Consider the following 72089-nt stretch of genomic DNA (forward strand, 5'->3'; position numbering starts at 1 on the left):
TTATCTGAAAATTTAATCAGTGATGATTTTATGTTTTCTTCTGGGTTATTGATAAAAATGTTAAATAGCATAGGGCCAGTCAAGAACTGATCCCTGCAAGACCCTACTGAAAACAGACTTGCTCAATCATGATTCTGCATTTACAGTTACATGTTGAGACATATTAATTAGCAAGTATTTAAGCTATATAAAATTAACATGCACACATAATATTGATCTAGTTTTTTAAACAAAATGCTGTGCAGTTGAAAGTCAAATGCCTTTCAGCAGTCTAAGTGTACAATCAACTCCTTTATCAATCAAACTTCTTATCCCATCAAAAAAATCAAGTTAGTTTGACAAGGTCTATTTTCCATAAACCCATTTTGATTTTGATTAATTATATTACCCTCCTTTAGATCATTATTAATGGAGTCCTCTATCAGCCACTCCATTATCTTGCCTAGAATCAATGTCAGGCTGACAGGCCTAGAATTATCTGGGTCTTCTCATTTACCCTTTTAAAGAATTGGCACAACTTCTTTTAGTCTTCTGGAACTTCCTCAGTGCTCTACAACTTATTGAAATCAACATTAATGACCCAGTGAAATCCTCTGCCAGCTCTTTTAAAATTCTTAGATGCAATCTATCTGGACTTTGTAATTTAAAATGTCTAATTGTAGTAGTTTCTGTTTAACTTCCTCCAGAGATATTAGTGGAATGCAAATAATGCTATTACCATATGGTGAGACTATATCTGTTTTTTCCCCAGATACAGGACAGAAATATTCTATATTTTCTGCATCATGATGGATAATTCTATGATTTCCAACAAGTGATGGACGAATAACATTGTCAGTATTCTGTTTGTTCATAATATATTTTAAAATCTCCTCCTTATTGTCCTTAACAATACTGCCCATAGATTTTGCCTTGAGTCTCTTGGCTTCCCTTATCAGTTATCTACAAATCTTACTTTCTGATTTATACACCTTACTGTCAATTTCCCCTTCTTCCATTTCTGTTATTATATATATATAATATTTGTATAAACAAACAAACAGAAATGGAAGGAAGGACAGCTGTCTTTCTGCTCCCCTCAGTATTTTAGGTTTTTAAGGATTGCTCATTCTTGATTACACTGATGACAACTCCAATTTTATAAAGCTCCTTCATTTGGATGACAGCGATCAAATCTCAAAGCTCAAGTGTAGCAAAATGAATGCAAATATATATTCCATTGAATCATCAATAAAATCCTTCTGCTACTGTCAAATAAAGTGCTTGGGAAGTTTTCTGATATAAGTATTGAATGCCTTGTCACTTGATAATATTATTGGATGTGACAGCACATGCTATAAAAAACCAGAAATTTCTCTGCTGCTGCCATGTGACTAAAAAGCCAGCAATACAGAAACAAATATTTGGTTTGTATGAAATAGCATCCACAGAAACTAGCCCTTTGTTGGGGATTATTGAAATATGTATTGCTTCACAGTACTTTAACCTTTCTAATAACCCCTTCCATGTTTTTCCCCCAGATATGCAATATGAAATGTAGCAGTGTGTAATGATTAGTGGCATCTCAATTGTACTGGTGCTGATATAACATGGTGGTAGGCACCTTAGAGGAAAAAAAACATAAAATAACACATTTGATATTAATGAAGAATGATGATTTGCTTAAATGCTGTCCAAACAAAAATGTATAAAATGTCTTTTTCTGTAGACGGTGCATGGCCATAAAGAGGACAACATTAGCTCAGCCACTGTATGAGTAAGAGCAAAGCAAGGTAACACTTGTAGTCCCTAATGAGATAAAAATATTTGTTTTAGATGGACAAGGTTTTGGATAAGCTATCTTAATATGCGTTTGTTTCTCAGGTGTCATTACAGGAACAGAGATAAGATTGTTTGGATATTGTAGAGAAAACTTTCTAGTCACAGGGATAAGTGTTAATGATTGGTGTGAAAAGCTTTTGTTCAAAATAGTAGAATGAGGATGGTGATTTCCATACATTTTAATGGCTGTTTGTTTATTTAATCACATCTGTTATGGCCTAGCTCTTAGCAACTGTGTTAGCAAACAAAGGTCCCAATCTTGTCATGAACTCCACATAGGAGGAACCTTGCCCTTACATAAAGACTCATTGATTCTGAAGGGTCAAGGCTCTGCCTGTGGGGAGCTCATTGCAAGAGCAGGGCCAAAGTTTCTGATGTTGCAATTGATTATGACTGTGTCTGACTCTTCACTGGTGTGCCAGGGGGTGAGGAAGGAAGAAAGCAGAAGGCGCTCCGACACCTGTGCTTGCACCCTACAGAATCACAGTCCTTCTGATTCCACAAACTCTGAAGCATTTGTGAATCCAGAGAGTTCATAAACAGTGGTTATGCCTTTGAATTGAAGGACATCTGATAAGATCATTCATCTTTGTAATATCTAACAGAAATGACAGTTTTACAAAACTAGCTTTTTTTCTTGAGCTGGAACAAATTTTAAGAACTGCTCACAAAATAGGAAAGTTGGCATATCATATAAGCACCATTTTGAAATTTAAAAATTGCCAGTTAAGTAAATCCATATTAAATGCTTTTCAAATTTCTTATTATTGACCCCACTTAATAACAGCAGCTCCTTTAAAACAACACTCAGGTATGTGTTTTTAAAATAGGAATTATTCTTCTGTGGAAAAAAGCAAGCTGTCCTGTAGAGTACTTTTCAGATTTTTGTCCAACCATGAACAAATAATATAAAATACACAAGGAATAAGTAAAATTTAAAAAATATATTTTTTTAAAAATATCTTAAAATACACGTTTAAAATATATGGAATAAATCATAATAACTTTATGACATTAGTGCAACTTTTGTCAGTATAGTGCCTTCAAGATTTGACCCTTAGTATGCAAAATAAAGTAAACATAGCTTTGTAATACGGTATATTTTACTGTTTTTATATGAGCCAGTTTTATCTATACCAGTGGTGGGCAACCTGCAGCCCACAGGCCACATGTGGCCCATCCAGGTAATCGGATTGCGGGCCGCGGGACATTATGCTGACCTTGACTGTCCACAGGCACTGCCCTCTGCAGTTCCCAGTGGCTGCAGTTTGCCGTTCTCGGCCTGCAATCCGATTACCCTGATGGGCCACATGCAGCTCCCAGGTCTCAGGTTGCCCACCACTGATCTATACTTTTCTTCCTTCCTCTGAGATATTCAAATTCTTCCTTTTTCAATGAGGTGGGAACATGTTCTGACTCATGGTAGGGGATGCATTTGCCAAGTGGATCAGCATTAAAACTTTTCATTTCCGTAGTTTTTTGACATCTCAAGATCTCAAGTTCTGTCCTGTCCAACAGTGTGCTCAATGAAAGTACTAACAATCAAATATACATTGGATTACAATATAAGTTGGTCTCAAATATCTATCTGACATCTGCAGACCCAAATGATTAATCTTTCTCATGTGACTCTCCCTTTTCTGAGTGCATAGATATGGTGATTCAGTTCATGTTTGAAAAGCCATGTTTAAAAAACAGAAATGGATGCAATCTATGAAATTCAGATTTGACAAATGAGTGGCAAGAAAAACTCTGAAGGTGGCTGTTTTCCCTTATCCCTCTGTAAGAATCCCTTTATCCAGCTCTGAAAAGCATTATTATGTCATGTCCCAGGTCTTATTGTATAGTGTATTTAGATTTTCAGAAAGTCTTTGACAAGGTCCCTCACCAAAGGCTCTTAAGCAAAGTAAGCAGTCATGGGATAAGAGGGAAGGTCCTCTCATGGATCGGTAACTGGTTAAAAGATAGGAAACAAAGGATAGGAATGAATGGTCAGTTTTCAGAATGAAGAGAGGTAAATAGCAGTGTCCCCCAGGAGTCTGTTCTGGGCCCAGTCCTATTTAACATATTCATAAATGATCTGGAAAAAGGGGTAAACAGTGAGGTGGCAAAATTTGCAGATGATACAAAACTACTCAAGATAGTTAAGTCCCAGACAGACTGCAAAGAGCTATGAAAGGATCTCTCAAAACTGGGTGACTGGGCAAAAAAAATGGCAGATGAAATTCAATGCTGATAAATGCAAAGTAATGCACACTGGAAAACATAATCCTAACTATATATATAAAAATGATGGGGTCTAAGTTAGCTGTTACCACTCAAGAGAGATCTTGGAGTCATTGTGGATAGTTCTCTGAAAACATCCACTCAATCTGCAGCGGCTGTCAAAAAAGTGAATAGAATGTTGGGAATCATTAAGAAACGGGTAGATAATAAGACAGAAAATAACATATTGCCTCTATATAAATCCATGGTATGCCCACATCTTGAATACTATGTGCAGATGTGGTCGCCCCATCTCAAAAAAGAGATATTGGAATTGGAAAAGTTTCAGAAAATGGCAAAAAGAAGTGATTAAGGATATGGAACAGCTGCCATATGAGAAGAGATTAATCAGACTGGGACTTTTCAGCTTGGAAAAGAGATGAAGAGGGGATATGATAGAGGTCTATAACATCATGACTGGTGTGGAGAAAGTAAATAAGGAAGTGTTATTTACTCCTTCTCATAACACAAGAACCAAATGAAATTAATGAGCATCAGGTTTAAAACAAACAAAAGGAAGTATTTTTTTCCACACAATGCACAGTAAACCTGTGAAACTCCTTGCCAAAGGATGTTGTAAAGGCCAAGACTATAATAGGGTTCAAAAAAGAACTAGATACATTCATGGATGGTAGGTCCATCAATGGCTATTAGCCAGGATGGGCAGGGATGGTGTCCCTAGCCTGTTTGCCAGAAGCTGGGAATGGGCAACAGGGGATGGATCACTTGATGATTACCTGTTCTGTTCGTTCCCTCTGGGGCACCTGGCATTGGCCACTGTCAGAAGACAGGATATTGGGCTAGATGGATCTTTGGTCTGACCCAGTATGGCTGTTCTTATGTTAGTTACACTTTATATGAGGTATCACATGTAAAATAAATGTATTGTACATTTATTATTTTTGCTTAATACAAACAAGCTCATTTTTCCTATGTTCCTCTATAACATGGTTATATACAAGGGGCCAGATCATTAGCTATTGTAATTGTCACAGATCCATTGACTTCAACTGCTTTACAACAGTTTATTCAAGCTGAGGATCTGGACAATCTCTTTTAATTGCACCTTTGAAGGCATTCATCTAATGTGTAAATATCACAATTTATGTGACCATTCAGGATAGTTTTGCACCTTTGTACCAGGCACTTAAAGAGACAGATTACTATAATAGGCGACACTGGTCTGAAATGGCAATTCTTATGTTCCCATAAATAAAAAACACTTTCCTCATGTATTTTTAAGCTGCTCAATCAATTTCCCTCTCCCTTCCTCTGTTTTTTGTTTTGAAATTCAAAATTTCATCAATGTTTCAAAATTGAAAAAATTGCAGTCAGCTCTAATGTGTTCCAGCTAAAACGATACACTTGCAAAATATAGAAATTTTTATCAAGCAATAATAAACATCCCAAGGTTTAAGAAAGTCAACTTAGTATTTTTAAAAGTAGGACATTAAAAAAAATGTTTGGTCCCACGATAGGTTAAAGTAATTTAGAATGCTAGGCCTACACTGGACACTTGAGCTTTGAGTTACTCTTCCTTGCTTACAGTCCCCCAGAGTTGTTAAGACCAAGTTGCTACAGCGATTTAGCAGAACCAAGACATCTCCAAAGTGCTTTGATAGTAATGAAATGTTTCTAACATATTTTAGCAACCTGTCTCCTCCCCAAAACCACCACCATTTTGCTTTTTGCCCATGCAAAACATGGACGTTAAATGCAAAAACTAACTTTGCTGAGTCATTAAGGATGATGAATCAAGTACACAAGAGCAAGGTAATTCGAATGAGAAAAATTACAGCAATATTAACTCAGTATATTTCACACTATTACTCTCAAAACTCAATGTTATTTGTCTTATTTTTTGAAGCCACAGCATGTCTAGACATTTTATGACCTGTGTTCCATTTACACTTCGGGGTTGTCTATGGTGTCAATCTAGTGCACATCACTTGCCATGCATTAACGTCCTGTACTGAAAGTCCCATCAGCAGCTTGGTGGACTACAACTTAAAAGCATAGCTGCAATCTGAGACTTTCAGTGCAGTATAGTGGTGTCCATATGGGAACTTACTGTGTGGCAAGCTGATACAAAGTATAAATAGGATCCTATTTATACTTTTCAAAAAAGAAGGGATATGATCTTCAAATGGTCAGCATTTTTTTTGAAAATCAGACCCCTTTAAAGTGAGGCACCCCCAAAAAATGGAGGCACCCAAATTCACTAGTTATGTTTGAAAATTTAGGCCAGTCTTCTGTATGAGAATGCCATCACTGAACATTGTAAATATTTCTTTGCCTATTATATGATAATGGAAAGATTATTATATATAAAATTTGGTCAGTAGCCAAAGAAGAATTTTCAACATAACACAATGGGTCACAATGGTACCAAAACATTATGTAAGGTGGTTTGGTAGCCTGTGCATCTGAGTTGGCAATGTTTAAAGAAAGAGAAAAAAAAGACAACTGCAAAATTGGCAATTTCTGTCATGTTTCATGCACTTATAGTTTTCATGATTAATATAGTCCATGCTGTACACTGCTCATTGCCTCGTGCAAGGCAGAGGTGTTGTGCTATTAGGATGCAATAGCAAATCTGGATGTAATCAGTTCAATGTGCAGAAGAACATCCTGTGTTCTTGATGGAATGACATCATCCACACCAAGTAAAGCAGTAATTTCTACATGGGAGTCAAGACTTTTCCATTACAAACCTCGTCTGTAATGACCAAGATAGAGCCTCAGCTATTATAAATTGGCATAGCTCATTTGACTTCAATGCAACTATGTTGATTATGCACTATCTGAGGAAATGGCCCAATATATTCACCATACATAAAATACATTATGGTTAGTCTCTTTTAGAATATCTAACTTCAAAAATTAATGGGTAAAAAAAAAGAAGAGGTGGAACAACTAATGAGTGGTACAGCTATGGGATAATTATTCTGTCTCATCACAAATGAAGATGAATGTGAAAAGAATCTCATCACCAATAAAAATGAATATTGAAAGATCAGATATCTGGTGCTATTTACTGTATCTACGAAATACGCACCTTTTCAGAATCTAGCCTTTTTCCTGCTACTATGAATGAATTGACATATTTTAGATAATGACACGACTTATATGTGAATACATAAGCCAATAAAATTATTTCACTTGTTACACAGATCTTCCCGGTTTTAGCTTTTGTACCTTTTTTGAATGCAGTCAAGACTTTGGTAAATAAAAAGAATACAAGGGACCCAACATATTATGAAATATCACAAATTATTATAATGAAATGGAATTGTCTCAGCCAATCAGAGTACATGAATGCTATAGAGTTACTGACCTACAGTTATCCACTTATTTCTCAGGTATAAAATTCTCTATTTTTTTTTAATGAAGTGCTCTGATTTGCAAAATGACTATCTTCTCATCTGTCTCTTTATATGAAAAATGTGGTATAATGGATAGGGGAAAGGATTGGAGAGACCTAGGGTCTTGACATGACTCAAAGCTATTGTGTGACTTTAAGATGCAAGAGCCATCCCATCAGGACATAGGTAACTGCTGTAGTTGCATCAGGAATGTTGATCCTGACTGAAGAGCAGTTGGTCCACAAGATAATCTTTCCACTAAGATGTGGCCCAGACTCTGAAAAATGTTTCCTAACTGCTGATCTGCATTTTTTCAGTTAAAAATTGAGCTGTGATGCCAGTAAAAAATAGGTGTATGATCCTTATATTCAAGAACTACAGTTAAGTGTAATATATGTGTACATTTTTATGTATAAATTCATATATACACATACTTGGACCAGTGGTTCCAAAACTTGTTCCGACTCTTGTGCAGGGAAAGCCCCTGGTGGGCCGGGCTGGTTTGTTTACCTGCCGCGTCCGCAGGTTCGGCCGATTGCAACTCCCAGTGGCTGCGGTTCGCTGCTCCGGGCCAATGGGAGTTGCTGGAAGCGGCAGCCAATACGTCCCTTGGCCCACGCTGCTTCCAGCAGCTCCCAGTGGCCCAGAGCAGTGAATTGCGGCCAGTGGGAGCTGCGATCGGCCAGACCTGCGGATGTGGCAGGTAAACAATGTAATTATGTTCTTATGAATTCTTTGCTTTTTGAGAATTTAAATGGGGTATAGCCTCTCCCATTTAATTTGCATTTTAGGATACAGCGCTCTAGTAATACACAGTGGTAAATCACTGATAAGGGCCAGATTCTGCCACATTTACTCATTGAAATCAATGAAACTGCTCATGGAATAAGGTGATACTCTATGTGAGTAAGCATGGCAGAATCTAAGCTGTTATGTAGGACCTGATCCTGAAACTTTTACACATCTGACTAGTTCAAAAGAGGTTTTCTTACACAGGTCAATGCGATATTCAGGGCTTTGTCTTACATAGGCACCTACTCAGGCAGGGAATGGGCTATTTATGGGCAAGATGATCCGTTTATGATCTAATCCATAGTAACAGGCAGTACATTTTGTATTATCCCCGAAGCAGCCTGAGAGGGAGATTGTAAATCTTTTTAGGCCTGGACTAGGGCAGCTTATGTCGACCTAACTCTCTAAATGTCTACAGTACAATGGTGCGCTGCCTGATTTAATTTGCCCACTACACTGACCTAATAACTCCACCTCTGTGAGAGTCACAGTGGTTTAGGTTGATGTAGTTAGGGCAACACAGTGTCTGTGTAGACACTGCATTATTTACATCACCTTTTGGCTGTCAGCCCTGCAGGGGGCTCACAGCCTGGAGCCACGCCGCTGCCTCCCGGTACGAGATTGGGGGTGGGAGAAGTAGGGTGAGCAGATGTCTAGATTTTATAGGGACAGTCCCAATATTCAGGGCTTTGTCTTATATAGGTGCCTATTGTTCCCCACCCCCATTCCAATTTTTCACACTTGCTAACTGGTCACCCTAGGGGAAGGAGAGGAGCTCAGGTGCTCCTTCCCACCTCCCCCAAATCCCTTACCGAGAGGTGGTAGCAGGGCTCTGGGCTGTCAGCCATGGGATGGGATGGGCAGGGCTCCAGATGTCAGTACCCCACAATGCCCCTCTTCAGTCAGTGGAAGTGCTCCTGGTGAGGATGCTCACCGCCGACAAAAGGCACTAGTGTAGACATGAAAACCCACAGTAATTACTGTGGTGGCTGTATGTCAGCCTAACTTAGTCAACTCAATTTTATAGTTTAGACAAGGCTTTAGTCTCCCTACTGCTCAGGGAAGGAGTAAACTACAACAGGACTACACCTGTCTCATCATACATTCCCTGAAGCACTGGGATAAGCAAGGCTCCCCAGCTCCATGCTAACATGCATGAGGGAGAGACAGAGGGGCTCAGTGAAGCCATCCAATAACTTTTTTTTCAGATCATAACTATTTCATATTGAAATTATATCCAGTAGTATATGCATTCCAATTTGTTTCCAATTTACATCTTTCAAAATAAATCTTCGTAGATAGATCACATTTCCTTTTAATAGGAGAGCTGAACTCTTTTTGAATTCACACATATATTAGCAGATTCATCTATAAATCAATCAGTGCTACTTTGTTTTATGATCATTCTTATTCAATGACAGTTGCCAAAGCAGGTGCTAATCACATGCAGCATTATGGAATTTGCATTTACTTCTGTTTTCAATTTACATTGCAGGGCTCCTTTCTCAGCCAAAATGCCACATTATTCCATTCATCAATCAAAACATCAGACACATTTGTGAACGGCACTGTGGCCTCAGGCAAAGGATGTCTGAACAAACTATTGCCTTAATACACAACAGACACTTTCATAGTTGGATTTTTTCCTGAATTACAAGATGTATTGCTATCTTTACACCTCAATAATTCTGACCAGGCCTATATTGGGATGTAATTTTATTTGTAAGACGTGTGTGTGCATGATATTTTAAGCAAAAATACATAATAAAAAAGTTTAAATATATATCTGATAAAGACATATATTTTATGAGTTCAGTACCTGTGATGGACTTTCTTTTCCTATTAAACCTTCTCCTTAACCTACTCCTAACAAAGGGCAAATACATCTCAAACTTATGACAGGTTACAATTGTGTTATACTTTGCAATCTAAAGTTAAAATTTTGAAAAGCACTTGAGTGATTGAGGAGCTTACATTGGCGCCAGCTCTGTGGGTGCTCTGGGCTGGGAGCATCCATGGAAAAAAATAGTGGGTTCTCAGCAGCCACTAGTCACCCGCCGAACAGCTTTTCAGTGGTGGGCTGGAGGCGCTGGGGAAAGGGGATGGAGTGGGAGCCGGAGGAGGCGGGTCGGGGGCAGGGCCTCAGGGGTGGGGACAGGGTAGGAAGAGGCAGAGGGTGGTGCCTTGAGGGAAGGAGTGGAGTGGAGGTGGGGCCTCGGGGTGGAGTGGAGGTGGAGAACCCACCCAGAAAGAAGAAAGCACCTGTGTGAGCCTAAGTTCTATATTCAAAAAGGACTTCCTTGAAAGTCAATAGGATGAAGACTCCTAAGGTCCTGACCCTACAAACACTTACTCATGTGCTTAACTTTACTATCCTGAACACTCTTATTGAAATCAATTAGATTAGTGTTACATTTCCAGAGTTAATAACACCTCTAACTGATTCATGGCCTCCTTGAGGGCACCCCACTTAGGTCTCAGGCCTCTGGCTGTCATCTTTCTCAAAGCAGGATCCCATGATCCACTCCCTGCAGACCATGGACTTGGGCTGCAGACTCCTTCAATTCACTGTGATCATCTTAGCAGGTCTGCGTTTAGTTGAGCACTGATAGTCCTGCTTTCTCAAGGGCAATGACAGGGTTATTTGGTGACCAATCAGCTCTCAAAAAAGAAAGTACAGTAAAAGCAGTGTTATCCGGCCCAGTACCAACCAGAAAGCTCTATAAATCAGCATTTCTAATCTTCATAGAAAGTCCAGTTTGTAGTCCAGTTGGCACAGGGTCAGCAGGCTTCCTACCTGGCTCCACCTGGCTCCCCGCAAGCGGCAACATGTCTCTGTGCTCCTAGGTGGAGGCGCAGCCAGGCAGCTCTGCGCGCTGCCTCCACCCACAGCTGCTGCCCCCACAGCTCCCATTGACCTTGGTTCCTGGCCAATGGGAACTATGGATCCAGCACACAGAGCGGGGGCAGTGCACAAAGCCTCCTAGCTGCACCTCTGCTAGGATCAGCAGGGTCAGCTTGCTGCTTGCAGGGAGTCGCCCAAGGTGAGTGCACCCTGGATCCGGCACCCTGAAACCACTCCAGCACCCCATCTCTCTGCCTCAAGCTCCTTTCCAAACCCAAACTCCCTCCCAGAGCCCACAACCCCTCCCACACCCCAACCCCGTACCCAAACTCCCTCCCTCTTATTTAACCGGCATGTACCAGCACACACGTACACCCATTTCCCCATGCCAGATAAAAAAGCATTTACTGTACTGTTTATTCAGGATAAAAGCATTTCAGAGATAGCATATCTTAAAAACAATAATCAGCATATATTCATTTCTAGCTTACCAGGTGATCACTTATGTTCAACATGGTGATGCTGATAGGACTTACATACTTCACACCCTCTCACAGGGCCTGTCTATCTTAATCACAGCCTCATATCTGTTCTTGGGTCAAGTGTGAGTGATCCTCCCCTACAATCAGGGTTCCCACTTTATTCAGTTTCAGGTCCTTTATCTGTAAAGGCCTTTGCACCAGGCCAAAGCAGACTACATTGTTTCCCCACGTTGGGGACCACGGTGAAGCTTCGAAAAGACAATTTTACCTGCATTGTTTCAACATTGGAAGAGTGCCTTAATTACCGCCCCACCCTACCCCATTGAATGTAGTTCCTGTGAGAACCAGGCTTAGCTCACCCGTTAAACCAGGAATACCATCGCTAGTCAACCCATAGAGATACACATGCCATTTATAAAGTTGATACAACAGATTTTATTTTAATATTTCATTTGTCCATAGCACCTGTCACATCTCAATATAATAGTATTTGACTATTCCATGTTTCCAAAGCATCACATCTGTCACAATTAAGACTCCTAAGCACCAAAGCCACTTTAGAGAAGGGCACTTTGGCTCCTCAATCACTTGGGTATTTTTAAACATTTTATTCCTGATAACTCCTTGTTGCTACCAAACCAATATAAAAGATTTTGACAAAGAAAATAATTAAATGGGAAGACAAATCCATTTGAGTCTAAACTGGGAATTCAGAACTAAGGTTAAACATGGAAGAAACTCAACTATTTGAAAGTATGGAAATGCAGTTAAAGCTGTCATTCTGTCCCCCGCACTTCCCCGCCGACCTCCCATCTTCACTTATTTGCTCATTACATATCTAATTTGTAAAGCCAAGGAAAACTTCATAGGCAGACTCCTGCACCCACAGAGAGCCATTGCAGTCAATGGGACTTAAGTATGTGTGTCAAGTTAAGCATGCGCTTCAGTGCTTTTCTAAATTAGATCTATAGTCTGCTGAGGACTGAACTAGTTCAATGTCCTTAGTAGAACCATGCTTCTGGGGTCCTGACAGGAAATCCTTCATTAAAACGAGGTCATTCCAGCAAAAAGTTTGGGAACCCCTGCTTTAGTGAGTTATACTCTTAAAGAGTCTGTAGCACTCTTAAGCACAGCAGATTCTACATGTATGCCCTCAAAAACATTGCAAACTGTCTGTATACTTCATTGCATATTACATTTGTTCAGCCTTTCAGTTAAAATTTTTAAAATTACCTTTATTCAAAATGCAGTTATGACATTCTATTTTTCACAAAAAGACTTTCGCTTCTGTAGTTATTTGTAATCAAATTGCCCCATGTAGAGTGTCCAATAGTTTGCTGTTCATTAAAAGAAGAAAAACTGACCATTGACAGGGAATATTTTATCTAAATGTCAAAGCTTCAGCAGTGAAAAATGAAGTCAGCAGCATATAAAATACCTATCATCTGAAGAGTCTAGACTCTAGATTGTGAGCTGTGGGATTTGAACAGGTTCAAATTATATTTCAGATTCCTTTTTTAGTCCACTTTCACCATATATGATCCTAGCACCTTTGTAAATTTGAGTTTCTGATTAGAACTGGATGAATACAGAGTTAAAAAACAACAAAACAAACAAAAAAAACACTTGAAAGTAAGACCTATTGATTCACTCCACCAATCTTTGCAGCCCCTTTTATTCATGACCATTTAGGTGAGCAAGCTTTAGTGTGCAACAGTTTTCATGGGAAACAGAGTTCATTCTCACCTGATGGGATGCCTTAGCCGTTATGAAAACTCTTCTTTGTAGGTTGAAATGGGAAGGAGAGGGGCTGGTTGGGGGAAGTAGGGTGTGTGTGTTAAACTGTGCCATAATGAGTCACCACTTAAGGATCAGGGGGCTGCTCTAGATGCCAAGTGACAGTGAGAGAAAGATGTGGAAGTGGGCAATAAACTACAATCACAGCAGGGAAACCAGGGCATTCAGCCTGATTCAGCAAATCACCTGAACATGTGTTTAATGAGCAGCAGTGTGAATAGTCAATTGTGAATACACACAACCACCATTTTCTGAACAATCCATAGTCTAAACGTTTGTGAATAGCAAACAATTTAATGAAAAATGGCAGCTCATTTGTGGGTATTTCACAAGGAGAAATAGGAACAGAAGTCAATGCATACATTATTTGTTGAGCTGTTGTTTATCCAGCTCTACTACAGGCAAGGTACAGAATAATTGGGCTGAACAGGACTGATTTGTATCTGCCTTTTAAAATAAATTTGAGATAGCCACTACACTTGGCACGTTCCTTTCTGGAAAACACTTCAGAATTATTGAGCATGCCATGTACTTCATTATCATTTGGTTAAATGAAGTCAGCAATTACAGGCAAAGGATCAGCACTCTTTGCAAATATACTGGCACCAAGGAAGATTTCCTGGGGGAGATATAGCTTTAATCAATTTGCAAATGATTTTTTTTTCAAGTTGTAGTATATGCAGCAAGGAGATGAAGAACTAACTTGGCCCCTACTATAGAATATGAGTGTTTCAAACATTAATTCATTTATCCTCACTGACACCCTGATGAGTAGGAAGTATTGTTATTCTCATTACACAAATAGGGAACACAGGAACAAAGCCCCCAATTCAGCAATGCATTTTTTTTTACTTGACTGGGGTTATTCACATATTTAGAGTTAAAGCATATATGTAAGTGTTTTGCTGGATTGAGGCAAAAAGATTAAATGACTCACCAGTGTCACACACAAAGTCTATGGTTGAGTCAAGAATTGAACTCGGAACTTCTGAGTCTTACACCTAAAACTGCAAAATGAGCTACTCTATGTTAAAAGAATAAAAGAGAAATAATATTTTTCCATCATGAGGGCAAATACATAGGTAATGGTACAGTTGGTTTAAAGATTTAGAATTTTAAAATTATTCAATGAAAAGCAGAGACTGTTTTCCCTTAATTTCCATGATACATTTCCTCATTTTTCAAACAGCTCTAGTAACAGGTAACACAATTACAAACACATACATTAGCATTTTCAGCATAACAGCAGTAAAACTGCACATGTAGTGAGGTTTTCTGTAAGCAGCGTTTCACAGAAGCTGAGAGTATGGTATTAAAAGTTGACACTTTCTGATATGGATGTAGAATTAGGGAGGGAGAAACAGTTCAACCTAACATTTAAATTAGTTTGCTACTTTGCAGCCCTTACCTCAGCAGTCCCACTGAAGTCCGTGGCTTTTACTTACTCACATTAGTAGGGGGCTACAGGATCTTAGCCAAAATATATTTAATTAAAACACCTATTTTCTTAAATAAAACACACACACAGCCTCCTGCTTTACATTGATTCAAATTTTATCACAGAACTGTTCATCCTTAATTTAAACACACTTTTGCAAAATGATAGCCATGGCTAGCAACAAAGCCATTCAGCATGTAGTGACAGCATGTGCAGAAGGAATGAGTGAAGTGGCTGCATCCTTTCACCATTCATTTCCATATTTGCACATTTTGGGGGTTAGAAAAGTTATTCTATAGAAAATATAATATATTTTCTGGCTGTTAGTTCAGGTTGAAAGTATATATCAATGGAATTTACTGATATATCCTAACAATGAATTTTGTTTACTAATCTGCTTAAAACACAGTTCTACCATGTTTTACCGTGTTCTACCAAAATGGATGCTATAAATGCCATTGTGACACTTCTGTCATCTTTCAGTTAGTTCTATATCACTCAAGAGCCCCCATTTTTCCTCATTTCCATACTATGTTGCCCCTAGCAACATTGTGGAATGGCAGAACCTATTAGAAATAGATATGTGCTATATGTGTATTAGCCACAGGACTATCATGTAGTGGAGTTACTATCGGCTGTCTATCTTCATGTACTCAAGAGCATTTCTTGTAAGGTTCCTCTGTGGGGGTCATGTTACCTCTTCCTCCATCAGACTTTCTTTCTTTCTTTCTTTCTTTCTTTCTTTCTTGGAAGCTCTACAATGTTTCTAATGTTTATTTTCACAGTCTTCTTTTTATGCCCTCCTCAACAGAATCATAGAAGATTAGGGTTGGAAGAGACCTCAGGAGGTCATCCAGTCCAATCCCCTGCTCAAAGCAGGACCAACACCAACTAAATCATCCCAGCCAGGGCTTTGTCAAGCCTGACCTTAAAAACCTCTAAGGATGGAGATTCCACCACCTCCCTACATAACCCATTCCAGTGTGTCACCACCCTCCTAGTGAAATAGTGTTTCCTAATATCCAGCCCAAACCTCCCCCATTGCTTCTTGTTCTGTCATCTGCCACCACTGAGAACAGCCTGGCTCCATCCTCTTTGGAACCCCCTTTCAGGTTGTTGAAGGCTGCTATCAAATCCCCTCTCACTCTTCTCTTCTGCAGACTAAATAATCCCAGGTGCCTCAGCCTCTCCTCGTAAATCATGTGGCCCAGCCCCCTAATCATTTTCATTGCCCTCTGCTGGACTCTCTCCAATTTTTCCACATCCCTTCTGTAGTGGGGGGACCAAAACTGGATGCAATACTCCAGATGTGGCCTCCCCAGTGCCAAATAGAGGGGAATAATCACTTCCCTCAATCTGCTGGCAATGCTCCTACTAATACAGCCCAGTATGCCATTAGCCTTCTTGGCAACAAGGGCACACTGCTGACTGTATAATCCACAGGTCCTGTTCTGCAGAAATGCTGCTTAGCCAGTCGGTCCCCAGCCTGTAGTGGTGCACTTCCTAAGTGCCGGACTCTGCACTTGCCTTTGTTGAACCTCATCAGATTTCTTTTAGCCCAATAGAACCTGTTATTTAACTGTTGCTTGTTTTCTCTTTTGGTCATTTGAAATTCAGAAATCTATTTCTGACACCTGACTTCATTCATGTTGGGTTCTGTCTATTTCTGCATCAGCATGTTTGCCATATTAACATTCACCCTCACTTGGCTCCTTGTAAGATTATATAAAAGGTGATAATTGAATATATTTTCTATTATAGCCTTGGTTCACCTGGTAACAGACTGTAGGATGACCTAACAACCTCATAAAAGTAAAATAATAATAATTAAAAAAAATAAGATTAACTGGGTGGTGGAACATTTGCCTCCCTCTGCATGTAATATATGTTTAGAATCCTCTATGCCCACCTTCCTAAAAACCAGTAGAATCTACATAACAAATAATCAAGAACAACAATGCACAGTTCCCTTGAAACAAACAGTACATCAGAGTATAAGTGAGACTGAGATGCTGAGTTATGATTCTTACATATAAATTTAGTCACAGTTGCAAATGTTTAAAAATATAGACACTTTCAAAATATTTTAAACTGTCATTCTTTGTTCATTTTAGCCCCTTGAAATACTCCTCTGTCCTTGAAGATTGCCATCTAATGTGTTTTCATTTTATTTATTTTTCACAAGCAGTATAGCTGATAGGACAATTAGTGTTTATATCAGATATTTCAGTGTCATCAGTATGTGCAAACAGATTTGAAGGAATAGAAAATATGTTGCTGAATTTAACTCTGACACAATTACTTCTAGATACTTAGAATCAGAGGGCATGCCTAAAACAAGCAACTACATTCTTCTTTATGGAGCAGAAAAACCATATATGGAAACCATATATGAGGTTAAGTAAATATTAAATGGAATCTCAATGTAAGCTGTTCATTTCTATTAGGAGATTACAAAACCAATGCTATCTGTGTGGGTTTTAAATCTGTAAAAACCTATCCCTGATATTATCACTAAGTTCTGAGACCAAAGTCTGGTGGGCTTCCATGACACATTTTTTACTTTTACTTTGCCCTGGTGGAGGGTATCCTTTTACATGATTCCACCCTCCTACAGTAAATTTGAGCTAGTAAGTGCTAGGCACTTGAGTAAATTTGTATTATAATTACATAGCCTGTCATTTTGTTCATGGTCATTGTGATGTGAAACGGATATTATCTTGGCTGTTACCCTTCTTCAGGCAGTTATCACTGAAACCTAAACATATCTTTCTGTTTGTTTCCAGAGGGCAAGATAGACACAAATGTGGTACAAAAATTGGATTTAGAGTTGACAAAAGCTACACGGCATCTTAAAATCCTACTCACTGCTCTGGGTTCCTCCAGGGAAAAGCATCTAGTTCCATTTTCTTTTGGTGCTCTATCATCTCTCATTTTCTTTTCAAAATTGACTCATTTTCTTTTGGTGATTAGCTCCTTGTGACATAGCTGCAGGTCACAATAACTTTTATAAAGAGAAAATCAGAGATGACTAAAATGTCCCTTAGTAGTCTTAATGAAGACATGGTAATAGCAGTAATTTACATTCAATTTTAGTAAAGTACCTCAGCATTTACTGAACCTCTAAGTAGCTCTCAACTACTGTAACTTTTTATTCACCTTGTCTAATTGTACAAGTTCCTATTAAGAAATGTTCTTAATGTTTCTTACAAAAAATGAAATGTTATAGAAAAAATGCTGAAGGCTATGCAATACCCTCATGAAAGTGGATTTAGCACATTGGACTAAACCATTTTTTTTTAAATAAACTGAGGTTATACACGTTAATGATCATTGTTTTCAACAAGAAGTTTTAATTGCTCCATTTTCTATGAAAGAGTAATTAATTCAGAACTTGCACTATAATGAATTTATATGATTAATTTGATTGAACCAGATGTATAATGTTTCAATACTTTTTAATAGTTAAAGTATATTACTTCTACTATTCCTTTAAGGTGGGTGGAATTCAAGTGGTATAGACATTGTCCACCACTTGTTAGTATACAGCTTCAGGAGTTTACTTGAAAAATGAAATCTTAAATTTTAAAATAGGGAAAAGCACATCAAATAATGCAAATTATTTCTGGAATGTATTCACATTCCAAAACTGTTGTAGGTAAGCATCAACAAAATGAGTTGGATTGTCACAATAAGGAAATAAGTTACAATGGAGGTTAAAAAGAGAAATCACTCCACAGTTTAACTCCTTGATGTTGAATTTATTGATTCTTAATGCAGGTTCAATTTTCTTTCAAATTAATGTAATAGCAGGATACCCACTGACTTCAATAGGTGCAGGATAAGACATTCCAAGAGCAAAATCTATGAAGCATGATATGTGTTACCGAAATGTCGGGTCCACCTAGCTGAGAGCTAATGACAGTTAGACAGGGATAAGGAAAGGTTGCTTTATTTTGCAGAAGAAAGGAGAGCTTTGTACCTTGGTACAAAAACTCTACTTTATACAAAAACTAAGAATTTTTTATACACACTTACACACAGGCTTTGGTTGTGTTAGCATTTGATTGGTGGTTAGCAGACCCTGCACTTTTGCAATTTGCTTAGCAAAAACCGGCTTAGGACCAGCTTTAACTGCTTTAAGGCTGATAAGGGAAGACAGTTTAAAAGTTTAGGCTACTGTTTCCATGAGGTGTTTAATTTTTTTTAATGGTTGCCGGCTACTATAAGGCTACTAGCTGTTAGGGGGTTGCTGCTGACTGTTACAGTCCCCCCTTCGGGCCTGATAATTTAAATTGTCAGGCCCGTTACGCAATTTGCGATAAAGCTGGAGGGAGAGATATTGTGTTTTTCTACGGACAGTAGAGCCCTTAGTAACAGCACTATACAAACATTTTGTACATTGCAACATTACTTAAACGACACATAGAAAGAAAAGAAAGAAAATAATTTATTTGACAATTTTGCGGAAAAGGCCAGTAAACTATGACTCAAGGTCTGGGAGGAGGTTTTTAAAATTAAGGGTATGATTAAAAGATACAGTGTGGAAAACAACAGCTGCATTTTTGATGGCCTGCACATTTTTTTAAATTAAACTAGAGCGATTAATATAAAAACAGCATTTTTTTTAAAGCGAGCACAGGCCCCCTTACTTTAGTATTTCTGACATTTAGCACACACTTATTTTGCAGTGTTACTTTTGCTATGTTATTGATTTTTTGTTGTAACTTTTGGAAAGTGTTTAAGGAGGCATTAGCTGCCTTTTCAAGTTCTGCAGAAATGTTTACCACTTTTTTTTTTAGCTTTGCTACTTTTAGTCCAGGAATAAGTTTATGTATAAAGGAATGAAATTTTGTTTGCCTGATTACTAAGAGTTTTTTGGCACGTTTAACCCGAGCCCCTTTTAAGGGTGTGAAAAGCTTGTGAGAATAAGTCTTCAGGTTGAGGATTTGGCGTGGGTCCAGTGTGGTGTTTACATGAACGTCTGGTAATACTTTGGCCACACCACACTGGCCATGCTAACCCAGCGGGAGGGCTTTATAAGCATTATGGCCACAAATAAAATACAGACCGGGGCTCTGTAAATAAAGGGTAAGGGAGCTTTTTGCTACTCGGTGGCGCTAATTTATCTTAACATCTTGATGTTTGGAGTTGCTAAATACCTGGCCCCGGCACCGCCAATGGGATGCATTTAAATGTTTTATGGCGTGGGTGTTGTTTAAGATACCCCCACAGTATGTAACAGCAAACAAGTGTGATGTAAAGCTTACTAGCGCCCTCTGGCATTTAGAAATTTTTATAACCAGGTAACCAGAATATTGCCAGAACCCAGGAAGTGTTTCCTTATTCTATTAGGGCTCACCTTATCAGAGCACGAACCCCAGGGGCCGCGGTGAAGTGAGGAAGAAGGGCTAAGCACCCCGGTGGCGCCGCTCCTAGTTCGCCGCAGCCGTCAGGAGTCCAATGTCTGAGCTAGGAGGGTCCCATCTGGGTCGCTAGAAACTGTTACCGAAATGTCAGGTCCGCCTAGCTGAGTGCCAATGACAGCCAGACAGGGATAAGGAAAAGTTGCTTTATTCTGCAGAAGAAAGGAGAGTTTTGTACCTTGGAACAAAAACTCTACTCCATACAAAAACCAAGAATCTTTTATACACACTTACACACAGGCTTCGGTCGTGTTAGCATTTGATTGGTGGTTAGCAGACCCTGCACTTCTGCAGTCTGCTCAGCAAAAATCGGCTTAGGACCAGCTTTAACTGCCTCAAGATCTATAAGGGAAGACAGTTCAAAAGTTCAGGCTACTGTGTCCATGAGGTGTCCAATTTCCCCTAATGGTTGCCAGCTATTATAAGGCTACTAGCTGTTAGAGGGTCGCTGCTGACTGTCACATATGTATTATTAATGTGCTTATGTCTCCCTTACTATATTTATTGTAAGCACATTAATGAAAGTGCCATAAATATTAGGGCTTAAACAGTGGGGGAGGGGCATTGTTTATAGCCAAATTACTTCAAGAAGGAAATATTTTATTTAATTAAACTATATACATTTGGGATTTATTCAGACCCTTGAGTCGCTTCAGGGAATAGTCTCTATTAAAAAAAATCAATGACATTTAGGTTTATGAGGTTTTCTTCTTAATCTCAGAATTGGGTTTTTTTTCTCCACATTTTTATTGATAATCCATTTTTTAATACATGTAACTTACCAAATAAAACAAATATATTGTTACATAAAGTATTTAGAGATAATGGAATGGGTTTTAATACTACGAATGTGTGTGCATGAGTACACACACACAACTAATATAAATATAGGCCCCAATTCATCATTCATGGAGTCACCATTCTTACCCCACTCACTAACACATTTGAAACCATAATCTTGCCTAGCAGATTTCTCATAGTATACTAGTTTCTCAGAGAATTTATGGATAGAGGTGATCATTGCTCTATTTGTCTATATGGCCTTTCTGACCAAGGCATGCTTTTAAATTTAATGTTACCTGAAGACATTTGTCAGTTTCTCTCAATTTTTCCCGCTCATAATTTTAAAGGAACTATGTTTTCAGTGTCTCCATAGTCTTCAATAATACTTATCAATATCAAGTATTATTACACACACTGGACAGTCTGTTACAAAAGTGATTTTTCCCCCATGTAGGGGTGAAGAATGAAGAAAAGCCTACTTATTAGTCATTTCAGATCTGGTAACTATTTCCTAGACCAACTTTCTGAGGTGCAAACTTACTTATAGCCTGATCTAAAGGTCAGTGAAGTTGGTGGAAAGAACTACACTAGGCTTTGGATTGGGGCCTTTCAAATACCACATATCATGTATATTTGGACAGTACAGTCTGAGACTGCTGAACCAAAATTATGACTATTTTAAACTAGAGTGGGAACCAATAGGAGCTGTCCATTTGATATAACGTGACTTTTGTTCGATAAAACTTTCACGGAGTATAGTACGTCAACCAACATGGCAACTGAGACATTATTAAAATTCTAAGCTTCTGGGTTGTTCTTTTTGCTTTCATATGAACAACAACAGACTAACAATATCCATAATCACATAACTCATGTCACATACACAATAAATGCAAGTACATCTCTATTCCTATATGTTAGTCTGTGAGGGGGAGATTCCCATCTGGGATCTGATCTGATCGCAGTATTAGTTAATTCCAGTGACTTCAGCAGATTTGCACCAGTGTTAATGACCTCCGAATCCATCTCTGTGTCTCCTTTCGCTAGTTCCTCCTCCTGTTTTGTAGATATTAGTTACACTTTGGAGCATCATTATTGTTAAGGGACTTCCAGCAACTATAAGTCAAGATTTTAAAAGTTTAAATTGGGAACATTTTAAACTGGGTTACTGGTATTGCAGCAAAAGCTTGATAATGTAAATTTTGGCATTTTTACACTAAAAACTGTTTTTAAAAAAATAGAAACAGGGCGAAAAGATTAAAAGGGCTACTTGCTTGAATTTGCAATGGCTGAACTGTATATTTGTTCTGTAAATAAGGGCATTAAATTGAAAGCCTTTCTTGTATTTTTCCTAGGCATTAACAATAACCCAAATTGTTTTTTTTATATAGAACTGGGATCTAACAACTAGAACTGAACCTCTAGACCTGGGGTGGCCAACCTGAGCTGAGAAGGAGCCAGAATTTACCAATGGACATTGCCAAAGAGCCACAGTAATACATCAGCAGCTGACCTCCTCCCCATCAGCTCCCAGGCTCCACTACTCCCAGCGCCTGCCACCCACCAGCAGCCCTGCTGATCAGTGCCTCCCTCTCCCTCCCCCTACCTCCCAATCAGCTGTTTTGTGGCATGCAAGAGGAACGGGAGAGGAGTGGGGCAGGAGTGAGGGCCGGAAAGGCTCAGGGGAGGGGGTGAAAGGGGTGGAGCGGGGGCAGGGCCTGTGGCAGAGCCAGGGGTTGAGCAGTGAGCACCCCCAGCACATTGGAAGTTGGCACCTGTAGCTCCAGCCCCAGAGTCGGTGCCTATACAAGGAGCCACATATTAACTTCTGAAGAGCTGCATGTGGCTCTGGAGCCAGAGGTTTGCCACCCCTGCTCTAGACTGAAATTGTCAGGATAAACTGTTCTTAAATTTGCAATATTTCCTAATGTGAAGGTGAAAGAAGTTTCATGTATCTATCAGGTGTTTGATGTAAAATGTGACACCGACAAATGTTTGGTAAGTTTGATTTAATGAATATTATCCTGGATATTGCAACAAATGTTTTTTTCTCTCTGTCTTTTGGAACAGGATGCATGACAATTTTATCTAGTTAATACTACCCAGCATAATAGGTATTTTAAAAAGTTATGGATGTGTGGTTAGAGAGAAACACAGAGAGTGATTCACATTGATAAAAAAGATGGGCAGCCTCAAATTACAGACTCAAAATGATACAAAGGAGAATAAAATCCTTAAGGATATTGATTTGTGACTCTCACTACAGACTATTAACCAGAGGGTTAGTGTTAGAGCTGGTTGATAATTTTCTATGAAAACTGTTTGGGTGGAAAATTGGGTTTTCAATTAAATAAACTTTTCACAGAAAATATCTAGTTTCCACAGAAAATTATGGGTTTTTTTGTTGAAAAGCTAAATCCCTGAAAAATGTACCAAGAAACGAAATATTTTGATTTTGATTTCCTATCATGGTGCCTCATGGGAGTTGTAGTTTGCTGTTCTCATGTTGCCATTCTCCTCTATGAGTTTGGCTCCATGGTACATCTCCCATGTTCTTTCATCTCTTTTGTACGGGTGCGAAACATGGACATGAAATATAGGCGTCACATCAAGCAGCTCGAAGCATTCCACATGCGCTGCCTCCACAACATCATGAAGATCCGCTGGCAAGACAAAGTGCCCAATCTTGAGGTCCTCGAGAGAGCCCAGATGACAAGCATCGAAATGATGATCATGAAGTCACAGCTACGTTGGACCGGTCATGTCAGCCGCATGGATGCCAACAGAATCCCCCGCCAGCTTCTGTATGGTGAGCTCTCCCAAGGCATCCAGCATATAGGTCGTCCATGGAAATGTTACAAGGACACCATCAAAGCCAATCTGCAGTGCAGCAGTATCAAAGTTAGGGACCTTGAGGACGCCGCCAGCAACAGAACACAGTGGCGTGCAACAGTCAGAAATACCTGCATCGCCTTTGAGGAAGACCGCTGCCAGTATCTACAAGAGGCACACGAATGACATCACAGAGCACCAGCAGCGCACAACCCACTGACTGCAAACTTCCCATGCACCATCTGCAGCAAAATGTGCACCTCTAGAATTGGCTTGTATAGCCATCAGAGGGCACACTATGAGACCAACAATAGATGATCTGCACAGATTTGTCATCATCGGATTGATGGACTACCAAGAAGACATCTCCCATGAGGCACCATGGCCAGAGACTCTCATTATGCAATCACTTTCCCTCACCATGAAAGGAGACAATGTTGCATCATGAAAGGCATAATCTAAACATAGGGAGGCCAGCCTATAGAGTAAAATAGGGGCATGAGGCAACTGAACAACACCTTCCGTGAGGCATACGGCAGCATTTCTGAATCAAAATAGTTCATTTTTGCCCAACACATTTTGGCTTTCAATTTTTCACCAGACATTAAAAGTTTTCTGTGGAAACATTCAACAACAATGATTTTATTTTCATTTCTGTTGAAATTTTTCAACAAGCTCTTGTTAATATAACAATAGCTGCTTGTTGATAAATTTAAAACCGTGTATTTTTAAAAATAATACAGGAGTTCTTTAATGAGCAACCAAAACTATTAAAGCACTAAAGCAAACCTCATCTCAACATGGAGCCATTTTATCTAGAACAGATAACTGCAAATAGATTAGAAGATACCAAGGGTACATGATTAAAAAGAGATGAATTAGGGTTCTTAATTTATAAAATTCTATGGCCTTTCAAGCAGCCAGCAGTATAATCTGTCATATTGCTCTCAAGATTGATTGTCATTCTCTTAAGAATTGTGAGCTGAGTTGTATATCTTTTTCATACACTCTTGGAAAAAAACCACACTTTTCAGACACTTAAGGTGGGGAAAAAAATTGAGCTTCTGATTAACCTCATGTCTACTTAAACCTTGTAAACACACCTTTAAGAACATTTACTGAGAGTTAGGCTTTGTCTACACTAGCACTAGTTGGCAAAACTCTTTTCGGTCAGGGGTACAGAAGAGCCGGTGTGGACAGTGCTATGTTGGTGGGAGACACTTTCCCACTGACATAGCTACCACTGCTCATTGGGAGGTGGTTTAATTATGCCAGCGGTGGGACAGCATAGAGCAGCTACACAGGAGACCTTACAGTTGCACAGGTCTGTAATGTAGACATAACCTAAGATTCAACCATATAGTGGCTCTATCATTCCTGACCTTGTACTCAGAAATTACTCCTGGTTTTACTTCCTCTGTTGCCAAGAATCTCTAGTGCAGACTTGAGCTAATCAATAAGCTATGACAATTTACATTACCCGAGCACCTGCCATTCTCCTGTGAAGCTGCTAATCTCTCTCTGCCAGTGTCTAAACCCTGCCTAATTATATCCAAGTACCCAAGTCATGTTGGACAACATTTTCAAAATGGATGCCTAAAGTTAGGCTTCAACATCCACATGTAAGAAATTTTAAATGAGTGATATAATTTTCAAATTTGCCGAGCCGAAAGCAGTTTTAATTGACCTTAAAGGAATCTGCTGAATGCACTGCACTTTTGAAAATCAGGCAGGTGCCTAAATATGGGTTTAGGAGACTAATTTAGTCTACTATTTAAAAAAAACATCTTGGTTCCTCAGTAGCAGAAAGATATTTGTGTAACTTTATTGGCTAAATCCTTTCAGCCTAAATAGGCCTTTGGATTATAGCAATGTCTATTAGAGTTACCTATAGTGTTGAATTTTTTAAAGGAAACAACAAACATAGCCTCTGAAAAGAATTTTGATCTCTCCCAGTCATTTTCTGACACCCTCTCCCTCCAAAAACGTTTAATAAATAAAAATATTCAGTGGGGGAAAATTGTTTGTTTGTCTCCCATTAACATATTTTTGGCAATCATTGCTCACATTTTTAATGGACAAGATCCTTAGCCGATGTAAATCAGCTTAGTTCCATATAAGACAATGGAACAACTTTGATTTATGCCAAATGTGGAGCCAAAATACACATGTGGTAGAAAATTTCAGATGTCTGATAAAAATGAATAGTTTGCAAACAATTTGCTACAGTATTACCCGTGGCATTTTTACATTTAATTTTCTTACCAACAGTATTTGTGAGGTTTAGCCCCAATAGACTAAAGTTTTATGAACCTTATTTGCCTCTTCTTTAGTTGTTTTTGTCATCATTTATCTTTAGAGTTTATATACAAGTTTCATGTCCTCTGTAAAGCTCCTTCACTGTCTTCAGTGGGTTCTGAAGCATGCTCACAATGTCAAACAAGTACTAAACTCTTGCCTAAATATCTGTTTAGAATAAACTATAAAAATCAGCATTTCCCCCCATTGGTGCTACTCCAAATTCATACGCTATTGCTTGTGACATTTCACACTCACAAATTCCCATGTTTTTCCAAAATGTTATGTGGTTTGATGTTGCTACATGTGATGAACTAGGAAATATCTATTCTTTTCAGAATATGGTACATGCCTCTGTGTGTTTGTTATGATGGTTTATTTGTTATGTAGTTAAATCAAAAGAGCATGTTGAGGGAGAAAACAACAGGAAATGGAAGAACAGCAAAACTAAAATACCTGGGTTAATAGCTTCAAAGGAGTTATGATAACAATGGCTGGGCCATCAACTGGGAAATAGCTAATTAGCTGGTTCCATCCAACGTAGAATGATTAACTCTTCCAAGACCAAAACCTAGGATCAAAGATGAACCTAAATCTTAAAGTTGCTGGCTTCAGAAAGAGGAGGGAAGCTGCTTATCAACAGACTGAAGCTAGCACCCAAACTGACAGCAACGGAGACAGGAGTTACAGGGACTTCAGCAACCAGGCTGGCTCTCCCAACCCAGGGCTGGAAATAAGCTTGAACTACCTGAGCTGTGGATAGAGTGGTGAAGATTAGATAATGAAACATTCTTATAGGACTCTTTTGTTTTAACCCATTTTCCTAAATGCTATGTTTCTTTTGGCAATTAAAAGCTAGCTAATAAAATAAAATAGTAATAAGAATGTTTTGAAGATGCTGTTTTTGAGTAACTTTAATCAGCTGTTATCACAGGCACCTGGAAAGATTAGGGTTTAAAGATGACTAACACAGTTGGCCAGTCACATTAACATGGTTGGCAACAGGGGACTACTGCTGCCCATAGATCCACTCTAAGAATGTTTGAGTTCCATCCACAGAGAGGTGCAGGGAGCCATGCCTGTTGCATCTAAGTTGTAGTTTGCCCTATAACCACAACACTATAGCAACTTAACAGTGCATACAGAACATACTGTAACTTCTCTCTGTCATTGTCTCTGACCTATGAGCTATAGATTTAGAAAGAAGTGGATTCTCCTAGCCTGCGATAGTTACTGCACTAGATCATTGCTTTCAATGGGGAAATCAGATTGCTTCCTGAGGACAGAACGTTGTTATCATTAACTTTATCGCTGCAGCTAGGTGTCATTCATAATGTATTCATTAACATTCTCCATATTATTCATTACTATGGGCAAATCACAGAAGAGTCCCTTGGAACTGTTAACTCTGATTTTCATGGGAAATAAATTTCATCCTGCTCTCCTGTATCTTTGATTTCCCAATAAACTCTAGTACTTAATTGTAGTTAATTAAGTGGACACTGATCAGGATAAATTTTAGATGATCCTACCCACAAAGAACAAACCTTGAGGAGTAATAAATAATTAAAGTTCTGGAGAATATGACTGAATGAGGAACGGTTATTGTGCTATACTGGGATGAAAATGAAATGAGGGAATTTGCTTAAAATAACTCTGCTAATCTGGAGAGACACTTTCCAAAAATAAATGACAATCATTCTGGGTGTGATGGCGAGTGGCCCTTCCATATCTATGCAGGCCTAGAAGGACTGACTTAGAAGCTTGTCCTGCCTTGCTTAGTTGTGCAATTCCTGCACTCTGGAGATTTCAGGTGCTTTGTTTCTGCTTCTCCTTGCTGAAAAGTGAGCAGCAGAGAGAGTGTCGAGGAAGGGTGAAGTGGAACCATGGTCATGATATCAAATGTCCTTTCCACACATGCCGGAAGAGCAACAGGACTGGATAGAGATGATTGCTCATCCTATGGGAGAGACTATCTGCCTGAGACACCATCTCTGATCTTACTCTTGGGGTGGTAGTCCCCAAACAGAGCTATTGCTTAAATACCACAATCTTGCTCCATTATATATTCTCAGACAAAGGCTATATTAACATGGGGCTAAGGTTGAATATACATATCAGTAAAATAAGGTAAAATATATTCATGGGTGTTGCAATTCTCCTAAGGTACAATCTAGCATCTTAACCACAAGACCATCTTAATTTTCACAGGCAAAAACCATTAAATAGGGAATGAACAGAACAGGGCAATTTATTGAGTGATTAATTCTCTGTCATCTGGTCCCAGCTTCTTGCAGTCAGAAGTTTAGGGACACCCAGAGCATTGAGCTGAATCCCTGACCATCTTGGCTAATAGCCATTGATGGACCTATCCTCCATGAAATTATCTAATTCTTTTTTAACCTAGTTATACTTTTGAATGTCACAACATCCTCTGGCTACAAGTTCCACAGGTTGAGTGTGTGTTGTGTAAAAGAACTTCCTTATGTTTGTTTTAAACATGTTGCCTATTAATTTCATTGGGTGACCCCTGGTTCTTGTGTTATGTGAAGGGGTAAATAACACTTCCTTTTTCACTTTCTCTTCACCATTCATGATTTTATAGACCTCTACCAAATCCTCCCTTAGTCATCTTTTTTCTAAGATGGACAGTCCCAGTCATTTTTAATCTCTCCTTACATTAAATACCGCTCATCATAGGTGCTGGAATGAGGGATGCTGCTGCACCTAGTGGCTTCAAGTGGTTTCCATCATATACAGGGTTTAGTTGGTTCAATGTCTCTCAGCTCCTCATCTATAAAAATTGTTCCAGCACCCCTGTCGCTCACCATTTTTGTTGCCCTTCTCTGTATCTTTTCCAGTTCTAATATATCTTTTTCTCATATGGGGCAACCAGAACTGCATGCAATATTCAAGGTGTGGGTAATACCATCAACTTAAACATTGTCATTATGATATTTTCTGTTTTATTTTCTCTCTCCTCCCTAATGGTTACTAACATAGTTAGTTTTTTTGACTGCTACTACAGATCGAGCAGATGTTTTCAGAGAACTAGATACAAAGGCTCCAAAAATCTCTTTCATGAGAGATAACAGCTAATTTAGACACCTTCATCTTTTCCAATGTATATTACTTTATATTTACCAACATTGAATTTCATCTGCCATATTGTTGCCCACAACACACAAATCCCCCCTTCCTCCTGCACTCCTACATTCCCACATGCATAGTGTCCCCACGTACTATTTGAGCTGAGTAGATCTGGTTCAACAGATTACTTTTAATGGGAAATATTTAAGATTATGATATTAAATTAATATTTAATAATTTTGCCACTAATTGTCATAGCTGAACCTTGAGCTGTCTGCAGAGGTTGGTTCTTAAAAATCTGGAAAGACTCAAAGAATTGTCATCTTCAAAATGGCTGCCACCTCCCATTATTCTCAAAGGGATGGAGACCATAGCTACTCTCTTTCAAAATGGTAACCACCACTGTGATAGCAAAGCCAGGAGCCATTTTGTCAGAACAATGTATTGCCTTAGTCTATTGAGAACAATGGGTGATGGCAGCCATTTTGTAAGAGTCGTTCAACTGAAATACAACATTATTCATCAACTCTTAGTGAAAAAAAATATTTCAATTATGTAGAATAAACAGGAAAAATATCATTAATGCTAAGTGTGATTTTATTGACATAAACCGGGACTGTATAGATCAGTGGTTCTCAAACTAGGGCCGTCGCTTGTTCAGGGAAATCCCTGGTGGGCTGGGATGGTTTGTTTACCTGCCATGTCGGCAGATTTGGCCGATCGCGGCTCCCACTTGCTGCGGTTCACCGCTCCAGGCCAATCAGGGCTGCAGGAAGTGGCGCGGGATGAGGAATGTGCTGGCTGCCCTTCCTGCAGCCCCCATTGGCCTGGAGCGGCAAACCACGGCCAGTGGGAGCCGCGATTGGCCAGACCTGCGGACGCAGCAGGTAAACAAACCGGCCTGGCCTGCCAGGGACTTTCCCTGAACAAGTGGTGGCCCTAGTTTGAGAACCACTGGTACAGATCATTGTGGCAACCGAGGTCCTGTAGTGGCATTGAAGGGGGTCAAATAATGTGTCTAAGACAAGGTTATGGTTTGCTGGTTATGATTATGCTATCTCTATGCATGTATCATTTTTGTATTTAAAGTTACAAGTATTGACTCTATACTGTCTGTATTTCAAACTTGAGCTATGCTTCTGGGTGACACCCCGGAAAATTTGGCATCAGCACTGCCTAGCCTGCTTGATGGCCCATTAAGGACCATCAGCTGTACAATTAACCCATTGAAAGAAGGCAGATACACCTCGTGACTCAGTCAGGCATGCAGGGACATGCCTATGGACAGAACTCTAAGGTTTTTTTCATGCCATGTGCTGGAATGCTTGTCTTTGGAAAAAGAAAGAAAGGACACATGACAAGAGACTATAAAAAGGGTGCTGCAGCTCCGCCATCTTGTCTTCAATCCTGCTTCTTACCTCTGGAGGGACTTTGCTACAAACTGAAACTCTGAACAAAGGACTGAATGACCCATCCCAGCTGTGGATGTACTCCAGAGACTTGATTTGAACCTTCAGTTTATTCCATCACTGCTACAAGCCTGAACCAATAACTTTGCCATTACTTAATGTAATTGATTCCATTTAACCAAGTCTAGCTCTCATCTATATCTTGTTCCTTTTATTAATAAACCTTTAGATTCTAAAGGATTGGCAACAGCATGATTTGTGGGTAAGATCTAACTTCTATATTGTCCTGGGTCTGGGGGTTGGTCCTTTGTGATCAAGAGAACCTTTTTTTCTTTTACTGGGGTATTGGTTTTCATAATAATTCCTCCTCATAACGAGTGGCAGTGGTGGTGATACTGGGAAACTGGAGTGTCTAAGGAAATTGCTTGTGTGACATTGTTAGGCGGTTGGGTAAAACCAAAGTCTTCTCTGTTTGGCTGGTTTGGTTTGTGCTGGTGTGCACAGCAACCCCAGCCTTGGGCTTTTATTGCCCTGCTTTAAGCAATTTGTCCTGAATTGGCAGTCTCAGTTGGGTCCCACCAAAGGCAGCACTGTTACACTAAGAAAGAATATTCAAATGCTGCCTGTGCATAAGATTATTCCTTTTGTTAAGATCACTGGGGAGAAAGAAATAGCTGGACAACAGGTATGAAATTTCTTAAGGCCTCATGCTTTCATTTAATTCATAAACTAATTCCCAATTTATTTACAAATTCTTAGGCCTGGTCCACACTAGGACTTTAATTCGAATTTAGCAGCGTTAATTCGAATTAACCGTGCACCCGTCCACACCAGGAAGCCATTTAATTCGACCTAGAAGGCTCTTTAGTTCGAATTCGGTACTCTACCCTGACAAGGGGAGTAGCGCTAAATTCGACATGGCTATGTCGAATTAGGCTAGGTGTGGATGCAAATCGAACTTACTAGCTCCGGGAGCTATCCCACACTGCACCACTCTGTTGACGCTCTGGACAGCAGTCAGAGCTCAGATGTTCTGATCAGCCATACAGGAAAAGCACCAGGAAAATTTGAATTCCTTTTCCTGTCTGGCCAGTTTGAATCTCATTTCCTGTGTGGACGTCGTGGCGAGCTCAGCAGCACTGGCAGCGATGCAGAGCTCTCCAGCAGAGGAGTCCATGCAATCTCAGAGTAGAAAGAGGGCCCCAGCATGGACTGACCGGGAAGTCTTGGATCTGATCGCTGTGTGGGGCGATGAGTCTGTGCTTTTGGAGCTGCGCTCCAAAAAACGGAATGCAAAGACCTACGAGAAGGTCTCCAAAGCCATGAGAGACAGAGGATACAGCCGGGATGCAACGCAGCGCCGCGTGAAAATCAAGGACCTGAGACAAGGCTACCAAAAAATCAAAGCGGCAATCGGACGCTCCGGAGCCCAGCCCCAGACATGCCGCTTCTACGAGGCACTGCATGCCATTCTCGGTGGGTCTGCCACCACTGCCCCACCAGTGACCGTGGACTCTGAGGATGGGATAGTGTCGAGGGGCAGTTTCTCGGCGATGTTCGCCGATGGGGAAGATGAGGAAGGGTTTGTGGAGGACGAGGCAGGCGACAGCGGTTACAATACTGCTTTCCCCGACAGCCAGGATCTCTTCATCACCCTCACAGAGATCCCCTACCAACCCTCCCCGGCCGTTAACCCGGACTCCGAATCAGGGGAAGGATCAGTCGGTAAGTGCTATAAACATGTAAACTGTTATATCCTTGGGGCAGCCGGTGTAGGAAACAATCACTTGAGGCCAGAGAGCAGGCAGCTAACCAAAACCTCCATTTTATTTACATATATACAGAGAGCTCCTCAGCCGGTTGAAACCGGTTGAGCCAACCCATAATAATCTAACTCAGTTGCCATAGCAACAAAACCATGACAACCAAATACACAACATATTCCTCCCCCCCTAATAAGAACATCCCCTAAATAAAACACACACTAGACTAGAGAAGGAGGGTAGACTGCCTCCATTCCCGGCTAAACCCTGGGGATTATTTTGCCCCATAACCGTGGGTTCGCCCTAGCTAAAGATCCAGCCGATGAGGAGGCCTTCTGTCTCTAGGTGGATTACGGCGAACTACTGGTGTTATTGCACCCGAAAGCACTAGGGGCTCAGGGTCCGCAGCACGAACAGGTGAGGAGGTGGTATCAGCTCGTGCTGGGCAAAGGGGTATCTCAGCCGCTGGCAGTAATGGAGGAGAACAGTCAGAAACAGGTGACTTGTGATTCGATCCCTCACCAGAAGAGGTGAAGTCAGACCCCTCAACTGCAGATGGGTCCTGAGGACTGGCATGACCTGGCAACAGCTGATCTACATGTCGCCGCCAGGTAAGATTCTCTGCAGTCCGGACTGTGTAGGAAACAGGTCCTGTTTGAGTGATGACTGTGGCCGGAACCCATTTAGCTCTGGAAGTATAATTCCGAGCCAAAACTGGCTGTCCCGGGCTAAAGGTTCGGTCTTTTGCTCTGGGTGCCCGTCTGATGACTTGATATTGCTGCTGATGTTGCACAATTTGTCGGGGTTCAGAAGGTTTCAGCAGATCAAAGCAAGTGCGCAGCTGTCGTCCCATCATTAGAAAGGCCGGAGATGCGTGGGTCGTAGCATGAGGTGTGTTTCTGTAGGAAAGTAAAAAGGTATCCAGACGCTTTTGAATGGAGTGTTGTCCTCTTGCTGATTTCAAAGCGTTTTTCATTGTCTGCACAAATCTTTCAGCTAATCCGTTGGTGGACGGATGATATGGTGCTGACGTGATGTGGTGTATCCCATTTGCTTTCATAAAATTTTGAAACTCCTGAGAAACGAACTGCGGTCCGTTGTCGCTCACAAGTTGTTCTGGCAGACCAAAACGACTAAAGAGTCCTCGTAGTTTTTGGATAGTACTCTCTGCAGAAGTGGACTGCATTATAGAGACTTCTGGCCATTTAGAATGGGCATCTATTGCCACCAAGAACATGCTTCCTTCAAGGGGGCCAGCAAAGTCAACGTGAATACGTTGCCACGGGTTTTCAGGCCAGTCCCATGGGTGTAGGGGTGCCCACTGGGGTGCATTCCTCACACCCTGACATGACATACAAGCTTTTGCCTTCTCTTCAATAGCGCTGTCCAGTCCAGGCCACCAAAAATAGCTTCGTGCAATTTCCTTCATGCGCACTATTCCACAGTGACCGGAATGTAGCTGTTCTAACATCTGTGATCTCAGTGGTGGTGGAATAATGACACGTCTCCCCCACAACAAACAACCAGATTGGACCGATAACTCCGTCCGCTTGGACATGTAGGGAACAAGGTCGGATGAGACCGGAGAGGTTTGTCGAGATGTTCCATGCATCACCAGGTCCATAACGTGGGACAATACTGGGTCAACGCGAGTTGCCTTCTTTATCTGAGTAGCAGTGATGGGTGTATTCTCTACCTGTTCAAAGTAGAAGATTTCCTTGTGGGCACTATCTTGGTGTTTGACCGGCAAAGGCAACCTTGAGAGGCCATCTGCATTGCCGTGTAGAGTGGATTTCCGATATTTGATTTCATATGTGTGTGCTGAAAGTAACAATGCCCAACGTTGCATATGACTAGCAGCTAATGGGGGAATGCCTGTGTAAGGTCCAAAAATTGATGTCAGAGGTCGATGGTCTGTGAGAAGAGTAAATTTTCGCCCAAACAGGTACTGATGAAACTTCCGAATTCCAAAAACAATTCCTAATGCCTCACGTTCGATTTGGGCGTAGTTAGTTTCTGCTTTGCTTAGAGTGCGTGAAGCAAAAGCAATAGGTCTCTCTTCTCCTGAAGGCATAATATGTGACACAACTGCTCCCACTCCATAAGGGGAGGCATCGCAGGCCAATTGCAGTGGTAAGGATGGATCAAAGTGCGTTAGAACTTCAGAATTTAGCAATGCATCCTTAGCTTTGTTAAACGCAACATCACAGGCTTCAGTCCACTTCCAGGCCTTGTTCTGCCCAAGGAGCTCATGAAGTGGTTTTAGCAGTGTGGCTAACTGTGAGATGAACTTTCCATAATAGTTCAGGAGTCCTAGAAACGAGCGCAGCTGGCTTACATTTCGAGGTGGGGGAGCCTCCACAATAGCTTTAACTTTTGCAGGGGCCTTATGAAGACCTGCAGAATCAATGATGTGTCCCAAATATTCAACAGAGGGCTTGAAGAATTCACACTTGTCTTTGCGAACTCGTAGGCCATACTCTTCCAGTCTTTGTAGGGTAGCCTCTAAATTCTTTAAGTGATCCTCTTCATTTCTTCCAGTGACCAGGATATCATCCAGATAGCACTGAACTCCTGACAAGCCACACAAGATCTGGTCCATAGTCCTCTGGAACAGGGCGGGAGCAGATGTTATTCCGAAGGGTAGACGACAGTATCGATAAAGCCCCTTATGAGTCACAATAGTCAACAGCTCTTGGGACTTTTCATCGACGTGCATCTGTAAATATGCTTGACTCAGATCAATCTTGCTGAACTTTTGTCCCCCAGCCAGGCCTGCGAAGAGGTCATCGATGCGGGGAAGCGGGTATTGCTCTGCACACAACACTGGGTTGACAGTGACTTTAAAATCACCGCAAATCCGGAGAGAGCCATCTTTCTTCACGATTGGAACGATAGGAGTGGCCCATGAGCTATGGGTAACTGGTATTAGGACTCCATTGGTGACCAGGCGCTCCAGGTCTGCTTCAACTTTTGGCCTGATGGCATATGGCACAGTTCGGGCTTTCAGATATTTTGGTGGACTGCCAGGTTTAATGTTCAATGTCACAGTGATTCCCTTCATACTTCCCAAATCATCTCCAAAAACAACAGCATGTTTCCTTAGTATAGGGGTTAGACTGGTTTCTTCTTTAGTCATCCAGTGCACTTCTGCCCAGTTCAGTTGAATCTTCCCAAGCCAAGACCTACCCATTAAGGCTGGGTAGTTACCTCTCACTACAAACAGTGGCAATTTAGCCACCTGTCCATTGAGCTCCACCTTAACATCAATAGTGCCCAGCATAGGCACAGCTTCTCCCGTATACGTCTTCAGAACAGTTTTTGTTGCCTTAAGCGGAAGATGCTGTAGCTTTTCTTTATACACAGTCTCGGAGATCAGTGAGACGGCTGCACCGGTGTCCAGTTCCATGCGTATACGTTTGCCATCCAATAACGGGGTTACCCAGTATTCATGTGAGCCCATTGCCAAAGACAAAACATGCAGTGGCACTTCCTCTTGCGATGAGGTGTCACCTTGATCATCCTGGGTCTGCTCTAGGGTATGCAGGGTTCCTCTTTTTGTCGGCCAGACCACAGGCCTCTTTTTCTTTTGTTTACAGGCACACTCAATGTGTCCCTTTTTGCCACAGTGTCGACACACCAGGTCCTTACACCAGCATTCTGATGCCTGGTGACCCGGCTTACCACAGCGGTAACATTCTTGACTCTGCACAGTTTTGTGGGTCGGTTCTTGTGACGCTTTTTGCACCCTAGGGGGTGCACCGATGTATTGTGCCTCCCTTGTAGCCAGTTCCATGGAGACAGCAATATCAACAGCCTTCTGTAAGGTAAGCTGAGCCTCTGTCAGTAGGCGCTTCCGTATAGCTTCACTGTACAGGCCACACACTAACCTGTCACGCAGGGCATCATGTAACATTTCTTTAAATTCACAGTGTTCTGCTAGCTTTTTTAAAATGGCTACAAATTGTACCACTGTTTCATCTTCCTTTTGGTCTCTTTTGTGGAACCTATATCTTTCAGCAATTACCAGTGGTTTTGGGGAGAAATGAGACCCCAGGATTTCCACAATGTCACTGTAAGATTTAGTCTCAGGCTTAACAGGGTGTAGTAAGCTGCGTAGCAGAGAGTAGGTTTTAGCCCCTACAACAGTTAAGAATATTGGCACCTTCTTCGCTTCTGTAATGTCATTTGCAATACCAAAAAGCTCAAAACGCTCAGTATACACATGCCACTGCTCTGTATTCTCATCAAAAGGCTCCAGGGGCCTGGTCAGAGTAGCCATGATTTTTAGTTTCACTTTCACAGTCAGTGCAAACAAGCAGCTTTTTTGTTTGTTTGTTCTTTACCTTAACTTCTACTTCTTCTGTTACTGGAGCAGCACCGGAGTCTCACCCTCATCGCCAGTGTTATATCCTTGGGGCAGCCGGTGTAGGAAACAATCACTTGAGGCCAGAGAGCAGGCAGCTAACCAAAACCTCCATTTTATTTACATATATACAGAGAGCTCCTCAGCCGGTTGAAACCGGTTGAGCCAACCCATAATAATCTAACTCAGTTGCCATAGCAACAAAACCATGACAACCAAATACACAACATAAACATTTATTTCTTAACAAAACAGGAATAAAAACTATATAAAAAGAAGGTCAATGCATATAGGGATCGAACAAAAATCTTCTTGGGACAGTTCAACGAAGCTCTCTGAGAGGTACTCGAAAAGTCTCCGCAGGAGGTTCCTGGGGAGAGGTGCCTTGTTGGGTGCTCCGTGGAAGCACACTCTTCCGCGCCAGGCCATCAGGAGGTATAATGAGAGCATCGCCTCGACCAGCATGGCAGCATAGGGCCCTGGTCTGTGCAGGGATTCACGCAGCATGTGCTCTCTGTTTCTCCTGGAGACCCGCCTCAGGGTGATCTCGCTCGGCGACTGCTGCATCTAAGTAAGGGAATTACTTTAATGTTACTATTGTGAATGCTTGACTTTTCCTTTGCATAACAATGACCGTCGTTTAACAGCCACGTGTTGTAGGCTGCAGAGGAAAAGCATACAGGGATCTTTCACGGGGACAGCCGCGAGGGGCTGGAACAGGGTCAGACTTTATGCTTTCCAGATTGCCTGCAGCAGGAGGGCACTGCTATCCATTAACTGTTAAGCAGCCTAAAGTTTACGGCTTACCAGGCCTGGCTGCTACACGGATTCTGCTGTCCTGCCCCGCTTGTCCGATCTCCAGTGCAAGACCCCAGGCAATGAAAGCGAATGCCGAAAATTCGAACTTGTCCTGAGAGCACATGAGAGTAGGTGCCCTGTATGGTCTTGTTCACAGAAACTGAGTAGACTGTGTTCAGTGTTCGCAAACATGTATCTTTGCAAGGAAATCACTTCCTTTTTCACATCACACAGCTGCGGCTCTTTCCCGAACTGCCCCGGCATCCCCCTCACAGAGGCTGGCGCAGATTAGGCGGCGAAAGAAAAAGACTCGGGATGAGATGTTCGCTGAACTGATGGCCTGCTCCAGAGCCGAGGCGGCCCAGCAGAGCCAGTGGAGGGAGACCCTCTCTCAGCAGCAGCGCTCACACAGCGAACGGGAGGACAGGTGGCGGCAGGAAGACCAGCAGGCGACTCAAACGCTGCTTGGACTAATGAGGGAGCAAACGGACACGCTCCGGCGCCTTGTAGATGTTCTGCAGGACCGCAGGCAGGAGCAGAGAGCCCCCCTGAACTGTATCTGCAACCGCCTTCCCCCACCACAAAGTCCTGTCCCCCCCTCACCAAAAATCACAAGAAGGAGGGGCACTAAGGGCCGTGAAAACTGTCACTCCACCCCAGCAGAGCGCTCATGTACCAAACAGCTCTCATTCCCTAAAGTATGAGAAGTGCTTCCCTTCCTGGATCACCCAGTCCCAAATCCAGTTTTCATCCCCCCACTGTGTAGTTGAGTATTAAAAGTAGTTTGTTGTTATTCACTGTTTCCGTCACGTTTTCCTTGTCAGAAGACTTTGTGTGAAGGGGGGGAGGGGTTTTTTAATTGCATAGGACAGCCTCCATTAACAGGGTACAGACATGGGGGCTCGATCAACAGCAGGTCACACACAGAGTGCAGTCACTAGGCACCCGGGTCACTCTGCGAGGTGTCTGCTGCCCCAGGTCAGTCTGGGAGGTGTATGTTGCCCCAGGGTCCGAGCGCCTGGCATCCACAAATGGCAAGGCAGGCTGCCCTTACCATGCCCTTCCACCCTAGCCATGAACCTCTCCGATGCTCTGAGCCCCAGCCAGAGCCATCATCCCCCCACACCTACTCACCCTTCCCACACACCCCTCACCCCTTCCTGCAAACCCACCCCTTCCTGCACACCCTCCGGTAACCGTCCTCCCCCCAGAGACCGCTGTAGGAGCAGGAGCCTGTCAGTCCTCGAGTGTAGAAGCGGTCTGTACATCACTGCACACCGTACCCACCACAGTCTGCGTCCCTGTTGGAACCCTTGAACGAGAATTCGTTAGTAAAGAAAACTTTGTTAATTAAAAATGTTCCAATAACTTTATTTTTAAACGTCTGTTGGAAGGGGGGAAACCTGGTGAACGGGGTATATAACCGCTGAAAAAAGTCAATAGTAACTGAAACAGGGGCAGGTTCAGCTTCTCTGTAAAGAGACTGGACAGTCATAGGTTACCCTGCTCTCTGAGGAACCTAGCTTTCAAAGCCTCCCGGATGCACACCGCTTCCCGCTGGGCTCTTCTAATCGCACGGGTGTCTGGCTGAGCGTAATCAGCAGCCAGGCGATTTGCCTCAACCTCCCATCCCGCCATAAAGGTCTCCCCCTTGCTCTCACAGAGATTGTGGAGCACACAGCAAGCTGCAATAACAATGGGGATATTGGTTTCGCTGAGATCCGAGCGAGTCAGTAAGCTCCTCCATCTCCCCTTGAGACGTCCGAAAGCACACTCCACCACCATTCTGCACTTGCTCAGCCGGTAGTTGAAGAGCTCCTTGTCACTGTCCAGGGCGCCTGTATAGGGCTTCATGAGCCAGGGCATTAGCGGGTAGGCTGGGTCCCCGAGGATCACTGTAGGCATCTCCACATCCCCGACACTTACTTTGTGGTCCGGGAAGAAACTACCTTCCTGCAGGCGTCTAAACAGACCAGAGTTCCTGAACACACGCGCATCATGAACCTTGCCCGGCCACCCGACGTAGATGTTGGTAAAACGTCCCCTATGGTCCACCAGTGCTTGCAGCACCATTGAAAAGTAGCCCTTTCGGTTAATATACCTGCTGGCCTGGTGGGCCGGTCCCAGGATAGGGATGTGAGTGCCATCTATAGCCCCACCGCAGTTTGAGAATCCCATCGCGGCGAAGCCATCTATGACGACCTGGACGTTTCCCAGGGTCACCACCTTTGAGAGCAGTAGGTCAACGATTGCGTGGGCTACTTGCATCACAGCAACCCCCACGGTAGATTTGCCCACGCCAAAGTGGTTCGCTACTGACCGGTAGCTGTCTGGCGTTGCAAGTTTCCAGAGGGCTATGGCCACTCGCTTCTGCACACTCAGGGCTGCTCGCATCCGGGTGTCCTGGTGCGTCAGGGCAGGGGCCAGCAAGTCACACAGTTCAAGGAAAGTGCCCTTATGCATCCTGAAGTTTCGCAGCCACTGTGATTCATCCCAGACCTGCAGCACTATGCGGTCCCACCAGTCCGTGCTTGTTTCCCAGGCCCAGAATCGCCGTCCCATAGCATGAACGTGACCCATTGCCACCATAATCTCCACGGCGCGGCGTACCGTGCTTTGTGAGAGGTCTGTGCCACTCTCACACTTCACGTCCTCACCGCGCTGCCAGAGCCTCCTCACCCGATTTCTCAGCAGCTGACTTTGGAAGAGGTGTTTGATAAGGTGCGAGGAGTTGACAACGGCCATAAGTGCAGCGATGATCGCAGCGGGCTCCGTGCTCGCAGTGCTGTGGCATCCGCGCTGTCACTGACCAGAAAAGTGCGCGAACAGAGTTCCCGCCGGCGCTTTCAAGGAGAGAGGGCGGGAGTGATGGTTGAATGACGACAGTTACCCAAAAGCACCCTCGACACATTTTTCCCCCAGAAGGCATTGGGGGCTCTACCCAGCATTCCAATGGGAAGCGGGGACTGCGGGAACTGTGGGATAGCTGCCCAGAATGCACCGCTTCCAATGTCGACGCTTGCCCCGTTAGTGTGGACTCACAAAGTCGAATTAGTGTCCTTAGTGTGGATACACAAATTCGAATTCATCAGGTCGAATCCACAAATTCGACCTAAGTTAAATCGAACTACTCTTGTAGTGTAGACATACCCTTAGAGAATACATTCTGTATTCTGAGTCACTGCTATACTTTTGAGGAGCACTACTATTTTCTTCATACGTAATAAAGTGGTTGAATTTCTGCTTCAAGTGCAAAACTCAACTCAGCCTTAACTGTGGAATTGAGAAAAGTGCTTCTGTAATAATAGCAGAACAGTGAGTGCTATCATTAAGGCTGCATAACAGTTTCTACTTTCACCCCACTATCAGACACTTATAGCGTTCTTACATGTTTAAGCTTAAATGTTTCAGTCTAGTGTATGACTAAATTTGATTTAAAAAAACCCAACAACAACAAAAAACAGCTTAGGCCATTTTTTAGTAAGACATTTGGGGGTGACAAAGATGAGGATTTTTTTCCCCATTATAAAACATTTGAGACCTTTTTCTGGAACAGCTCTACAGCTAAAAAGAGCTGAGTTTTGAAAACTGAAATCTGGCATGGAAATAGGTCTCACTGAAGAGCAGAGATGAGAAGAATAAAAAGATGACATAAAATGGCAATAGATAAAATAAGGAAAGGTGGAGGAAAATGTCAGATGGGCTCTACTAATACAAAAACAAGGGGACTACCAATGAAATTAGAAGGCAGCACATTTAGAAGTTATAAAAGGACTTTGTGTATAAAACCATGCATAACTAATGTATGGATCTCACTGCCACAATATATTATTTTGGTCATTCTTAATGAATAATACTAATATGATCCACAGTTATAGCACCTTGGACAAAAATGTATAACGATTATAAACTCATGTTTCAAGGCATAAGACAACAGTCAATGACTTAGGCTTTAGGCATGCTAGTGAAAATTTATCCAATTTATAAGTTTCATACTTTCCTATGAATCAGCTAATCACAGACACACAATATTAGGCTACATGGATCATCGCTCTAAACTGGTATGGCAATTCTTTTGGCTACAAAATAATTTTAAGTACCAACTTTCCACCAGAACATTGCCACTTCAGTAAGGCTACCCTACCAATAGGTGGCACCACTGGAAATTAGTTTTACACAACATATCTGATACTTTCAATGGAAAGATTAAGTTCTAGCTTTTAGTCTGCTTTTCTTTAGTACATTTGGGTGGAGCTGGCAATTCACCATTATTTTATTGCTCAACAGATTCCCCCCCCACTTCCTAGAGAAAATGTAGACTGACAAAAATAATTGAAAAATGGAAGTTTTGTGCCAAAAACAGAAAACATTTTTTTTTAGAAATATCACCATGGTTGTAATTTGGATGCCTCATGTCCCCATTTTCATCTCTGGGCTGCGCTCCATAGCTTGTCTTCTTCTCCCATGATGTACCATGGTCTTTCCTTTTGCTAAGTCACCATAATGTATTATGGGAGGTCCCAACTGTAGAGGATTATGGGAGAGGTATCAAATTGGAGACCTTGGCCCATAGATAAGAATGAAGCCATGCCCTATCTGAACTACAACTTCCACTAGTCACTACAGCAGCATTTCTGAGTCAATTGTTTTGGTTTTGCATCAACATGTTCCACTTTTAGGACAAGAATGTTTTGGTTTCTGGTTTTTGTTTGCTTTTGTTTTTGACAAGTCTAAGTTCTCCATGGAAAAAAGACACACCAAAAAATCTTGTCTACATCTATTTTTCCATTGAAAAACAAGTTAAACACTAAATTTTCTACCAGTTCTAATTTAAATGCATTTCTTGGTAAGCAAATTTCCTTTGCATTCCAAATTACAATGGGAGCGAGGAGAGGGAAAGAATGAAAAAAATATCTCCTGGACATCTGTGGATGTTTACAGTTTAAAAAATTGTTGAGAAGCATATTACTTTCCGTAAACACTCACTGTAATGTAAACAATCTTTACAATGCTGGCTTATTCATCTACCATAGCAGCCTGCATACTTAAAGTGTTTCTCCAATAATGAAAGTTCTGGTTAAGAAGGCCCCTACTGAGAACACTTAGTTAAGATCATTAGTGTCTTGTATTTTAATTTAAAGAAAATTTTCTTTTTAGCTTCACTTCTATTTTTTTGTCAGCACATTAAAAAGAAAACGAACAAGCTCCAATCAAAGAGAAAAAATACAATATTGTTCCTGAAAATGAGTGTTAAATACATTTCTTTGTAATATGCTCGTTTTAGCCTCTTAATGAGGGGAAAAAGGATTGTTATTAATAATATATTACATTTCAGATCAAAAGCATCTGCAAATTTCACTACAATTAGCTTGTCTAAGATTAACTTTGTCCATGAAAGTAAAATGTCATAAAAAAAATTACACTTTGAAAAGTTTCAATTCTATAGAAAATGGTGATCCCAACATTAATATATAACAGGTTGTAGGTAATTTTTAATACACCTTCCACCTTTATATAGCAAAAAATATTTGTATTAAATTAGGTGTGATACCTAAATTATTTCATTGCAAACTATTAATTTATCAAGATTCAAACATGGGGAAGAAAATAAAATAAAACAGCAGTATGAAATGCAAATGGAATAATAAACAATCCTGAACAGATTATGGGAAGGCTTTTGTCTGCTGAAAGAATACATATTCTGTGAAGCAACTGAAACAGTTCAAAATAAAACAGAAACTAACTACAAGTGCTTATAGAAATACAGGGGGGTTGTTATACTGTAGCTCTAATTATTTTTATCTTTCTTATATCATTCTTTCCCATCACTGTACTAACAACCATTCATCTTCATGAAGGAAAATAGGTCAACCATTTGCATGACCTTTGCTTTCAGGAAGTTTTTGGGGAAGCGGGGGTAAGGGAAAGTGTCTGACCCCAGAACTAATATAAAGGCACAGGAATTCTGTATAGACAGCCCTGTGCATCCAGCACATCTCAGGGCCCATGGAACCTTGAGGACTTCCCCAGTCTGGTATCCAGGAGTCAAACCTTACTGCCCTAACAGAAGAATTTGGAGGCAACTCTGTAAAATCAATCTCATGGAGACCTTCCTTCCTTCAGAGAGTGCACAATCTGGGCCTAGGCTTCCATCATTTAATATAGTGCCATGTGATTCAATGTCTAATTCCCCTCTATGGTAATCCAGGATTTATCACCAGATTTAAAAAAAAAATTCAAACCAAGAGTACACTTTTCAGCTGAAACGGGGAAGGCGGTGTTATTTGCAGGGAAGAGGGATAATCCAAAGCTAAATTTCTCAAGGTAGAATGTTTAATATGAACCATATTTGGCCATTCAGTCTTGCTACAATGTGGTCCTGAGGACCCACTCCGTCTCTCATGAACAGCTGACATATACACAAGTGAACTTGATGATGCTTTATCTAATATCATTGCTGCCATCCAATATTCACTCCTTGTCTTGTTTAGACCTAGAGTAACTTAGTAAATAACTTAGTAGTACATATCTGGCTTAGTCTTAGAGCTAGTTAAAATAAAGCATCACATTTCTTACACTAAGAACAAATATAAACTCACATGGAACTGGAAACGTTAAAGAAATAGTTTAATACTCAAAAACTTCTCATCTTACCCAGACTATGTGAGTCAACCTAGAGCTTCTTATTTATCTAGAAATGTACATACATATTGTGCCATGATCTGTCTGTGCCCAGTGTCACTTCCCACCACCAACCCTTGCTGCTGGGTTAGTAGGATGGATTTGGGAGTCCCTCACTTTCTCTGAGCTCTCTTCAGGATCTTCAAGTTCCCTCCTCAGAGTTCTACTAACCCTTCTTCAATTAGCCCCCTCTCCAAGCAAGTCTAGCCAGACCTTCTGTCTGGCCCACCAACTGCCTGTGGTGGGCCCATCACCATTCCCAGATCTCCCTTTCTTGAGATCCACTCTGCAATTGTCACCAGGACCAAAAAACCCAGAAGCTCCACCCCCTTTTGTGACATCACTATTGCTGATGTCACCAGCCTCAGCAATTCGTTTACAGTAGGCAGAGGACCTACCACAACAAACTGTTATTTGTGTATTCAGTCACTTTGTATTTGTCTAAGAATCAACATTATAATAGGATTTGGACTGCAGCACACAGAGTTATTTGAATCAAAGCTTGGTGGTAAACACCATTTCTGGAACAATGGTTTTCCACACACTTGTAGAAGAGTCACATTTGCTTTTCTTTATGAAAGCTGCAACTATACCTATAAAGTGTGAACATGATTTACACTGGTGTGAGAGAAGGGAATCAGGTCCTTTGTTTTCCATTTCCACTGTGTGAGTCTCAGAGGAACCTGTGCATGGAGCTTCCTGCAGACAATTTCCTATATGTGTGATGAGGCGGTGGGGGACCCGGGAGTTTATTTTCTGCAGGGCAAGGTATGGGAGAGTGCATCTCTAATCTCCAAGTTTCCTCACTAGCTGTTGTAGTGGAGTTGACAAAAGATATTGGTTCCATATCCATTGTATCTTCAGAGCAGAATACTATTAATGCAAAAACAAAAACAAAAAACAAAAACCCAGCAACTGATACTGCTCCCAAGAGACCATACTGCTTCACAATAATACATTTTCATAAACTAATTTACATACTGTACCTGCCAGCTCTTGTTAATACAAACTGAGAATGACTCACTTGATTTGGCAGGTTGTGATTCCCTACACTTCACAAAGACTCACAGGTTTAAAAATGTCACTCTAGATTTGTTTTCTATAAAATGCATGTCATGGCATCCAACATCATTCACTGACTCTGGGATTAAAATTAAGGGCAACTAAATAAAATATATGGATGTATTTCCATAGCATTAAGTATTTCTTTAATTAGGCACTGGTGCTACCAAGTAGCCTATGGTTACAAGTAACTCTTAAAAATATTAAGAGGAAACTTAAGGATTTGGGTCAGGGTTCAGATAGTGTAATTAGGGTTCATTATATTTAGTTGTGTATCCATAGATCCATGCATGAAAGGGATTGTCTCTGCATGAATTTCTCCCTTTTGTATGAAAGAGGATACTTAGAAACCTGTTTGGCATCATGTGTCTCCCACCCATGCCCTAGCCTCTCCACACAGTTCGTCATTTGTGCTGATGCAGGAGGCAGTGTATGGGCAGACTTGGGAAGGGGTGGACCAGGAAGAAATAAAGGATTATACCAGGGTTTCTCAAACAAGGGTTGCCGCTTGTGTAGGGAAAGCCCCTGGCGGGCTGGGCCAGTGTGTTTACCTGCCCCGTCCGCAGGTCCGGCCGATCGCTGCTCCCACTGGCCGCGGTTTGCTGCTCCAGGCCAATGGGAGCTGCTGGAAGCGACACGGGCTGAGGGACTTACTGGCCGCTACTTCCAGCAGCTCCCATTGGCCCAGAACAGCGATCCACGGCCAGTGGCAGCTGCGATTGGCCGGACCTGCAGACGGGGCAGGTAAACACACAGGCCTGGCCCGCCAGCGGCTTTCCCAACCCAAATGGCGACCTCTGTTTGAGAAACCCTGCTACAGTTGGACAAATTCACAGTGCAATTTCACCTACTAGTCCTCTAGTTTCATCTTCTTATGCTTCATTTGTTGCAGGTCATCTATATACTAAGGTGACTTGTGAAGTTGCCACAGAGATAAGGGCATGAAGGAGCTACCTTATTGATAGCGGTGGACACAAGATGGTTATAATGCCTTACAAAACTATCAATACACTTCTCCATTAGCTGTTATGCGTTCTCTGTTAGAACAATAAGGCCATTAATCTCTGAGGGAAGACCAATAAAATAGATTTCTTACACATACTGGGAACCTAGGTTGAAAACTTTCTAATTTTATACCATCATGAGTGTATATTTGAATATGACTATTACAACAAGAACAGTGCAAAGTAGAAGATTTGTAGACTTAAAAATTCAAGAGAACATGTTAAGTTTCTAGCAGCTACAAAATATATGTTGAACATGGAAAATGACTGAATATATAAAGATGAATACTAATCACATATGTTTCTGTAACACACAAAGCAGCAGCAGCTAAAATTACCCATTGTCAAAATGCAGTCACAAGTGCATAAATAAAACATGTATTTATATGCTCTGCACAAATATGGCATACTTTTAAGTTGAAACACCTAGCTATCCTACAGCAATCTTCCTGGAATACTGAGACACAGTACATAATTTTTTATCTCAAGCTTCATAGATTATTATCTCAACCTTTTAAATGGTAAAGACATAATAAAATCACTCTTTTTAATACCCATAAACAGGCAACGTTTTAAATTTAAAACTGCAAGGTTTCTTAAGGTAACCTTTGCTTTATGTGATATCACATTATAGTCTCTTTCATCTATAGATCTTGAAATGTTTTATAAAAGGTGGATAAGCATGAATATCCTTGATTTACAGAGAAGAGGATAGTGACACGGAAGAAGACACAAAATGAGTGGGAAGCTGGGAAGAACATAGGTCTCCTAACTAGAGCTGGTCAGGAATTTTCTGATAGAACAGTTTTTCACTGGAAAAATACCAGTTTGTCAAAATTGAGATGTTTCATAGAAACTGTTTGCTTTGATGAACTTAGACTTACAGACTTTAAGGCCAGAAGGGACAGTCATGATCATCTAGTGTGACCTCCTGCACATTGCAGGCCACAGAAACCTTACCCACTCACTCCTATAGTAGGCTCATAACCTCTGGCTGAGTTACTGAAATCCTCAAATCTTGATTTAAGCACTTAAAGTTACATAGAATCCATCATTTACTCTAGTTCAAATCAGTAAGCAACCCATACCCCAAGCTGCAGAGGAAGGCGAAAACCCCCTAGGATCTCTGCCAATCTGACTTGAGGGAAAATTCCTTCCCAATCTCAAATATGGGGATCAGTTAGATAGACCCTGAGCACGTGGGTATGACTCACTAGCTGGACACTCGGGAAACTATAGTAACTCACACTCCTCTACATCTAGTGTCACATCTTTTACCATTGGGAATATTTGCTGGGAGCAGTTGCAGATGGGCCATATGCCACTGTAGTCAACAGGGCTACCTGGGGGGGGGGGCAAGAGGGGCAATTTGCTCCAGGCCCTGGGCCCCGCAGGGGCCCCCACGAGAGTTTTTCGGGGTCCCTGAAGCAGGGTCCTTCACTCGCTCTGGGGGACCCAGAAAACTCTTGCGAGGCCTGGGCCCCCGGAGCTTCTTCCGCTCTGGGTCATCGTCGGCAATTCGGTGGCGGGGGTCCTTCCACTCCAGGACCCGCTGCCGAAGACCCCAGGCCCCCTGAATCCTCTGGGCGGCCCTAGTAGTCAATCTCATCATACTATCCCCTCCATAAAGTTGTCAAATTCAGCCTTAAAACAAGTTAAAAAGTTGTTCCAGAACTTCACTCCTCTGATGGTTTCAAACCTTTGTCTAATCTCAAGCCTAAATTTATTGATAGCTAGTTTATATCCATTTGTTCCTGTACAAAAATTGACCCTTAACTCATCTCCCTCCCTGGTGCTTATCCTTCTGATGTATTTATAGAAAGCAGTCATATCTCCTCCCACACCGGCAGTTAGTTCAGAATACTAGAGCACTTTGAATTCGTGTCTTACTAATCTATTAGAGTTCTCTGAAGGGGTCAACAAACATGTGGACAAGGGGGATCCGGTGGACATAGTGTACTTAGATTTCCAGAAAGCCTTTGACAAGGTCCCTCACCAAAGGCTCTTACGTAAATTAAGCTGTCATGGGATAAAAGGAAAGGTCCTTTCATGGATTGAGAACTGGTTAATGGACAGGGAACAAAGGGTAGGAATTAATGGTAAATTCTCAGAATGGAGAGGGGTAACTAGTGGTGTTCCCCAAGGGTCAGTCCTAGGACCAATCCTATTCAATTTATTCATAAATGATCTGGAGAAAGGGGTAAACAGTGAGGTGGCAAAGTTTGCAGATGATACTAAACTACTCAAGATAGTTAAGACCAAAGCAGATTGTGAAGAACTTCAAAAAGATCTCACAAAACTAAGTGATTGGGCAACAAAATGGCAAATGAAATTTAATGTGGATAAATGTAAAGTAATGCACATTGGAAAAAATAACCCCAACTATACATACAACATGATGGGGGCGAATTTAGCTACAACGAGTCAGGAAAAAGATCTTGGAGTTATCGTGGATAGTTCTCTGAAGATGTCCACACAGTGTGCAGAGGCGGTCAAAAAAGCAAACAGGATGTTAGGAATCATTAAAAAGGGGATAGAGAATAAGACTGAGAATATATTATTGCCATTATATAAATCCATGGTACGCCCACATCTCGAATACTGTGTACAGATGTGGTCTCCTCACTTCAAAAAAGATATTCTAGCACTAGAAAAGGTTCAGAAAAGAGCAACTAAAATGATTAGGGGTTTAGAGAGGGTCCCATATGAGGAAAGATTAAAGAGGCTAGGACTCTTCAGTTTGGAAAAGAGAAGACTAAGGGGGGACATGATAGAGGTATATAAAATCATGAGTGATGTTGAGAAAGTGGATAAGGAAAAGTTATTTACTTATTCCCATAATACAAGAACTAGGGGTCACCAAATGAAATTAATAGGCAGCAGGTTTAAAACAAATAAAAGGAAGTTCTTCTTCACGCAGCGCACAGTCAACTTGTGGAACTCCTTACTTGAGGAGGTTGAGAAGACTAGGACTATAACAATGTTTAAAAGGGGACTGGATAAATTCATGGTGGCTAAGTCCATAAATGGCTATTAGCCAGGATGGGTAAGAATGGTGTCCCTAGCCTCTGTTCGTCAGAGGATGGAGATGGATGGCAGGAGAGAGATCACTTGATCATTGCCTGTTAGGTTCACTCCCTCAGGGGCACCTGGCATTGGCCACTGTCGGTAGACAGATACTGGGCTAGATGGACCTTTGGTCTGACCCGGTATGGCCTTTCTTATGTTCTTATGTAATTCATACCCTAGCTTGCTGCTCGCTAACTTCCCAGTGTAGACAAGCCAATAGTCCCATTTCAAACAGCATTGTGTTAATGTACACTAGAAAACTTTTAATGCATGCCAGCTGGGTTCACACACTCCCATTAGTATGTGCCACCCTTGTGGAATTTACATCTGTCTAGTGTGGACTAAGATACAACCAAACATCTATGATGGAAATACGGAATGTGCACAGGATGAGCAGCTATATGCTGCCAAGAAGCTCACTCTGTTTCCCTTTTTCAGAACAACACTGGTTCAGTTTACAGAGTGTACAAAGTTCATACTTTAGATACAGTTAAAAAAACAAACAACCCCCCAAAACTTGTTCTCTTCCTCATTGATGCTTGCAGCTGCCATCTTATGCTTTGAAGCCCTACAGCACCCTCATGTCCACAAGTTGACATAAACTGGAAATCTTTGGCTGATAAAGCACTATCTGCTGCTGTTCTGAAGCAGGCATCAGGCTCCTAGTCCTTTTTCAGGCAAATTTTTACTTGACGTGAGCAATTCACAAATTCTCTCAGTCCAATAAACTTGAAGGACGTACAAGTAGCATTTTAACTTTTGTCTTTTTGAAACTGTTACACACTACAAATTGATTGAGTTTGGAGAGAATCAAGTTGTTCATTGAGCCTTGAACTTTTTATTAGTCAGTACTATATTGAATGTCATAAAAACAAGCAAATGTAAACTTCTGTTTTCTGTGGGTGAAAATATATATAAAGGTCACTGTTTAATTTAGTTTATTTTTAGCCTCTGGATCAGTCACCAGCTTGTGATGAATATGATGTCTCAACATGCACTCAGAGACATGACACCCATTATGAAAAAGCACTGGTGCCTGCATGTAGAGTAGGGCTGGGCAAACTATGGCTCGGGGGCCACATCCAGCCCTTCAGACTTTTTAAACTGGTCCTTGAGCTCCCGCCAGGGAGCAGGGTTGGGGGCTTGTCCTGCTCCGTGTGTGCCGTGGCTCCCGGAAGCAGCAGCAGCATGTCCCTCCTCCAGCTCTTATGCGTATGGGCAGCCGGGGGCTCCACATGTTGCTCAAGTGCCACCCCTGCCAATGGGTTTCTGGGCAATGGGGAGCTTCAGGAATGGTGCCTGCAGACAGGGCAGTGTGCAGAGCCGCCTGGCCGTGCCTCCATGTAGGAGCCAGACGGGGGACATGCTGCCTCTTCTGGGAGCTGCTTGAGATAAGCAATACCCAGATCCTGCCCCTGACCCCCTCCTGCGTCCCAGCCCCCTGCCCCAGCCCTGATCCCCCTCCTGCCCTCCGAACCCCTTAGTCCCAGCCCGGAGCACTCTCCTGAACCCCCAACCCTCATCCTTAGCCCCACCCCAGAGACTGCATCCCCAGCCGGAGCCCTCGCCCCCTGCTGCACATCAACCCCCAATTTTGTGAGCATTCATGGCCTGCCATAAAATTTCCATACCCAGATGTGGCCCTCAGGCCAAAACATTTGCCCACCCCGATGTAGAGGAAAGGTTCATTCTATTGGCATTCCAATATTTTGTTGGTTTGTTATAATTCAGATAAGGAATACAAATTAAGAATATTAAAACAGATTTTACAGAAATGATGATGTCTGTCCATCGTTTTCGAAGAAGACCTTGACATCTAGCAGGTTGTGAGCTGTCCAGAGTGCGTCTGCAGGTGGCTGATAAGGCCAATACGGGCACGAAATGTTCTGCCACATGTAGGGCAGACATGTGTGGGCACCACTGTTACAACATTTACAGCTCTGGCTTTACGGAGTGCTCGTTTCTCTTGTGCTATAATTATCCTTCTGGCTTCAGATGTCTGGCAACCTTGATGGATCAGCGTACGCCATGTCGATCGGTCTTGTGCCAGGGTTTCCCAGGAGGTGATGTCAATATCCAGGGACTTAAGAGAGGCTTTCAGCGTGTCTTTGTATCACTTCTTTTGTCCCCCATGCGATCGCTTTCCTTGAGACAGCTCACCATAAAAGAGCTGTTTGGGGATGCGGTGGTCTGGCATTCTTACAACATGGCCTGCCTAGCGTGTCTGGGCTTTCATAAGCAGAGTGTAAACTGACAGCAGGCCTGCTCTGGAGAGGACTTCTGTATCTGGCACCTTATCCTGCCACCGGATCCTCAGAAGTCTGCGGAGGCAAGTCATGTGGAAGTGGTCCAGTTGCCTAGCGTGCCTCCTGTATACAGTCCAAGTCTCACTGGCATACATCAGGGTAGTTAGCACTACTGCTTGGTAGACTTTAAGCTTTGTAGCAAGGCTTATTCCACGGCGGTCCCACACATTGGTCAACAGTCTGCCAAATGCAGAACTTGCCTTAGCAATTCTGCAGTTGACCTCGATGTCAATTGTCACTGCACGAGAAAGGGTGCTGCCAAGGTATGTAAATTGGTCCACTGCTTGCAGCTTTTGTCCCTTCACTATGATGATAGGCTCTTGGTGTTGGGCTTTCGGAGCTGGCTGGTGCATCACTTCGGTTTTCTTTATGTTGATGAGGAGGTCGAAGTTATCGCATGCTGCTGCGAATTTATCCATGCTAGCTTGCATTTCCTGCTCTGATCCAGCATTCAGGGCACAGTCGTCAGCAAAAAGAAGGTCTCGTAGCACAGTCTCCTTTATTTTGGTGACAGCCTGGAGTCTTCACAGGTTGAACAGTTTCCCATCAGTCCTGTATCTCAGGCTGATTCCCAAGGAACTGTTCTGAAAGGCTTCTGACAGCATAGCTGAAAACATTATGCTGAACAGGGTCGGTGCCAACACACACCCTTGCTTGACGCCGTTTGTGACGGGAAAGGCCTCTGAAGCTTCTCCGTCGTCCAGAACACGAGCCGTCATGCCGTCGTGGAACTGACGTACCATCAGGATGAATCTGTCAGGGCACCCAAACTTCGACATGATGCGCCACAGATCTTCGCGACTGACAGTGTCAAAAGCCTTGGTAAGATCCACGAAGATGGTATACAGTTCACGATTCTGCTCTTGACACTTCTCTTGGAGCTGTTGAACTGCGAAGATCATGTCCACAGTGCCACGCTCTTTGCGGAAGCCGCACTGTGTCTTGGGTAGTAAACCCTGTTCCAGGTGGTCAATCAGGCGATTCAGCAACACTCGTGCAAGGATCTTACCTGCGCTAGAAAGCAGTGATATTCCTCTATGATTATTGCAGACTTTTCGATTTCCTTTCCTCTTGTAGAGGTGTACGATGGACGCGTCTTTCAATTCCTGAGGAATGGACCCTTGATTCCAGAAGGACTGGAACAGCTGAGTGAGTTTGTCAACAAGCATTGCACCACCATCCTTATAGATTTCCGCTGGAATCGCATCAGATCCTGAGGCCTTGCCACTGGACAGCTGACTGATGGCCTGTAGGGTTTCAGTCTCTGATGGTGGAACGTCCAGGCTGTAATTAATATCTGCCTGGGGCATTCTGTCAATCGCCTCATTATTGATGGAAGATGGGCGGTTCATTACGGATTGGAAATGCTCAGCCCAACGCTGTAGAATCAGAGTCTTCTCAGTAATGAGAGTTACACCATCTAAGTCCAGTAGAGGGGAACTCCCTGAAGGCCGAGGTCCGTACAAGGATCTAAGGGCTTCGTAGAACCGTTTGGCATCGTTTCTATCAGCAAACTTCTGGATTTCATCTGCTTTGGCACTCAACCAGGAGTCCTGCATCTTACGAAGCTTGCTCTGTACGGTCCTGCAAATGTTGTTGAAGGCATTTTTCTTAGCTGTTGACGACGGGTCGTTCTGATGAGCACGGTGAAGGCGGTGCTTTTCAGTAAGTAAAGCCTTGATCTCTTCGTCGTTTTCATCAAACCAGTCCTGCTGTTTCCTGTATGAGGGTTCAAGAACCTTTAGTGCAGAAAAGTGCACAATATTTCGGAAGCGTTCCCAGTTTCTCTCAACATTTTCCTCTAATTGCAGCTCTGAGAGTTGGTTGTCGAGATCTTCTACTAGTGAAGCTGCTGTGTTTGGGTTCCTCAGTTTACTAACGTTGATCTTTTTCATCACAGCTTTGTTTCCCTGTGGACGTCTCTTTGGCTTGATGTGAAGGCTTAATTTAGAGATGATAAGTCTATGATCAGTCCAACAGTCAGCACTCGGCATGGCCTTGGTCACCCTTACATCCTGTCTGTCTTTCCTCCGCACGATGACATAATCAATGAGATGCCAGTGCTTGGAACGTGGGTGCATCCAGGACGTATTTTTACGAGTGGGCAGGCGGAAGATGGTATTGGTGATGATCAGATCATGAGCCGCACATGTCTTCAATAGTAGTAGGCCATTGCTGTTGCATTTGCCGATTCCATTTTTTCCAATGACACCATCCCAAGCAGAGTGATCGGATCCTACTCTCGCGTTAAAGTCGCCAAGTAGAATCAGCCTGTCGGTGCGCTTCACGGATTAAAGTAGGGCATCGAGATCTTCATAAAACTTGTCCTTTACTTCATCCGGATTCGTCATTGTGGGTGCGTAAGCGCTGATTAGTATAACTCACTTTCCTCTTGGTAGTGGAAGATGCAGTGCCATGAGTCGATCGTTCACGCCTTTGGGAAGACTGGCAAGTTTGCGGACAAGATGATTCTTAACCGCAAAGCCAACTCCAGATTCACGACGTTCGTCACTGCTACGTCCACACCAGAAGAATGTGTAACCACCTCCTGTTTCTGTGAGCTGACCTTCGTTGGCTAGACGAGTTTCACACAGGGCCGCAATATCGATGTTAAATCTTGCGAGCTCTCTGGCGACCAGAGCTGTTCTTCTTTCTGGTCGATCTGTTGAGGGGTTGTCTTGAAGCATGCGTACATTCCATGTACCAATAATGAGTGGTGTCACCTTGCGTTTTGTTGTTTGAAATTTTGTTATTCGACCTCATAAGATGGGATCCCCTCCAGCCGCGGTAAGCTGGCCAGGGTTCTATGAAGCAAACAATGTTTAGGGCACCTTTTCTAGCCCCTGCCTCTTACTACGGAGGTGAGCAGTGCAATCCTAAAGAGGGCTGCTCAGTCACTCAGGTAGACGCCGAATCCAGCTGTTGCTTCGGTCAGCAAGAAGACGACCATTAGACCGGAGCCGCCTGTGTGCAGGTCCGCGGCTACAACTCCCAGTGTATCCACACCTGCTGCTTCGTCACTTGCCCATCGCCACAGGACTTTAAAGTTTACGGGAATTGGAGGGATGTCAAGACTTGCACTTGAATTGGATTAAAGTGAGGGAGAGGTGCGCATAGTCAGCCTCACTCTCTCTTCCCAGATTCCATCTTGCTCCAATGGCAGGACAAAAGTCGAGACGGTTGGAGATGGGCTGGGCGCAGTGGTTGACCAGGGCGTCTTTCGCGTCTTGCCGTGCTCTTAGCGTACCACGTCGCTTGCAGAAACTGCCTTCATGACCGTTGGTCCTATTCCAAAAGGTCTCATCCGCTCAATCCGCCGGAGTCTGTCTTCACATGCTCGGGATAGACAAGGCCCCGTCTCACCGAAGGTCTATGCCCGACGGCTACCCTCAACCTGGTTTAGCCAGCCTGTCGAAGCTGTTGCCCGGGGTGTGGCCGCTGCGCATGCTACAGCTACTAGGAGCCACAGGTGAGAGCTGAGTGACAGGTGGGGACCAAAGGTGGATGAGCTGCCCTGAAAGGACACGACATGCCCCTACACCAGAGGTGCTACCCCTCCCGAACACTCCATACACCCCAGAATTTTATGAATTTTACAGAAATACATAGTAATGGAAGGGGGAAAAAAACTTTCCAAGTTCATATGGAAAATAAAGCATAAGAGAAATGTAACTTGCCAAAAAATAAGAACAACCCAATCTGTAATAAATTTGGGTTTGCTGCATAACATCATTTATCACGCATCTTACTCTGTCTCTGGTAGAAGCCAACACTTGCTGTTGGAGATAGCTGTTGTGCTATCACAAAAGTAGAAGTTTACTGAGTGAACATTAAACCAGAGACCAAGGACTTCTCTCAGTTACTCCTTTCTAAATATTAATTGTGGAATCAAGCATATATCTACAGGCTCCCTGCAGCCGGCATTATCCCCCTCAGCTGCTGAACCATGCCTTCCACATTGACCTCCACCTCATAACTACTTTTTGGCTATTCTCTGCAATACTCTCGGGCTGCCATTTTAAACTGTTCAACCTCACTGACTTACTGGCCACACCTAACTGTGTGACTGCTTCAAATATTGCTCATTGGATTCAACACTTGCCTGCTTACTTAATTGTGTAGATCACCACATAATTTACTGTTTAATTAATAGATGAATCTATTGATTCTTCATCTAATTAATTCACTGCTTGATTAATTATTTAACTAATTCCCTGATTGCCTGTTTAACTGTTTACCTGAGTCTCTGCTTACCTTATTGTTTAGTTAATTCATTACTCAATCAATTGGTTAACACATTATTGAATCAATTCGCTGTATAACTAATTGACTAATTCAGAGCCTACTTGTTCCAGTGATTCTCCCATTTCAATCATTAGGTTCATTACACTTAGCCTCTGCTCCATCCACTCTCCCTACTTCCCCACTCAGGTGCTCATCTCCTTCCTCTGCATATCCTCCTTTTCCTGCTTGCTTCTAGTGGCATCTTTCTCAATGTTACTCCATTGTCTGTCAACTTCAAACAAACCCTTCCCACTCATCTATCTTGCACCCCTCTAAAGCATTAGGAAATGAGAGAACTAAGGTTTGCGAGCAGTCTCAGAGCAGCCACTCGTGTATGTATTATGAAAGTATCGTTCAATATCATAGTCTACGATAGAACAAAGAATATATATTTCCGGAGTCCCAATCCAATGCCTTCATAATATATATACAGTCTTCAAAGGGTTATACCAATATTGGTTTAATCTAAAAGCAAAAATCTGCTAGAAAGCTAGATGCAAAGTTCCTCTTGAAAGCTGTGCAATTACCTTGAAGGATGCAGGCAGCAAGTTGTGAAAGCATTCCATGCAAAATGAATATTTTCTTTGTTCCAGTATTAATAAATAAATAGGATACAAAGTCTGAGACTGTATAGTAATAAAATTATAATAACTTTCAGCTGAAATGCAAAGAATATACAATTGGCAAAAACAAAAGGGTTTTCTCAAAAAGAATAAATGCATTTCAGCTATGTGTCCATAAACAGGATTAATAAATAGAAAGCATATTTTTGTGGACTTTCCCATATTCATCAAAAGAAGAATTGTATTTGTCAGTGTATTGGAAGTCTTAATTATCTAAAGATACCACAGGCCTTATAGTCCTATCATCTGTTTGGCACACATGGGAATGGAAAGGTGGCAAACGTATAAAATACTCCCAAAATGGAATTCTTCCCTTAGATTCACTAATGTGAGTGCTGTTCAGTGGCTCATCAGAGAAATGATGTGTAGTCATAGAAACAGGAACGAGGAATCAGTCACTATGATATTAATTTTATGTATATAATTTAAATAAAAAAATTGTCTCTCCAAGGCTCTAGGTGCCCAAACACACCGTTAATAATACAGATAAAATCCCAGCATATTAATCATTTCAACATTTCAAGAGCCAGACCAGCTCCTATAGAGACTCCTTTCCACCCTTTCATCACTGTGGGCTGCATACCCTCAGCCCTCTGCAAAAATTCAATAAAATAAATCTCTTTTGCAGCACGTCCAGAAGGTCATAAAATTTGAGCTGTGAGAATAAAGTTCCAGAGTCCGAGAGCCCTTACACAAGACACCCTGCCAGCCAGCCACTCTCTATTATATTGAGGGGGATCCAGCTTGAGTGCCTCTGCTGACAACAGCTAGGGCACTACACTGTATGATTCTCCCACAATGCCCAGGGAGAACAAGTATTTCAAAAAGATCAATTAAGATAAATTAAAGCTGCCAAAGGAATCTTTAAACACCATAATGGGAGCACCTATCCTTAAGAAAAAGTGGCCCAATGACCCTCTTTGGTAATATCATCAACAAAATATTGGCTAGCCTAAGAAAATCTCTGCCTATTCTGCTGTTTGAATAATGGGACCGGTTGGCTTGATATTTGCCAGTTATACTTTGTGATGTGATATGTGGGGGATGCAAGTGGCATGGAGTCATCTTGTGTTAAGCATATGTGAATTATACAATTAAGTTTCTAAACAATTAAACCTTGATTGTTGTAATGGTGGGTTTTTTTTCCCCATTCTGTTTTATTCAAGTTCTTATACCCCGCCAGTCACTGTGGTCTTTGAGTGACTAACTGACTGACTGTTGCCTGACTTTATCTTCATTCTCCTGGGTTGGTTCTATGGAGTTGTTTCCTGCCACTGGTACTCACTGTGCTCTTACAACACTCATTCCTGTGAGTTACCCTTACTAAGCATTTTCTGCCCTGATGCATTTTTTTTCCAAAGGATGTTTACTGATTTGACCTTTTTGCTCCTGTTTTTGTCGCATCCATTTTTCCCCCTCTCTGTTTCTGACATACACCCTTATTTTTATATATAGTTATTCATTCTCTCACATTAGCCAACACGCAGGCTGACTTGAGTGCAATTCACTTGTACAACACCAAGTAAATCAATGTTCCCATTTGGATCATTGTTTTTGAGTTTATTCTTGCCTTCTCTATAAGGGACAATTGAGCAGAGTTAGATGATGCTGTTGACTAGGATCATGATTTATGGATTAACTAGACGTTATTTAATGTACCCAAGGGCCAGTATTATGTTTCATAGTTCTTTTATGGTTCTTTCTTGTGGCCTATATTTAAACCCTTAATAACCACACCATGGTAAACTTTCTATCTGTATTTACCTAATAACATAGCCAAAAACTGCAAGTAACAGAAGCAGCTTTACTGGTTTTATTATATGATGGAAAATATTAACTGTGTTATAGTGAAAAAATCCTCAGCTTAGTGACAAAGCCACTCAGCTACTACAGTGCTGAGGTCTAGACTAGACTAGACAAAAACGTTTTGTCAAAAACGTTTCTCCAAACTAAATTTCACACAAAGAAAAAAATGAAAGGAATAAGAGAAGAGAAAAAAATGAATACTTAGTTGTTAGCCAATATATATTTGTTATACATATGGCATACCACGTTATTATATATCACATGAATGGTTTTAATATTGTACACATATCATATATTAATGGTGGGTAGTTATGCTAAACTATACAATATTGTGAGTTGTAGTGTGCTTTTTCCAATATGATGTCATTCACATTAAAGTATATCCCATAATACTCTGAAACTGTTGAACTCAGGCAGATACACAAACCATCAGAAACAAGATGTGTGAATGTTATGTCATGGTACAGTAAGAAGGTGCCGCCACAGCCCACTGACAGCTGGAATGTGGCATCCAATATAAAGATAAGGAAGGCACAGGACAATACAGAAAAACAAGATAAGAAACTTTTACAGACTTGTGGGTAAAATCTCAGGTGATGTATTGAGTGCTTTTATCCTGTAAACAACTACAGTATGCTGAGTGCATATTATAATCCAAAGCAGACCTTCTGTGTAAAGTGACCACCATGAGATCACATCCCAAGAAGGGTGGTATTTATGTCTCCTTTTTATGGTGTATTACTTCGTCTTTGACTAAGAAACTGACTGGGATTGGCTATTTGGTCTCTTGAATATTTTATTATTGAATCACAGGTATAGTCAATTTATTTGCTATACTTTAGCTCAGTGGCTCTCAACCTTTCCAGATTATTGTACCCCTTTCAGGAGTCTTATTTCTCTTGTGTACTCCCAAGTTCCACTCACTTAAAAACTACTTGCTTACAAAACCAGAAATAAAAATATAAAAGTGTCAGAGCACACTATTATTGAAAAATTGCTGACTTTCTCATTTTTAACATTTAATTTTAAATTAAATCAATTGGAATATAAATACTGTACTTACATTTCAGTGTTGTTGGCTATCCCTCAATTTGCATTTCTGTATATAGTATATTGTGGGTATGAAATTTTGGTTGGATTGACCACTGGTGCTTTTTATGTAGGCCATTGAAAAACTAGGCAAGTATCTAGATGAGTTGATGTACTCCCTAGAGGAACTCTGCGTAGTCCCATGGGTACATGTACCCCTGATTGAACCACTGCTTTAGCTATCACAGTTATTATTAGATAGTAGGTGTGTCAGATTTTGGTAGGGTGAATGTAATGCTGTAAGCAACTCTGTTATGATTATGGCCACCTGAAGGCCAATGTGAGAAGAGCTATTTATTCTTAGAAGCCCTAACGTTGTACTGAGCATGCTCTAGCATGTTGCGGGAGAGGAAGTTTTTCCAAGATGGAGGCTATCTAGTTATCTATGTGAGTGTGTACGAGAATAAAAAGCTCCTTATTTGGGCCTTTATATTCTACCTTGGTGACAAGAATAAACTGAAAACGACCACCAGCAAGTTCTACAGAATGGGGGAGCGAGTGAGTGTATTTTTCAGGCTGCTGAAGTCATTTATCTGGGCTACAAAATTGATGACACTGTCTTGCATCCAATATAGGAGAAGGTAAAGGTTATTACCAAGGTACCACCACTAAAGTCAGTGTCTGAACTGAAATCCTTTCTAGGCCTTCTAAATAATTATGGTAAATTTTTACCTAATTTGGATTCCATATTGGCTCCATTACACAAATTCCAGTGGGGTCAAATACAAAACAAAAAATAGCTTATGCAGAATCAAAGAAAGTGCTAACGTCATCAAATGTTTTAGTTCACTAGGATAGCCAGAAAGAACTAGTCTTCTGATGCCTCACCATATGGAGTAAGCTTGGTATTATCCCACCAAATGTCAGCTGGATCTGGGTGTCCCATCAGTTGTGCACAAAGGGCACTAACTCCAGAAGAAGAAAATATTCCCAACTAAAACAAGAAGAGCTAACAGTGGTTTTGTGGGTAAAGAAGTTCCACTCTTACCTACATGGCAGACATTTTGTTACACACTCATATCATAAACCTCTGAAAGGTCTGTTTGTCGACAGGAAACCTGTGCCTCCTATGGCATCTGCTAACATTCAGAGATGGACTCTCACCTTATGAGTTTATGACTATGGGTTTGATTATAAACCTGGAACAGCACTGGTAATGCAGATGCTCTGATTAGACACCCAAAGTGCCCCACCCCAGAGAAACCATCCTCTTCATTGAACTACTGTTCACTTCTCTAATCAATGCAGCACGGATAAAGAGACAGAGAAAGACTCATTATTGTCTTGAGTGCACAGAATGCTTACAAGTGGCTGGACACAGAGGATAAGCACAGAGCTCCAACCTTATTACTCTCGAAAGAAGTCTTTAAGTGTCCAGGATGGGTGCTTATTATCACAGTCCTGGGTGATCATAACCTCCAGCAAGAGGACCAGTGGTGGTAAAGTTATTACATGAAGCACATCCTGGCATTGTACTCATGAAAGGGCTTGCAACAATTGTGTGGGGTGACCAGGAATGGATTGGGAAATGGAGACTGTTGGGCAAAAATTTGTGGTTTGCCAATCCAACTTCCATACACAGCCAAAAGTTCTTTTGCACACATGGGAGTGGCCCCAGTGACCCTGAACAAGGCTTCATGTAGACTGTATTGGTCCATTTATGGGGAAATGTTTTTAATACCGTATTGTCCCGAGTATAGGCTGCACTTTTTTCCCCTAATTTAAGTCTTTAAATTAGGGGTGCGGCCTATAATCAGGAACTTAAAAAAAAAACAATAAAAATACTTAAAATCCCAGCCGCGGCCGGGAATCAGAGCGCTCTGGGCTGCCCGTGGCGGCGGGGAGCCCAGAGCCTTTTAAATCCCAGCCGCGGCGGGGAATCAGAGCGCTCTGGGCTGCCCACCGTGGCGGGGAGCCCAGAGCCTTTTAAATCCCAGCCACGGCGGGGACTCAGAGGGCTCTGGGCTGCCCGCCGTGGCGGGGAGCCCAGAGCCTTTTAAATCCCAGCCGCGGCCGGGACTCAGAGGGCTCTGGGCTGCCCGCCCCGGCGGGGAGCCCACAGCCCGTCACAAACCCACCGCGGCCGGGTCTCAGAGCGCGCTGGGTTGCCCGCCGCGGCGGGGAGCCCAGAGCCCTTTACAGCCCAGCCGCGGCCGGGACTCAGCGGGCTCTGGGCTGCCCGCCGCGGCAGGGAGCCCAGAGCCTTTTAAATCCCAGCCGCGGCCGGGACTCAGAGCGCTCTGGGTTGCCCGCTGCGGCGGGGAGCCCAGAGCCCTTCAAATCCCAGCCGCGGCCGGGACTCAGAGCGCTCTGGGTGGCCCGCCGCGGCGGGCAGCCCGGAGCCCTTTAAATCCCAGCCGCGGCGGGGATTGAAAGAGCTCTGGGCTCCCCGCCGCAGCGGGCAGCCTAGAGCCCTCTGAGTCCCGGCCGCGGCTGGGATTTAAAGGGCTCTGGGCTCCCCGCCGCGGCGGGCAGCCCAGAGCGCTCTGATTCCCCGCCGCGGCTGGGATTTAAAGAGCTCTGGGCTCCCCGCCACAGCGGGCAGCCTAGAGCCCTCTGAGTCCCGGCCGCGGCTGAGATTTTCTTTAAGTTAAAAAAAGTTAAAAATTTAATTTTTTTAAAATAGCACCAAACTTTAAGGGTGCGGCTTATAATCAGGAGCGGCCTATACTCGGAACAATACGGTAATAACTGATGCTCATTCAAAATGGACTAAGGCACATGTAATGCCCTCCTCTATAGCCAAGGTTACAGTAAATAAACTTCAACTTACCTTTTCCATAGACAGTGGTGAGCAACAATGATATCCAGTATTTCAGGTATTTATGAAAAAAAACTCACCAACAAACACATTAGAACTGGGCCAAATCACCCTTTTCCAAATGGCCTAGTGGGGCGGACTGTGCAAGTCATAAAAGAGGGACTGAAGAAGGTAGCATATAGTAGCATAGAAGCTAAGATGGCCAGGCTTCTTTTTCTTTATCATGTGACACCACAAACCACAATAGGAAAGTCACCTGCAGAACTCTTAATGGAAAGGAAACTAAGAATTTATCTTGGCTCTCTACAACTTCCTGAAGCTGCTAAGGTGAAGCAAAAGCAGGCAGCACAACATTTATATTATGATGTATGAGCATCACCAAGAACATTAGAGTTAAGCTATTCAATGTATGCTCTGAATTTTCTCAGTGGGTGACTGATTTATCAGATGGGAGGCACATTTGTAGCCATCACAATCACATTTGTCTGCAATACCATGAGGAGTTAGCTGTAGAGAATTCTTGTTTGCCTGAGGTACTAGGTGATAATGGAGTTATTAGACTATCCAGTTGCTACATCCAGAAATAGTTGCATTACTAAGGACCCCATATCAACTACTATCGCAAAATTGGAAGTTAAGCCTAAAGCCTTTTTGCACCTGTGACTTTTTGCGCACCTAATCAAGAACCACAGGTGTTTCCAATGAACCATTCCAGAAGATCTCCCGAACCTAGAGACAGACTGAACTTGTACCATTAAGTCAATTATGCTAGAAAAGGCAGAATAATCCCTGAAGATTAGGGTAGTTTACCCCAACCTCTTAATTAGGCTTTATTGTTATACTGTTTTAAATTTCTTGTTACTAATAGCTTAAAGAGAGAGAAGTGTAATGTTGTAGATATGTTTATGCTTATTGCCACCTGGTGGCTAATGTATGAATAGATATTTACTGTTAGCCCAAAGGCTGCACTGAACATACCAGAGGGTTTGCTTTAAGGCAGTGGGTCTCAACCAAGGGTATGCGCACCTCTGGAAGTATGCAGAGGTCTTCCAGGGGTACATCAACTCATCTAGATATTTGCCTGGTTTTTCAACAGGCTACATAAAAAACATTGGCGAAGTCAGTACAAACTAAAATTTCATACAGACAATGATTTGTTTATGCTGCTTTATAAATGTAAGTACAAGAAAATCTTTTTTATCCAGCATGTTGGGAGAATAGGGGGGTGTCGGTAAGTGAAAAATTCCAGTTAATTAAGAGGGAAGGAGCTTGGGTGTAGAAGGTGGGCGGGGTTGGGGCATGGGAGGAGGTAGGCTCTGTTAGGGAGTTTGGATGCAGGAGGGGGCTCGGGGCAAGGGGTTGGGGTATGGGAAGGGTTTCAGAGTGCCGGATCCGGGGGGTGCTCACCTTGGGCGACTCCCTGCAAGCAACCTGTCCTTGCTATTCCTAGGTGGAGGTGTGGCCAGGTGGCTCTGCGTGCTGCCCCTGCCATGCCCCATGCACTGGCTGTGCTGCTCTCATTGGCCGGTTGGTACAGGGCCGGATAACACAGCTTTTACTGTACAATATTTATATTCCAACTGACTTATTTGCTAATGATATGGTAAAAATGAGAAAGTCAACATTTTGTCGGTAATAGTGTGCCGTGACATTTTTCTATTTTTATGTCTGATTGTTGAGCAAATAGTTTTTAAGTGAGGTGAAACTTGGGAGTACGTAAAACTAATTAGACTCCTGAAAGGGGTACAGTAGACTGGAATGGTTGAGAACCACTGGTTTAGGGTGACCAGATGTTCTGATTTTGTATGGATTGTCCTGATATTTGGGGGGGGGGTTCTTATATAAGCACCCCCTGAACCACTTCCTGATTTTTCACACTTGCTATCTGGTCACCGTAGTTTGGTGGGGGTGAGGAATTTTGTCCACGAAGGGGGAAGTTTAGATGTCTATGTACCAGAATAAGGAGATCTTTTAATCTGTTTTGGGTCTCCATATACTACAGTGAACTACACCTCTCTTTCCATGTACAGTGTTTAATAAGCAGGCAAGGCCTATGTAGTTTAGGCTAGAGAAACAACATGACCACAGGTTTATTTGGCTTCATACCCATTAGGTCCGCAACTTGCAGTGAAAAATTAAGAAAAGCAAAGAGGAAGGACAGACACAAAGCAAACAAAACAAGCAGCAAAAAAGGAAGCAATAACCTATCCTTCAAAGTCTCTTTGCATTTCATATTTTTTCAATTAACAGAAAAGCTGTTGTTACAGGTATGCCCAGTGTTTTCCATTAGACTCCTTTAAAACAAACTCTAAACCAAATCAATGTGATCTTGAACCCAGTCTTGAAACATGTCCCATGGGACTGTCTGTTAAGTAAGGCATCACTTAACATGGGCAAGGATATCACAGTATCTGGTCCAATCGATTTAGCCCTTTTATTTTCAACAGTGGTTTAGTTTCTAATCCACTAAAAATAATGATGCCTGTTTTTTCCAAATGTATTTACCAAGTAGTTTAGACGGGTTGTGATTATTCTCTTTGGTTGTTTGCTTTGAAAAGTTGTATCTGTTATTCATGTTTTGGGTTATGTTGCCTATGCCAAATGACATGGTATCATTTTCCTGACTGGAGTTTCTAAATAGAAGAATAATGACAAATAATGAACACACTTTCAGACAAATAATCACTAACACTTCAATAAATCACTTTGAGGGTGCATGAGCATTTTCAAAAATATCCAGTGGTCAAAAGAATATTTGCACATAAACAATATGACTCCATGAATTCCTAGTGACTCAAACTCTGTACTTTTAGTCACAAAAATATTCACGAAACAGTTAAAAAAACAGGCTATTCAATCAGCTGAGCTAGTTAGTGAGAAAGAGTGATAGAGAGAGAATGTTATCTGGTATTAACCAATAAAACAGCTGAGTCCCTCATAAGATTTAAGACTGAATCTGTGTTTGTCCTTCTAGTAGTTCAGAGCAGGGGTGGCTCCAGGCCCCAGCATGCCAAGCGCATGCTTGGGGCAGCATGCCATGGGGGGGCGCTCTGCCGGTTGCCGGGAGGGCGGCAGGCAGGCCGCCTTCGGCGGCGTGCCTGCAGAGGGTCCACTGGTCCTGCGGCTCCGGTAGACCTCCCGCAGGCGTGCCTGCGGAGGGTCTGCTGGTCCTGCGGCTCCACCAAAGCCACGGGACCAGTGGACCCTCTGCAGGCACGCCTGCGGGAGGTCCACTGGAGCCGCGGGACCGGCGACCGGCAGAGCGCCCCCCGTGGCATGTCACCGTGCTTGGGGCAGCAAAATGTCTAGAGCCGCCCCTGGTTCAGAGACCCTAGTTTTCATCTCTTGTGCTTAATCTAAACTGCAGTTTTACCCTTCTGAGAGAAACTAAAAGAGCCAATTGAGCTTTTATTGTTTCTTTTTTTTTTCCAGTTGTAATCCGTTTGTTTAATAGGTTTTCTTTATTAGAAAGGGAATAAGCACTAAGCAGGGACATTTATTGCAGTGTAGTTTGGTGAGACCATTGATTTGTTTTATTTTTGGATCATTAAGTTTATTATTATTGCTATCCATTTCTATTTTAACTTTAAGTAGACAGAATTCTCTACTTTAGACTTTTAATTTTATTCAATAATTTCTAATCAATATAGCTATCTGCCATATATATAAGAGATCCATATTCAGGAACTATTGTAAGGGTTAAATGCTATTTTAATGGGCGTATGGATGAAACAAATCAAAATTTAACTAGACAAGAAATTTCAGTATCCTATTTTAAGTACCATAATGCTTTTTAGAGTTATTTCATGTACATTATTCATCCTGTAGCTCAGACAAAGTAGTGCCAGTGAAAATATTCACTCGCTATGATAGCCATAGCCCCCAATTATATGGAGGTAAATACAGAACTAAAATCCAGTCAACATACATGTGAGGCTGGGGTCTGTGCCAAAGCATCTCTAGCTGGGATTGAAATTTGTACTTCATCTCACCTAATATCCAGAAAAAGGCCAGTCAGAGAGTTTAGAAATTGAGTATGATAGTTATAATATTTTGGACATGCTTTACTATAAACTGAGGGCTGGGCAAAAGATTCACAGTGAAATGCTTTAGTGCAATGATTCTTAACTGTTTCCACAGCAGGACCCCCCACCCCCCATTCAGCTAGAACCTTCCTACTAACTAGCTGGGATCTAGCCATGACTCTTGTCTCAATTTTCTGTATGGGAAGGATGGGGCTCACGACTCCCCAATATCTGTTTGTGATGCTGCAAGGAGGAGGCATGACCCCACGTTGAAAACCCATACTTTTATTGTAAAACTGTGCTTGGTTTTGGGAACAATAACACTATTTGTACTTTAAAAAATAGATGATGTTTACAATGACATTTCACATAAAAACCTTTTTGCTCTTAGGATGACTGAAGACTTATTTTTACCAAAAATTAAAAAAAAATTAAAGACAACCCCACACCCCAAAGTTCTTGCTTCTCTACTTAACTATACAGGACATACATAGAACAAAATGTGTAAAGATTGATGGGAGAGTCTTATCTGGCTGCACTTACCAACATAATGGCTTGTTATGGGGGAGAAAGAGAAACTCAAATACCACATTTTGTCAAAAATATCATGGCCATGATGACCATACAGTACTCTGGCTATTGGGAGATCCTAGTGGGAAACAGGCTGCCTTATCTGCTGCCTTATACTGACATAAATAACAAGCAGTAACTATTGTGTCTTTAGCCTCTACCTTGCCTCATTCCATCTTCCCCAAATTCCACTTAAATCCTTATTTGATCCTCCCTTTGGACTCTTCCCTGAGGGAAAAGGAGGGGGGAAAAGCTCACCATTACAGATCCAGTAGTAGGGCAGAGGAGGGGCTCATCACCGGTGATGCAGCAAATGAGGATTGCCTCCTGTCTCATTGACATCTCTTCCATTACCAGGCCTTTAAAAATGGGATGGGTCTATTTTTTTTTCAGAGGGCCCCCAGTCATCCAGGGCATGTTCCTGGGACTCTGGTGGCCAATCATGATAGCAAGCAGCGTGAAAGCAAGTTTATCTGGGCTGTCACTTGCTAGTCTCTCATTGGAAAGATCTGTCATTTGTTGCTTCTGTGTACCTACTAACGCTTGTGAAACCCTGCATGGCTCCCTGTTCTGAAATGATGATGGAATGGGAGAATCTTGAATTGACAACTCATACAGATCCCGATGCTAGAAAGGCAGGAGAGTCCAGAGGATGACAGGTGGAAAAAACTTTAGTTCTAGTCCTAGCTCCGGCTCTAGTTTGGTGTGTGATCTTGGGCAAATCACTTATAAATAATCTCTTTGGGCTTCAGTTTACCCTGCTGTAAAATGGGGGTAATGATGTGGACACTCCTTTGTAAAAACATTTTGAGATCTATGAATGAAAAGCATTATACAGATGCTTATTATTAAGAATTTGGAATCAAACTGTATATGTTTTTGGTTACTTCCCTCCCTCATTGATGTGATGTATCACTATATATAATCAATTATGAAAAGGCAATTGTCTGTATTGCTCTCACTCTGGCTACCTTCTTCCCCCAAGACAAAATTTCAAAAGTGGCTGCTATGCTACATACATGCAAAATTCTGAATGCATGATCATTTATAAGTGCAAACATTAAAGCAAGCAAATGATTTTGCAAGACATAATCAAGTACTTTTCTTCCAAAAGTCATAATTAGATCCTAGTTTAAAAGATTAGCATGATCTACAGAAGACTCACCAGTGACTCACACACTGCAGACATACACTATAGAACAATGGGCATATTTGTATCTCATAGGCATTAGAACTGGTAACTAGAGCCAAATTTTACTTACAGGGAAAGAGATTAAAAACTGAGATTGTGCTGTATTGTCAACTGATCTGCAGTTCCAAGAGTAGGTTGTCCTGGCTCTGCTTCCAAGCTGAGGGGATCTGTAGGGAAGTGTGCAATCAGAGTCAATCACCAGACAGACAGCCTAGAACAAGTGTGCCTCTCTATTTTAGGAGCAGCCTGCTTTGTCTCTCTCTATTGTTGGATTCTTGTGTGCTGTTGTTCTGAATTCTCAGAAATAAAGTAGTTTTACTTTGCAGACTTCCAGCAAGAGTATTTTATGTTTTACCTCACTTATCACTTTGTATGCTGTGAAAACATAAAGATGAATATAGACTATTGCCCACCATTCTGATCTTGCTGATGCAGTCACACAGAACTGAAGTTTGGTGCTGCATTGTTGTCCCCATAAATATGAACAGTGTTTTAGTAAATGGACAATGTTTGGCTCTCTAGCAACTTATAAATAGCAATAGTCAGCCATTTTAAAAGTGCTACATATGGGCATAATCTGATATGGTTCTGAGTTTCTTTAATTCCAAGTGCTTAGATAGAAGATGCTCAACACCTTGCTGTGTTAGACGTGTTTCTCCTCTTTTGTTTTTGCCTGTTTTGTTGCTAAATCTGTCCATCATCTCTGCCTCTGAAGATTTGGAAGGAGAGTAATGATTTTATCATATATATCTTCCAAAAGGTTTTACATGTCAAGGGAAACTGAAAAAAAAATTGGCTTTTGATAGGTTCATAAAAATGAAGTGGTAACCCTCAGAATCCCTTTTATTACTTGTTCAGTTTTTTAAACTGAAAATAAAACGATCATAGGCCTGGTCTACACTGGAGGGGGGTCGATGTAAGATATGCAACTTCAGCTACGGGAATAGCGTAGCTGAAGTAGATGTATCTTATTTCAACTTACCTCCTGTCCTCACAGCGTGGGATCGACAGCTGCGGCACCTCTGTCGACTCCGCTTCCGCCTCTTGCCCTGGTGGAGTTCCGGAGTCGACGGGAGCACGTTCGGGGATCGATTTATCGTGTCCAGACGAGACGCGATAAATCGATCCCTGATAGATTGATCACTACCCGCCGATCCGGCGGGTACTGTGGACATACCCATAGTCTTGGTGTTCTTCTATGAAATTGAAGAATTTTGTGGGAATGACTTCAGATACCAGAGAATGGCTGAGCATTCTCACACAATTTTGTAAAAATTCACACAACTTGTTTGGTTTGCACTGGTGTCTAATGGCTAAATGTTAACTTTCCAAAAGCATTACTTTATTGATATCTGTCTAATATGTTACATTTCTTTGCTCCTCAGCACATCACGCACACACACATATGCAGTAGCAATGACCAAAATGCATATTTTTGGAGATCCAAGTTTTCTACATGTTAAAAGTTCTGTTCTGAATATCAGTCTGCACTCCATTTTCATCCTCCCTCCCTTAGCTGCCCTGGGGCTCACCCCTCATATGAAAGAGAAAAATAAATCAAATCATTGGATGAGAACATTGTTGCCTTGCAAAGTCAGGGCCTAATCCAAAGCACCACTGAATCCATTGATTTTGATGGGCTTTAAACCAGGCTTTAGTGCCAATAAACATTGGACATATTAATTCCCAAATTGGTGGTGTGATATTCAGTCCAGGTCCTCCTCCCCCCATCCCCCAAGCCTCACACTGAAGAACTTACCAGGCAAATGGAAAATAGAGCACTAGTATGTGAGAAGCCTATCACCCTCTCCCCCTCCTCCCCCACTCCTCCCATACACACAATTCACAGTCCAGGCAAAACAACTCAGTGAATTTCCACTTTATGTAATAACTACACTTTCATCTTTCCCAGAATGAAAGGAATTAACATACTTGTTTCTCAGCAATTCATCAGTTAAATTTCATGATGTTATTTAAAGGGTTAGGACTATGATATGAAAGTAACTAGAAGCAATTGTTCTAGCTTGGTATTAGAAGGGTGTCCATAAATTGTCATGTATAGCAGACATCTTATTAAAAATAATTGTGCAATTGATTTCATCTAATGACCTTGCCCTGCATTCTCCTGCTATGCACTCAAGATGACTTATACTACATATGCTGGAAGAAGAGGAACTATTAAAGATGTCTTTCTATAGTCATAGCTGTGAGAGATGAGGCTGAATTGTTTTCATTCTAATTTAAAGGTTCTAGAAATCCAAATAAATGTCAAATTATTTCCATATTACTTAGCAAAGGACACTCTATCAGAGTATTGTGTGTGTTTATATAGTGTCACATCGCAGAGAAGATCAAACTAGAAAGGAGAGACTGAAGTTGAGACTCAGCTCTGATGCTCATTTTAGATGAAAGCTGAACCAGCACATAGATCTTTTGAGAGAGCTTTTTTCACATCTCACATCTTCATTATCCCATAATGGATAGGATGTTAGCTAGTGTAGTGCATAGAAGACTTGCCACTATTGTACTTTGTCTGCTCTTTGTCACCATATGTAAAGACCCTCTGATAAATTGTCTTTTTTATTCCTTTGGTGCACAGTAAATAAGTATATTTTCAAAATGAGAAGGAAGAGAATGGGCTGTTTGTTAAATGTTTTTGAATTGGTCCTACTTAGACACAAGTATGCTATTTTCTTCTGTTCCTTTAGAAGAAAATTGAGTGCTTCCATTTCATATAAAAAGTAATAATAAAAGTTGGCATGGCCACTCAACAACTTGGGCTTCCGATAATGGAACTACTCCATTGTAAAGGTTGCAATCTGATTCTTGTCACTGTTGTTCTAGGCAGAAATTGTCATCAAACTAAGTGGCATCAGATTCAGAATTGGAGGAGGTGGTAGAGGGAGATACGAACATTTAGAAAACCCTAGGTGGCAAAATAATAAGGATCATACTAAGCCCTCAATAAAAACAGATTAATTTATTTGACTAAAAGCACAGTACTGTCATTGGGGGCCTCCTCCCCATCTTGCTGAGTGGACCATGATGGTTCATTTTACTATGTCCTGTGCGAAATGGAATCACTCCATTTCTTGTACACAAATAGCTGAAAAGAGACTAATTGCACTGCAAAGGTAAATTTGATACTACAGTCCTCCAAGTTCGTGAACTTGCTTGCTATCACTTGAAAAAGACAAACGCTTGGTCATCATGCTGCTACAAGAACATTTGTTCTTATGTTGATTAAAGCAGGAGGAAGTACATTTTCAAGTAGCATGTCTAAATGAACAAAAATATACTCTCTCCTTTTGAACGAAAGATCCACCTGTTAACCTGACAAATGCCTTTCTGATATCCAAAAGGAGAGATCCAAGAGACCTATTAGTGCAAAGTAATTAAATTATGGAAGGTTTTATTGGTTTAGCAAAAATCAGACTTCTATAACTTCTGCTTCATCATTCTGTATTTGTGGTTAAAATCATTCCTCTGCATGGGAGTTCTTTGCTAGCAGCTCTCCCTGTTGCTGGTGCAGAAACCCATGGCTAAACAGGAGGCTCATGGCTTGACAGAAGGAAAAAGGCTCCTAGTAAGGTTCGTTCATTTTCAGCTCTTCTTTGCTCTCCAAACTTCTTACTTCTCCTTGTGATAGATTGAGCCGGGCTGGTGTTACTCAGCAATGAGCATCAAAGTGAGAGTTTACTACTCAGTTAATATTTTATATGTTTTGTTTGACAATAATCTCTTTCCTCCTCTGCCGTACCTGCAGTGCACTTTGTTTTGGGGAGAAAGGTGTTAATGGAGATGGAACTGGTAACAAACACATTGTGCTAGCAGTCCCTAAGGTGCTCTCACAGCAGGAACTCAGCATATTGTCAGGCTGTCTGTGCCAGATCAGGGAGAGTGGCTGGCATGGAAAACCACCATGAAGTAATATAGAAAGAGCTATTAAATCATTTCTGCTAATAAAGTAGACGACTATTTAAAACACTATTCGGGGTGTGGTTGCACCATGGCCATATACAGCAGTTTGCTCTATTAACCCCGCTT

At 41.9% G+C, this 72089-nt stretch overlaps 1 long non-coding RNA gene across 1 annotated transcript; it reads right to left on the minus strand.

Annotated features, from left to right (window-relative positions):
- Nucleotides 1–17705: 17705 nt before the first annotated feature.
- LOC123361746 lies at nucleotides 17706–44521 on the minus strand. The gene is made up of 3 exons (XR_006576214.1): nucleotides 44278–44521; nucleotides 20466–20573; nucleotides 17706–17809 (listed from the first exon to the last, which is right to left on the minus strand). It is a non-coding gene; the product is annotated as an uncharacterized LOC123361746 (long non-coding RNA).
- Nucleotides 44522–72089: the final 27568 nt, after the last annotated feature.

This window comes from Mauremys mutica, chromosome 1, assembly GCF_020497125.1.
Source record: "Mauremys mutica isolate MM-2020 ecotype Southern chromosome 1, ASM2049712v1, whole genome shotgun sequence".
NCBI classification, from domain to species: Eukaryota; Metazoa; Chordata; order Testudines; family Geoemydidae; genus Mauremys; species Mauremys mutica.